The following is a 71,515-nucleotide window of genomic DNA, read 5'->3' as shown; positions in this document are numbered from 1 at the left end:
GTATCCCCTAAATTCCAATTCGGATGTTTGGCGTGCACACTGAAACAGCGGTCGGAAATCAAACGAATACAGGGACGAAATCGTTTGCACGCGCGGAGCCCTCCCACGTTTCTGAGCCCTCCGGCTCCGATTTGGCTGGAAATCTCCCCTCCCACAAAAGGTAACGCTTCGCTCCTTCTTTTCCCTCCCGCTCCGCCACTTGACCTGGAAAAGAGGAGGCGCCCACAGAAGCCAGCCGGCGGCGGCACCCCGGGACCTCTCCTCGTCGGCCCTCCTCCTCCTCCTACCGCTACTCCGACACATGCATCCCCGCCGCCGCAGCTCGTTCTAGTCATCCCTTGGCCGCCCCATCTCCTCTGTCGCCCCATCTCCTCCATGGACGCCACGACCTAGACCTAGTCTTCCGCCGCCGCTCCTCCTCCTCTACGCCTTCTCCGACGTCCCTCCCATGCCACCGGATCCTCTGCTCCTCAGCCTTCAGTTCCCATCTCCTTTGCTCGTTGCCATCTCCTCTGCCGCCAGATCCCTTCATATGCTCTCTCCTTCTTCCCCTTCCATTGCTCCACTTCTTCCTCTTCCTTTCCAGCCAATTCAAGTAGTTTGTCAGCACCCAAGCTTATCATATTTCCCCACTCCTTTTTGAAATCTGTTTTATACAAGTGTTCTTCTTTGGTGAAATCTGCAACTTTTGTTTTGTACTTTGTTCTACATAGTTCTGTACAAGTTACTTCATGTAATTGCTCACTCGAGAGGTCATGGTTAGTTCAGGTGGAGAGACGATAAAATGCTCGCGTACAGGTGGACAGTTCATTCAATAGTCACACATTGTACAAACATTGATTTGATGCAAAAAGAACAAAGCACTATGAAATTCCATAGTTTGCCATCCAAACAGGATTTGGTATTGAAACCTCACCATGATTCCATGAGCCAATTCAATGAGCATCCAAATGAGTGAATTCGTATTCATGTCCATTACAATTTCCTTGTTGAATTGGTACTAAAACCAATTCAATACGGAGGCTTCCAATACAGACATCCAAACGCAGCGTTATACTATTTAGAAACAGATGAAATAGTAAAGATGATAATGATACGTCCCCAACGTATCTATAATTTTTTATTGTTCCATACTATATTATATTCTGTTTTGGACATTATTGGGCTTTATTATACACTTTTATATTATTTTTGGGACTAACCTATTAACCGGAGGCCCAACCCAGAATTGATGTTTTTTTTTGCCTATTTTAGGGTTTGACAGAAAAAGAATATCAAACGGAGTCCAAATGGAATAAAACCTTCGGGAACGTGATTTTTGGAACAAACGTGATCCAGAGGACTTGGACCCTACGTCAAGACATCAACCAGGAGGCCACGAGGTAGGGGCGCGCCTACCCCCCTGGGCGCGCCCTCCACCCTCGTGGGCCCCCTGTTGCTCCACCGACGTACTCGTTCCTCCTATATATACTTACATACCACCAAACTACCAGATACGGAGCTTGAAAGTGCTAGTGATCGACTAGAGGGGGGTGAATAGGCGATTTTTATGGAAGTCTTCAAAAGATGGAAGTTTCGAAGACAAACGATAGAAATAAACCTATTACCATGCAGCGGAAGGTAGACTACACTAGGCAAACCATAGTCAAGTATTCAATAAAGTGAAAGCACAATGACTAATAGCAGCTAGGCAGTAAAGATCAGGTAGGAAGATATTGTGAAGCCAATCAGAATAAGCAGTCACTCAGTGAAGACAAAAGATAATGCAATCATACAATGACTTCACAAGGACCAACAGTAAGTAAAGGGAAGGGAAGGATGAAACCAGTGACTCGTGGAAGACAATGATTTGTTGGACCAGTTCCAGTTGTTGTGACAACTGTACGTCTGGTTAGGGAGGCTGAGATTCAACTCAGAAGACCTCGTCTTTACCTTATTCCCCTTGAGCTAAGGACACCCAGTCCTCGCCCAATCACTCTGGTAAGTCTTCAAGGTAGAGTTCCAAACCTTCACAGACTTCGTTCACCGGCGATCCACAATGACTCTTGGATGCCCAGAACGCGACGCCTAACCGGCTGGAGGATTCACAGTCCTCAAGTGTAATAAGTCTTCAGATCACACAGACAGGAAGACTTAAGTGATGCCTAACACTCTTTGGCTCTGGGTGTTTAGGGCTTTATCCTCGCAAGGAATTCTCTCTCAAAGGCTTCAAGGTGGGTTGCTCTCAAACAACAAAAGCCATACTCTAACTCTGAGCAGCCAACCGTTTATGGTTGTAGGGGGTGGGCTATTTATAGCCCCTTGGCAACCCGACCTGATTTGTCTGAAATGACCCTTGGTCACTAAGGAACTGACACGTGTTCCAACGGTCAGATTTCAAACACACACAGCAACTTTACTTGGACTACAAGCAAAGCTGACTTATCCAACTCTGGACAAGATTTGCTCTCATAGTCTTCACTCGAAGACATAGGATTTTGGTTAAGCATCACTTCAGTCATTCTGACTGGTTCTCTTGGACCCCACTTAACAGTACGGTGGTTCCTATGACTCAACAAAGAAAAACACAGAACGACGAAAATGCTAAGTCTTCGCGCTCCATAGTCTTCACGCGATGTCTTTTCTTATCATAGTCTTCAATGTGAATGTCTTCACATACCACCTCCGACTTCAATGTCTTCATACATTTTTAGGGGTCATCTCTGGTAGGAAAACGGAATCAATGAGGGACTTCTACCTGTGTTATCCTGCAATTCTCACAAACACATTAGTCCCTCAACTAGGTTTGTCGTCAATACTCCAAAACCAACTAGGGGTGGCACTAGATGCACTTACAATCTCCCCTTTTTTGGTGATTGATGACAAACTAGTTGAAGTTTTCAACGAAAAATATAATATGTGAAATTATAAAGGATAGGGGATTGTCTTCATAAGTTGCAAGGGCTCCCCCTGAAAATGTGCATATAAATAATTTGCTTTTGGAATGCAAATGCACATGGTAGGTTGTACTTGTGGAGATCCTCTTCAACTTATGATGACAATTCATCGTGCATGAAAAGTATGTGAAGATAATGACATGCATAATGAAAAATGGACGTCTGCAAAATGATCTAAGTGCGGAATTTATCGTCGCACATGCGGAATTTATCATCGCATCACAGAATAGCAAATAAGTAGCAGACGACCATCGAGTTTGAGTGTTACAACTCAAAGAACCAAATGTTTCAAGACGCGAGAGTTGTAAACACTAGGCAAAATATAAAACTACCGCACATATGAACCCGCTTGAAGACTATCAAACTCATATGCTTCTCCCCCTTTTGTCAGTAAGGACCAAAAAGGTTTGAAGACATAGAGCACCTACTCGTCCCCGTGAGGAGTTGGTGAAGCAGCAGGGTCTTCGGTGTTGGTTGGTGGTGCAGACGAACTCGGTGCAGTGTTGATTCGCACTGAAGGTGGTGAAGTAGCATCGTCTTCATCATCGATGACACGTGCATTCACTGTTGCAGCAGAGGAGGAGAACTCAGAGTCTTCAAGAGACGGAGTACGCCGCAGCACAGTCCTTCTTGGAGGTGTTGAGTCAAACTTGAAGCATTCAGAGAAGCCATCCTCTTGAAGATCATCTTCAGAACACATAAGCGTCAGCCCTTTCCATGTACGCCAACAGGTTTCATGGGCAACAAATGCATTCTTGGTGGAAGGTTGCGAATCCTGTTTACGTCCACCAAGAGGCTTTGCATTTGGCGCTTCAGCCAGTCATGATGCTTATCCTGTTTCTGATGAAGGGCAACCAGAAGCTCTCGGTCATTGAGAACACGGGATCGCTTCTTGGGCCATTGTGCAATGGTGCTTTCAGTGGCTTCAGTGAGGACACGATGAGGTGCATGGGTAGTACCAGCCAAAGGATAAACACGAGTGACTGCTGGGTCACCTTCAATGTGTTGAGAGAAACTTTGCTTATCAGCATTCTGAAGACTAAGGGGCTCCTTGGCAGGCTCTGGATAGATGGTTTCAACTGACATATCGATGTCAGGCAGAAAGATCCGATGATTGCGAGCAGAGGGCTGATAGGTGACAGCTGAGTGTAGTTTGATCAGCCGCATAATCCACAGAGTGTAAAACTTCAAGCCAAAGAGATCAGATCCTAATGCAGCAAGTTGGCGGATGAAAAATCTTGTGCATTGAAGCATTTGTCGTGAAGAATATGGAAGACCAAGGTCTTCATTGCACCTTCCAGCTTTGCATGTGGAGAATGGCCTTTGATGGGCCAGAGAGTTCGCCTTATAATGTGATAGATAGTGCGTGACAGATATTCAAGGTCTTCAACAAAGAACTCCTTAGGATATGCAGCATCTGGAGGCAAAGGCTTCATCATGCTAAGCATCTAACTCATGTTTGGTTCAGGCTTGTGAAAAATGCTCTCCATAGCTGCACTGTGAAGCTGACAACCAGGTTCATAAAGATCTCCTGGAGTGGACAGACCAGTGAGCTCAATGATATCAAAGGCTTTGGCTTCATGATGAACATTGCATTTCATCCATTCAAGGACCCAAGTCTTCGGATCTCTGTTGTAGCCACGAATATGAAGAGTGGCATAGAATTGGTGCAGCAATTCTTCATTCCAGTGCTTCTTGTCAGTGACGAACGGCAACAATCCAGACTCTTTGAAGCAATTCAGAGCTTCTTCCAAACAAGGCAGACCAGTTATGGCTTCAGTGTCAAGACGCATATGTGGGAAAATGCGACCTTGATTGTACAGAATGCATGAGTAATAACTGCGCTGCTGATAGCTTCAGAACCGATCAGAAGATATTCTTGCCTTGGTGTAGGGGTTCTTGGCGCTATTAAAGAAGGTGTTGTGTGCCTTGAAGCCATTGATGTTAAAAGATCCGGGTGCAGATGCAGTACCTGAAAACCTGGGCAACCTTGGCATTGGCTTCTGAACCTGAGGCATGTGCTCAACGTGATAGTCAAACTGAGGACCAGCAGCAGGCGGAGGAGTCAGAAAAGGCCATTTGACAGTGATAGGTTGGCCATAGTTGAATGCTTGCTCGATAGTGTGTGGTCTTGGTGGCGGAACAGGAGCAATGGCATCAATAGAGGCGTCAGGCTGCACATCTGTTGCAGGTGCATCATTGGCTTCATTGGCCTCTGGCACAGTGTTAGGTGCAGGCTCCACAATGTCTTCAGCCATGACCACGTCATTGGCTTCAGTGGTGTTAGTGGTGGTAGTCTCACGATTCTCAACCTCCACTTTAGAAGCTGGAGGGTCGGTCACGTTCTCCTCGAGAACAACATCTTGGTGAGACGGGGGTGTAGCAACTCTTGGGGCTTCTTCTTCATCGGCTGATGCAGCCAGAACATCTTCAGCCATTTTGGCTTCGGATTCAGACACGTGCATTGTGGGAGTGACTTGGGGCCTTGATCCTTTGCGAAGCCTGCGTAATACGGGCGACGCTTGTGGAGATGGAATATGCTGGGCCACATAGTCATCATCATCTTGCACTGTTGGGGTAGCTTGCGGTTGGGGAGAGCTTGGAGTGTCTTGTCTATGTGGGTGATCAGCCCACGATGCATCCTGAGCAGTTGGCGTCAGAGGACGACCAATGCTGATGAGTTCGCTGTGCGTGAGCACAGGCGATGATACCAGTTGGTGCTCGATCTGAGGAAGGACTTCATCATCTTCAACATTGTCATGGAGACCAATGTCTTCAGCAGCGGTGAGGTCAACTGCTGGAACGTCTTCAGCTTCAGGAGCCTCTGTGGAAGTAGGCTCATGAGCTACTATCCGTCGTTCTTGATGCAAGGAATTAGGGCGAGCAACAGAGATGGGTTCTACAACAAGGGGCTTTGTGAGAGCAGCTCGATCTTTCTTGGTTTTGCGCTTCTTCTTGGAGGGAGCGACATCAGAAGCGTCATGATTTTTCCTCTTTCTGGCTTCAGCCTCGGCAGCCCTTGTCTTCTTCAGGTCTGAAGCGGTGGAAGTGACCTTTGGCTTCGAGCCGGACATGCTGCTTGGGAAGACAATGGGTTCTTCCTACCTTGAAGGTGCAGATTGGTTTGTTGATGGCTTCTTCTTCTTTTCAGCCATTCTTGGGTCGATGCCAGGACGACCAAGAGCCTTGCGCTTCTCAGCCTCATTGTAGGCTTGCACACACTTGTCAGCCAGGCTCTTCATGCGCTCACGAGAACCTTTAGCTTCTTCACGCTTCTTGAGAAAGGCTTCCTTGAGCTCGTGCAGCATAATCTTGAAGTTTTTCACATCTTGCATGCTGAGCTTGACCATGTGCTTCTTGAACTGAGCTTTATCATAGTCGATCTTTTGCTTCAGTTCAACGATGCGCTGAGCTACAGCTAGCTCAGAAGCAATGGCGCCAGTGAAGGCGACACTGAGGCCAATTGGAAGTTGCAGATCTTCAAAGCTGATGTTGGGCGTGTCAAACCACTCATCAATGAAGTTGTGGATGATTGCCACGTCAAAGAGAGGCAAATCATTGAAGATTTCTGCTTCTTCCTTACTCTTAATCAGTTGTTCAAGAGCGTCATCTGCAAGATCTTCATTGCTGGAAAGATCAATGGCGTCATTGCGCAGAATAGGAGCAGCAGTCAGTGTCTGATCAATATTCTTTCTCATCTCAGTCTTCTTGGAGATACGTGATAGATCTTCAGACTGCACACTGTCTTCAGGAGGTGCAGTAGCCAGTGGCTTCGCCCGTAAGATTTTTGGTGCTGAGGCAGACTTTGAAGCTTTAGGCTTTTGCAGCTTCGTTGGCTTCGGTGGTGCAGGTGCTTCGCCAGATTCAGCATCATCTGCAGGTTGATCCATGACTGCCCCTTGAACCATAATATGAATGATGAGACCTTCTAGGTTGTAGAAGGGCCCAACCAGATTGGGTTCAGCTTCTCATGTGCCATCAGCACGTGGCGCAGAGGGGCCTGGGTTAAAGTCTAATCCCAATGACTTCTTATTTTCCTTGGCAGAGTTCTGTGCAAACTGATAGTTGCGCTTGAAGAGATTGTCTTCGCGACACAATAACAGAGAGGATGGGTCGGCATTAGCAGGCTGAGGTCCACGAAGCATGCAGGGGTAAAAGCCTTGAGCAATAGCTTCGGACTGTGATTTGGGCTGAAGACCTTTGTATATGATATCTTCCCATGGGCCCTTGATGGCACTCTTCTCAGCATATTCATCGGTGACGAATCTGTACTTGAACGATTCCTCTGCCCAGTGTCTTCGAATCCATTGGATTCGGTTCTTGCATTCTCCATAGGTTTCTTCTGGATCTGACTTGTATAGCTCATAGAGATCTGGTGGCAGGTCCTTAGCAGTGTTTCCACAGTGCTGTCTGCCTCCCTTCCTTGTAGATTTCTCTGTAGCCATGAACTTCAAACTGAATGGCTTCAACACGTTCAAAGATTTCAAAGGCTTCCGCCTGCGGGTCAAACAGGAACTGGCTTCGGGAGAATTTATATGATGCTGTAAGAATTCTGCAAATGAATGCAGACTATGAGAACCAAGGGATTCTTCCACGGACATGTACCTATGACAGCATTAAGGTGCGAGGGAAGGGGAAAAGGTCATATGCATTCTCAGAAGATTTTGAAGATAAATCAGTTTAGAAGACATTGATCTCATAGTGCGAAGACATTCACTCATAGATAGAGAGTTGGTCCCAGATTTGTACGAATCCACGGATCAGTACAAGTGAGGAATCTAACTACTTTGTGAAGCATAAGTGAACATACTAGGCATATTATGAGATGCAGTATAAAATAGATCCAACTTGTGTGAATAGAAACTTCTTGTGGTAGAAAGTGATGAATCTATAGGATCAAAGGGGCCATAAAAAGGAAATTTTATTTACCACACGAAGAACTACTAGACGGAGTGGGAGAGGAGGCCGAGCAGTTCGATCGTCCGTGCCCTAACTTGGCGACGGAGGACACCTACGGCGACGGCGGAGAAGACGATGTCCGCGACCGGCGTGAAGACGGCGTCGGTGAGGTCGCGGCAGCTAAGCGCTTCGTTGCCGGCGTCGTCGAGGGCTAGCGGTGGCGCTAGGGTTTGTGCGAGAGTGGAAGAAAGGATAATGATTGTGGTGAGGCGTGTATTTATAGGGACAGGGACAGCACAGTGTTATTACACAGGTGCCCCTGGCGATTCACATCTGAAGGACACGTGGCCATCATGCAACATATCGGAGGTTGTTCCACGTTCCCACACACGCTTGGATTGTCGGGTGGTCGTTCCCACTTCTCCGGGTTTCAGGTGAAGGAATTAGCATTGAAAACGGACTTAATGTTTGTCTCTGTATCTTCTGCTGACAAGGACGAAGAGAAGACATTCGACAGTTTCAATAGAATGCATATGATTTAGACAGATAGGGTTTGAGATAGAAAGCATAGAGAGATTAGGGTCCGATCACATTCACTTAGTTCAAAAGATTCAACAAGGAACACGTAGCTATAAGTGAATGTTGTAGAGGACAGAACACAGTATGTATATAACAGAAGACAATCAAGTCAACATAGTGAAAATAATCATGAAGAGAAGTTGAAAATGAAGACAAACAAAATGTGAAGACATAGCAAATGTAACGCCATGGGTAAAACACTTCGAACAGAAGAATTTGGTGGTGGTGTTACCCACCGTATAGGAAGTATTAGACCCAGACACGGCGCATAATTATTGTGGCGCTCTGAAGTCAAATTCCACATTAATGTATTCACACTTAGAATGTAAGTCTTCATTGATTGAAGATATACTTTACTTCGTGTGTTGCACATGTAAGTCATCAATATGCATAAGTGTTAGGATGTGTGCCTGATCATAGGACATTTGAGGATTCCAAGATATTTAGCTCACACCGTAACTTGCAAAACCTCTTCTCATCCAAGGGCTTGGTGAAGATATCTGCCAATTGCTCTTCAGTGTTGACGTGTATGATCTCAATATCTTCCTTCACAACATGATCTTTGAGAAAGTGATGACAAATTTCAATGTGCTTTGTCTTCGAGTGCTGAACTGGGTTGTTGGCAATCTTGATGGCGCTTTCATTGTCGCAGTAGAGTGGCACTTGCTTCAGATGAATGCTATAGTCTTTGAGTGTTTGCTTCATCCATAGAAGCTGAGCGCAGCAAGATCCAGCAGCAATGTATTCAGATTCAGCAGTGGAGAGAGATACACAGTTCTGCTTCTTTGAAGACCAACATACAAGTGATCGTCCCAGAAAATGACATGTGCCTGATGTAGACTTGCGATCCACCTCGTCACCAGCATAATCAACATCCGAGAATCCAACCAGATCAAATTCTGAGCCCTTTGGATACCATAATCCTAATGTTGGGGTGTAAGCCAAATATCGAAGAATTCACTTCACAGCTAAGTGATGCGATTCCTTTGGTGCCGCTTGGAATCGAGCACACATGCAAACACTAAGCATAATATCTGGCCTAGATGCATATAGATAAAAGTAAAGAACCAATCATGGAGCGGTATACCTTTTGATCGAACTCTTTACCATTGTCGTCGGGACCCAGATGATGTTTGGCTGGCATTGGCATCGTTAAGCCTTTGCAGTCTTGCATCCCAAATTTCTTCAGGCAATCTTTGAGGTACTTCTCTTGAGATATGAAGACGCCGTTGCGTTGCTGACGTATTTGAAGACCAAGGAAGAACTTCAACTCACCCATCATGAACATCTGATATTGCTCTTGCATCATATATCCAAACTCTTCACTGTATTTCTGATTGGTGCAGCCGAAGATAATGTCATCCACATATATTTGGTACACAAACAGTTCACCATCATATGTCTTCGTGAAGAGAGTGGGGTCGAGGGAACCAGGTTTAAAGCCTTTGCTCTTCAGGAAGTCTTTGAGTGTGTCATACCAATCCCGAGGGGCTTTTTTGAGGCCATACAGTGCCTTGTTGAGCTTGTACACCATGTTAGGATGTTTTGGATATTCAAAGCCAGGCGATTGTGCAACATACACATCTTCTTCAATCTTGCCATTGAGAAAAGTGCTCTTCACATCCATTTGATACAGAAGAATGTTATGATGATTTGCATAGGCTAGCAGTATGCGTATGGCTTCAAGTCTAGCCACAGGAGCAAATGTTTCATCAAAGTCAATCCCTTCAACTTGAGTGTACCCTTGAGCAACGAGACGAGCTTTGTTTCTGACAACGTGACCATGCTCATCTTGCTTGTTGCGATATATCCATTTGGTGCCTATTATATTGTTCTTGCGAGGATCAGGACGCTTAACCAGTTCCCATACATTATTCAGCTCAAACTGTTGAAGCTCTTCTTGCATAGCTTGAATCCATTCAGGTTCCATGAATGCTTCTTCAACTTTTTTGGATTCAGATATTGAGACGAATGCGAAGTGCCCACAGAAATTTTCTAGTTGTGTTGCCCTTGAACGAGTGAGTGGACCTGCTGCATTGATGCTATCAATTATTCTCTCAATTTGTACTTCATTTGCAACACGAGGATGTACAGGACGAAGATTTTGCTCTTGCTGATCATTGTCATCGTTAAAAGGATTGTCTTCAGGCTGAGCATTGTCTTCAGGTTGATCATTGTCTTCAGGTTGATCAGGTGCGGAGATGATAAGTTCCTCTTCAGGCTGAGCTTCAGAAGGTATGATTTCTCCAGTTCCCATAAGTTTGATTGATTCACTGGATGGAACTTCATCTAGCACGTTTGGCAGGTGCTCTCTTTGTGAACCGTTAGTCTCATCGAATCGCACATCCACAGTTTCAACCACTTTATAGTGAAAGAGGTTGAAGACTCTGTAGGAGTGCGAATCCTTTCCATATCCAAGCATAAAATCTTCATGTGCTTTTGGTGCAAATTTTGAAGTATGAAGAGGATCCTTGATCCAGCACCTGGCACCAAATATTCTGAAGTAACTGACATTTGGCTTCTTGCCAGTAAGGAGCTCATAGGATGTCTTGTTCAGAAGCTTGTGAAGATAAACATGGATGATGATATGGCATGCAGTATCAATGGCTTTAGGGCAGAATTTTTTTGGAGTCTTGTATTCATCAAGCATCGCCCGAGCCATCTCAATAAGTGTTCTTTTCTTGCGTTCGACGATGCCATTCTGCTGTGGCGTGTACGGAGCTGAGAATTCATGTGTGATGCCCAAAGTATCAAGATATGTATCTAGGCCAGTGTTCTTGAATTCAGTGCCATTGTCACTTCTGATGTGCTTTATCTTGACGCCATAGTTGTTCATTGCTCGATTGGCAAAGCGTCTGAAGACATCCTGCACTCCAGTCTTGTAGAGGATTATATGCACCCAAGTATATCTTGAATAATTATCAACAGTGACAAAGCCATAGAGACAAGCAGTAGTAGTAAGAGTTGAGTAATGAGTGGGACCAAAAAGGTCCATGTGGAGCAGTTCGAAGGGTTGAGTCGTTGTCATGATTGTCTTCGAGGGATGCTTGGCCCTCGTCATCTTTCCTGCTTCATAGGCACCGCATAAGTGATCTTTTTTGAACTTGATGCCCTCGATGCCTATGACATGCTTCTTCCTTACAAGGGTGTGGAGGTTCCTCATGCCAGCATGCCCTAGCCTCCGATGCCAGAGCCAGCATTCAGAAGCTTTTGCTAGAAGACATACGGCAAGTTGTGGTCCTGCTGAGAAATCTACCATGTACAAATCATCTTTCCGATACCCTTCAAACACTAGAGACTTGTCAGATTCCATTAGAACAAGGCAACGATATTTTCCAAATATCACAATTATGTTTAAATCGCAAAGCATTGAGACAGACATTAAGTTGAAACCAAGGGATTCAACAAGCATGACTTTATCCATGTGTTGATCCTTTGAGATTTCAAATCTACCTAGACCCAATACCTTGCTTTTACCAGTGTCAGCAAATGTGATGTGACTTTTGTCAGATGGACGTAAGGTTGAGTCCATGAGAAGGCTTCGCTTGCCAGTCATGTGATTAATACACCCACTATCAATAATCTATTTTGAAGCAGCTGGTGTCGTACCCTACAGTGCAGTTAGGGGGATAGGCTTCACGAAGAGAATTGTGAAGCATAAACATTTGACGAGCAAGTGGATTATGAAAGCTTAGATCGAGGTTAGGACTGATAGGGCAAGTGGCAAGCGACTTAGGAACAAAATACATAATAAGACCATTTGGACATTTGATCTTGCGCCCTACAAGATGTTTAAGGTCCCCAGCAATGGCTTCAGACGATTTTGGTTTTCGGCTGGAGACCTTTCCCTGCAAAAAAAGTTAAACTTTCTTAGCCACCCACATCTTCAAGGGTGGCTTCGAAGCAATGAGTCTAAGTGCAGCATCTGAGAACTTTGGCTTTGGGGCCCTAGCAAAAAGTCTTGCAGGTGGACAATAGTACTCATAAGGATAAGCAGAATAGTTTTTGGTCTTATGAACATGGCGGTTTGATGAAACACGCTCATATTCATAGGCCTGAGTAAGGTTTCCCTGCAAAACATTTGCGTTAGTGCGACTCAGGTGAGTCCTCTGTCTGTATGAAGCCTTTGGACCATATGAAGCATGTGGTCTGGGGTTTGTCTTCTTCACTTGTGGTGTCATGACGACATTCACAGGAAGATTATCCAAACACCTTTTCGGCACCTAGACTTTCTTCATAGGTGGCCCATTCCTGCAGTTACTACCAATATACCTGGCAAACACTTCACCATTCTGATTCTTAAACAGTTTATAGTTTGCATCAAAGGATTCATCAATAACAATGGGATTAGCACAAGTGAAGCCGGATAGGGTGGATGGATCCGCTGAAGGTTCCTTTGTAGCAACCCATGTGGTTTTGGGTTACTGCTCAGGTTTCCAGTAAGAGCCATCAGCATTCATTTTCCTTTCGAACCCAACACCCTCTTTCCTAGGGTTTCGGTTCAAGATCTGCTTTTTGAGGACATCACATAGTGTATGATGCCCTTTGAGACTTTTGTACATCCCTGTTTCAAGCAATGTCTTCAACCTAGCATTCTCATTAGCAATAGCAGTGGTATCCTCAGCAGAGGGGTTAGTTACCACATCAACAGTTGAAGATATCGCAATAGTAGCAGCAGTAGAACACCCAGCAACAGAAGTAGTGTTGTCACGCTCGATGCATTTAAGACATGGTGGTTCAAATCCTTCCTGAGCTGAACTGATTTGTTCGGCGTGAAGTGACTCGTTTTCCTTTTGAAGATCTTCATGAGGCGCTCTCAATTTCTCAAGATCTTGCTTCCTTTGAAGATAATCATAGGAAAGCTTTTCATGAGTTGTTGAGAGCGTTTCATGACGACTTTCAAGTTCCTCATACTTAACGTGAAGATTTTTTATGTCTTCAATTAAGGACTGAGATCGAGTCATTTCAGCGTCTAACAGATCATCGCTTTTGTCTAACAGTTTTTCAATATGTTCCATAGCTTTTTGTTGTTCAGTTGCAATTTTAGCAAGTGTTTTGTAGCTGGGTTTGGAACCACAATCAGAGTCATCTTCACTAGATGTTTGATAGTGAGTAGTGCGTGTGTTTACCTTGGCACCGCGTGCCATGAAGCAGTAGGTAGGAGCGGAGTAGTCCTTATCATTTTCATCGGTGTCGGTGATGAAATCATTGTCTTCAGTGTTGAAGATGGACTTGGCAACGTATGCTGTGGCCAGACTCGCAATGCCAGAATCGGACTCCTCCTCAGACTCCACCTCCGCCTCCTCAGAAGCGGACTCCTCCTCTGAATCCATTTCCTTGCCAACAAATGCACGTGCCTTACCAGATGAGCTCTTCTTGTGTGATGAAGACTTTGAGAAAGACTTGGAAGAAGACTTTGAGTATTTCCTCTTCTTCTTGTCGTCAGAGTCATACTCCTTGCTCTTCTTCTCCTTCTTCTTCTTGTTCTCATTGTCCCACTGCGGACACTCAGAGATGTAGTGGCCAGGTTTCTTGCACTTGTGGTATGTTCTCTTCTTGTAGTCATGAGCAGAATCTTCATCATTCCTTGAGCTTGATCGTGAAGACTTTCTGAAGCCTTTCTTCTTGGTGAATTTTTGGAACTTCTTCACAAGCATAGCAAGCTCCTTTCCAATGTCTTCAGGATCATCAGAACTGCTGTCAGATTCTTCTTCAGATGAGGAGACAGATTTTGCCTTCAAGGCACGAGTTCACCCATAGTTGGGACCGTAGATGTCTCTTTTCTCAGAAAGCTGAAATTCGTGTGTGTTGAGCCTCTCAAGTATGTCAGGCGGATCGAGTGTCTTGAAGTCAGGACGTTCTTGAATCATCATGGCTAGGGTGTCAAACGAGCTGTCAAGTGATCTCAGGAGTGTCTTGACGACTTCATGCTTGGTGATCTCAGTGGCGCCGAGAGCTTGAAGCTCATTTGTGATGTCAGTGAGTCGATCAAACGTGAGCTGGACATTCTCATTGTCATTTCTCTTGAAGCGGTTGAAGAGGTTGTGAAGGACACTGATTCTCTGATCTCTCTGGGTTGAGACGCCTTCATTGACCTTGGAGAGCTAGTCCCATACTAGCTTAGATGTTTCCAAAGCACTCACGCGGCCATACTGTCCTTTGGTCAGATGACCGCGGATGATGTTCTTGGCAGTGGAGTCCAGTTGAACGAACTTCTTGACATCAGCAGTGGTGACACCTACACCAGCCTTGGGAACGTCATTCTTGACGACATACCATAGGTCGACATCAATGGCTTCAAGATGCATGCGCATCTTATTCTTCCAGTAGGGATATTCAGTTCCATCGAAGACGGGGCATACAGCGGAGACTTTAATTATCCCTGCAGTCGACATAGGTAAAACTCCAGATGGTTAAACCGAATCACACAGAACAAGGGAGTACCTTGCTTTGATACCAATTGAAAGTGCTAGTGATCGACTAGAGGGGGGTTGAATAGGCGATTTTTATGAAAATCTTCAAAACATGGAAGTTTCGAAGACAAACGATAGAAATAAACCTATTACCATGCAGCGGAAGGTAGACTACACTAGGCAAACCATAGTCAAGTATTCAATGAAGTGAAAGCACAATGACTAATAGCAGCTAGGCAGTAAAGATCAGGTAGGAAGATATTCTGAAGCCAATCAGAACAAGCGGTCACTCAGTGAAGACAAAAGATAATGCAATCATACAATGACTTCACAAGGACCAACAGTAAGTAAAGGGAAGGGAAGGATGAAACCAGTTACTCATGGAAGACAATGATTTTTTGGACCAGTTTCAGTTGCTGTGACAACTGTATGTCTGGTTAGAGAGGCTGAGATTCAACTCAGAAGACTTCGTCTTCACCTTATTCCCCTTGAGCTAAGGACACCCAGTCCTCGCCCAATCACTCTGGTAAGTCTTCAAGTTAGACTTCCAAACCTTCACAGACTTCATTCACCGGCGATCCACAATGACTCTTGGATGCCCAGAACGCGACGCCTAACCGGCTGGAGGATTCACAGTCCTCAAGTGTAATAAGTCTTCAGATCACACAGATAGGAAGACTTAAGTGATGCCTAACACTCTTTGGCTCTGGGTGTTTAGGGCTTTATCCTCGTGAGGAATTCTCTCTCAAAGGCTTCGAGGTGGGTTGCTCTCAAACGACAAAAGTCGTACTCTAACTCTGAGCAGCCAACCGTTTATAGTTGTAGGGGGTGGGCTATTTATAGCCCCTTGGCAACCCGACCTGATTTGTCCGAAATGACCCTTGGTCACTAAGGAACTGACACGTGTTCCAACGGTCAGATTTCAAACACACACAACAATTTTACTTGGACTATAAGCAAAGCTGACTTATCCAACTCTGGACAAGATTTGCTCTCATAGTCTTCACTCGAAGACATAGGATTTTGGTTAAGCATCACTTCAGTCATTCTGACTGGTTCTCTTGGACCCCACTTAATAGTACGGTGGTTCCTATGACTCAACAAAAAAAACACAGAACGACGAAACTGCTAAGTCTTCGCGCTCCATAGTATTCACACGATGTCTTCTCTTATCATAGTCTTCAATGTGAATGTCTTCACATACCACCTCTGACTTCAATGTCTTTATACATTTTTAGGGGTCATTTCTGGTAGGAAAACCGAATCAATGAGGGACTTCTACCTGCGTTATCCTGCAATTCTCACAAACACATTAGTCCCTCAACTAGGTTTGTCGTCAATACTCTAAAACCAACTAGGGGTGGCACTAGATGCACTTACAGAGCCAAAACCCTAATTCCACCATCGTAACTTTCTGTATCCACGAGATCCCATCTTGGGGCCTTTTTCGAAGCTCCGCCGGAGGGGGCATCGATCACGGAGGGCTTCTACATCAACACCATAGCCTCTCCGATGAAGTGTGAGTAGTTTACTTCAGACCTATGGCTCCATAGTTATTAGCTAGATGGCTTCTTCTCTCTTTTTGGATCTCAATACAAAGTTCTCCCCCTCTCTTGTGGAGATCTATTCGATGTAATCTTCTTTTGCGGTGTGTTTGTTGAGACCGATGAATTGTGGATTTATGATCAAGTTTATCTATGAACAATATTTGAATCTTCTCTGAATTATTTTATGTATGATTGGTTATCTTTGCAAGTCTTTTCGAATTATCAGTTTGGTTTGACCTACTAGATTGATCTTTCTTACAATGGGAGAAGTGCTTAGCTTTGGGTTTAATCTTGCGGTGTCCTTTCCCAGTGACAGTAGGGGCAGCAAGGCACGTATTGTATTGTTGCCATCGAGGATAACAAGATGGGGTTTATATCATATTGCATGAGTTTATCCCTCTACATCATGTCATCTTGCTTAAAGCGTTACTCTGTTCTCTTGAACTTAATACTCTAAATGCATGCTGGATAGCAGTCGATGTGTGGAGTAATAGTAGTAGATGCAGGCAGGAGTCGGTCTACTTGTCTCGGACGTGATGCCTATATACATGATCATACCTAGATATTCTTATAACTATGCTTAATTCTGTCAATTGCTCAACAATAATTTGTTTACCCACCGTGAATGCTTATGCTCTTGAGAGAAACCACTAGTGAAACCTATGGCCCCCGGGTCAATCTTCCGTCATATTAATCTTCCAATACTTAGTTATTTCCTTTGCCATTTATTTTACTTTGCATCTTTTATTTCTCTTTATCATAAAAATACCAAAAATATTATCTTATTATATCTATCAGATCTCACTCTCGTAAGTGACCGTGTAAGGATTGACAATCCCTTATCGCGTTGGTTGCGATGATTTATTTGTTTGTGTAGGTGCGAGGGACTCGTGCGTGGCCTCCTACTGGATTGATACCTTGGTTCTCAAAAACTGAGGAAAATACTTACGCTACTTTGCTGCATTACCCTTTTCTCTTCAAGGGAAACCAATGCAAGTGCTCAAGAGGTAGCAGATAACAACAATAAGTAAAAACTTAAACAAAGCAATATGGTATATCAAATGGAGAATAAAGAGATAGTAACCACAAGTCATGAGCTAGGACCAGCACATCAGGCCGCATTCACGAATTCAGATGTCTTGCTGACCCCGGCCTCATGTTGGCATGGGCCGAGGACCCATTTGGGACCGCCGCGCAGACGTTCGCCCAATGTCATCGTCGGTCAACAACCAACTCTTCAAAATATATAGGGATGGTCGAGTCTGAGCGTGCCGTCCGTGCCCTCGCCATGGACGGGGGGCGGTAATGCCGGGGCAACGTTCGCGGGCGACCATTGCCGCCAGGATGACGCGTCCAAGCGCCTGCACCATACAGTAGAGGCAGTCGACTGTCTGCGCCTCGCGCCCAGTGGTGATTGATCAGGGCTGTATGTGGCCTTACGTCGCTGGAAGGATCACAACGGACACTGGCGGAGGGCTCCGGTGGGCAGGATATGGCAGCCGCCATACCTAGATTTTGGGCAAAATTTTTTTAATATGTATGCATCTAATCTACGGATCTACCGAGCGACAAACTCTGGACTCGTTCGACTGCAGTGCCGGTACAGAGCTGATGGGCCGACGCATCCAGGCTGTTGGGCCGACGCATCCAGGCTGTTGGGCCAGTAGCGGTGCCCCGTGGAGATCGACCACGGGCAGGATCGATTCGATCGAGCGCCCACGAACATGAGGCAAAAAAAACAGCACACACGCACCTCTCCAGACGCGACGCAACCCAAAGCTAGCGCGGCGGCGGCGGCTGGCCAGGTCGCGAGGACCAGGCGGGCGACCGACGACGGCGGCAGGCTGGGGGCTTAGAAGGCTGCGGCAGCAAGCTTCAGCGGTGGCTCCAGCAAAGGCAGCAAGCGACGTCTTCAGCGGCGGCAGCAACCGATGGCTCCAGTGGCGGTAGCAAGCTCCATTGGAATTTTCCTAGCAATTTCTTGATAATTCCTCAGGGTCCGAACCAGAGACTAGTTGCAGCCACTTTGTCAGAAATTGCCGATTTTTCTTCTGTCAATTTTCGAGGATCTGAAATTCCGAACCAACTGCAGTTTCTGAATATAACTGTGTATTGTACGAACAAGTTTTTGTATTTAGATGATTATACGTATAAGCTAATAAGATGCCCAGCCGGTGCCGTTCTGTCCAGATTACTAGAAGATGGATAGAAAGGGGAATGGACTAGTAAATCCAAAGAAAAGGGGAAGAGGTAATTTCTCTTTGTTCTGAAATTTTATAGCAATTTTGAACAGCAACTTCAAGCCTTAAATTCAAGTAGATTGTAGTGATATATTAATGTTGTGATTGCAGATTTGAAGAAGTATTTTGAAGTATTTGGTAGTGACAAATCCAAGCATCTGTGAAAGTGTCAATATTTGGGCACATGCCATTGAAAGCTTCATTATCGATATATTTTAGGTTGTTTTCCTATTGAAACATGACTACATATTCATTGTATTTGGCTTTTCGTTTGTAATTTGTCTTAACTCTTTCGATTTGCATCAAAAGAATTATTTTCTTAAGACTTCGCCACACCTTAAATTTTTTTCGTCCTCCGCCTCTGACAACGGAGGTGTCACCGGCCAAGGCTGCCATGCGTACTAGGACACCATCCAGTACATCGTGTAGTTTAGTCTAAATTTCGTCGGGTTTAGTTGAACTTCATTAAATTTCGTCCTTTCGGTTGTAAAATATTTAGAAATTCAATTAATATCACTCGTTTTGCGTGAATTTCGTTCTTGTCTGTCCTACTCTGTTTGAAATGAGGCCGACAATTATGCTTGCGGTTGGATGACCGGCTCTCCTATCGGTGTTCAAGAACGGACAGGAAGCGTCCGTAGACATTTGGAGTGTCCAATTCGGAGACACTCTTTGGCCTGCAGAGAACCATGTACTGCATATTTGCATATTGTATTCCACAACCTTATGCTGTACTCGCTCCATTCACAAATATAAGATGTTTTGATTATTTCAATATGAACATATACAGACTAAAATGAGTAAATAAACATACTAAAATGTGTCTATATGCTTTGGATTTAAAGAAAAATTAGAACATCTTATACTTTCTCGGTCCTGAACTTTTTCTTTTGGATTTGTCTACATACAAATATATCTAGACACGTTTAGTGTTTGTATTAAAAAAATTGAAGACAAATAATTTGGGACAGAGGTAATATTTGTGAACGGTGGAAGTTCTACTATACTCCAAATCGTTACCAGCCACGTTTTAACGGACCATCTGAGCTGTGTGAATATTTATCCAGAATTGCCGACGCTGAGAGTGATGGAACCAAAAGCTAGCGAGGAACAGCCAGCAGTAGAATCGCATCTTTCACTGTCCGAGTTCACCCGGCTTGTGAGCTTCCTTCCACAAGCGCGTCATCCCCATGCCATCTAATCTACACACGCCTATAAAGAAACCTTTTTTAGACGAAGCCCTAGTCTGAGTCTCACACGGTTCCACCCACCGCCTCCCCAATCAACCCCCCGATTTCCTCCTCGTGTGCCCAATCTGCAGCTGCTGCCGCTGCTCCTTCCACAGCTTCGGTGGGATTCGTCGGATTGGGCTCCTTTTTCCATTTCAGGTAGTAGTAGATCCCTCTTGCTCGAATCCACTGTTTGATCTGCCTGCACATCTCCCGCTCCGGCGCAGAATCGATGGGCTCTTCCCAGATTCGGGAAGCCTGCAAAAAATTGGATTTTCTAGGGGCAATCTCAGCCTACTCGCCCCAATTTCTGCTTGTCCGATTGGCTCCGGCATTAATTCCTAGGCCAAGATTTCAGTTTGCTGTCGTAGTCGAGTCTCAGATCCCCATATCCATTTATGTTCTCAGTGGTTAATTACTAGTATTACGATGTCGTCTAAATTTGAAGCAGATCTGAAGTCAGCCGCTCCAGTTTTCCTGGAGGCCATAATCCTTATTTTAATGGTCAACTTGTTCAGAGTAGAGTTGAATCCTTAGGTTCGCTGGGCTTCGACCTGTGGTATCCTCTGGTTGTTTGACTCTTGAGAATTACTTCCTCACACCTGATTCGTTCTTCAGTGATTCAGACTGGTTCCAACTTGACGATTTGATTTGCTTGGGTACCTACCGTGTCAAAGTTAAATTTTATTTGGCCAGTCTATGTTTAAATGGTTGCCTTCTTCTTTCAGAGGATTGATTGGGTTTCAGTTCATTATATCAATCGACACATGGATCAGTTCTGCTCTATCCTTTTATTATTTGTATGTAAGGCGAATTGGTTGGTCACAATAACTTGCTTCAGCTGCTTGCTAAAGATGGCTTTTCTAGCTTGTTATACACAGTAATTGGTTCCAGCAATAATCATTTCGACATGGTTTCTGCTACGGGACCTTATGAGTTATAACTGATCCGTAGTTCCTCTCATGCTAGGAACAGCTAATTGTTTACGGTACACGACGATGGCATACTCCATATTTGCTGTCTGTTGGTAGTGTCGAGCCTCAGGAATTTCTTGTGTCTCCTATAATTAGATGTCCATTTCACCTGCAGAGCATATGTGTTTTAAGCAATTGCTCATATGAAGATCATGACAGCATTGACATGTTCACATCAATTTTAAAATTGGAGACACTCCTCACACTGTGGATGTCATAGAAAAACTGCTTTTGTTGTTAAAAGGCGGAGTTTGACAGTTTGTGTTCCTTTCCATTCTCTAGTGACTAATATTAAACAAAGCTGCTGTAAAGAATATTCTGTTATGTTGTTTTACTGGTGTTACTTTGGAGTTGCCCAAACAGTATCACAGGATTGCTTCTACAGTTCCTACTTGGTGCTAAATCATTTTGTATGCTGACTGCAGGCAATTAGACTCGCAGAGATGGACACTACTGCCGGCTAATAGTAAAACGATTATATGGCCAAAGGTATATATATATCTTACGCCTGTTTGTTCCTAGCAACTTTGACTGCAAATTTAGCTGATATTTTAATATTTATGTTCTGTGGATATAGATATTAAGGCAATGCGCAAGGGAGGAAACGGTTTCTACTTTATCAATAAGGAGACAAGTGCTGATTCAATCAGGGAAAACAATTCCAAAAATTCTCATCGGATGGCTGATACAGCAAGAATAACTAAAACAGAGACATCAAAGTTGAAGAACATCATTTCAGCATCATTCAAACCCTTGTCTCTTACCATTCCCATAGGAGACGGATTCCATGAATCGTTCCATTCGAGCCATTGCTATTTATAGTATCTACTAAGGTTCATAAATAAGCCAAAGGTTTTCAGTACTATTGGCTAAGAAGGGGAGGCAAACATTGAGCTGCCTGCTGCCACATTTTGCAATGGTTACAATCGTTGGTACACGGGAACAGTTTGTTCAACCACAGACATTCCTGCGTGCTACAATGCAGCTCAAGTCCCCAACAAGGCCAAAACTTTCCTTCTGCTTTACGCCACAAGGGGATTGCGATCAATACTGTGCTTTAATCCCTGGCTTGCCAGAAGACCTGGCAAAGATATGTCTTGCCCTTGTTCCTCGAACTCATTTCCCTGTCATGGGTGGAGTTTCCAAGAGGTGGATGTCATTCCTAGAGAGCAAAGAATTAATTGCTGTAAGGAAAGAGGTTCAGAAGCTTGACGAGTGTGTGTATGTCTTGACCGCTGATGCTCAAGCAAAGGGTTCTCATTGGGAGGTTTTGGGATGTCAGGGGCAAAAGAACACCCCTCTTCCGCTTATGCCTGGACCAACCAAAGCTGGGTTTGGTGTGGTTGTCCTTGACGGGAAGCTCATCGTCATTGCTGGCTATGCTGCTGACCATGGCAAGGAATGTGTTTCTGATGAGGTTTACCAGTATGATTGTTTCCTCAACAGGTATGTTTCTTGTGGATTCTCATGCATCAGAAAAATAAAGTACATCTTATTAGTCTGACAAACTTTAAAGCTTGACCTTGTGTTTTCAAATAATGTGAATGAATTAACAATAGTAACTTGGTGATATGTACAGTGTTCAAATGCAGAACAATACTCAAGTCCTCAACATTTTATCGAATGTTGGACCAACTCATTTATCCTCTGATTCCGCAGGTGGACCGCCCTTTCTAAGATGAATGTCGCTCGTTGCGACTTCGCGTGTGCAGAGGTCAACGGTGTGATATATGTTGCTGGTGGATTTGGTCCCAGTGGTGATAGTTTATCAAGTGTCGAAGTTTATGACCCAGAACAAAATAAATGGACGTTGATCGGGGGCCTTCGCAGGCCGAGATGGGGTTGCTTTGGGTGTAGCTTTGAAGGCAAGATGTACGTCATGGGTGGCCGTTCGAGCTTCACAATTGGTAACTCCCGTTACATTGACGTGTATGATACAAATAGCCATGCCTGGGGTGAGTTTAGGAATGGCTGTGTAATGGTCACGGCTCATGCTGTTCTTGGTGAGAAGCTCTTCTGCATCGAGTGGAAGAACCAGAGGTCTCTGGCGATTTTCGACCCAGCAGACAATTCCTGGAAGAAGGTTCCAGTGCCGCTTACTGGTAGTTCCAGCACGCGGTTCTCTCTCGGGACACATGATGGGAAGCTGCTGCTCCTCTCACTGGAGGAAGAACCTGGGTATCAGACGCTGATGTATGATCCTGCCGCGCCAACAGGCTCTGAATGGTGCACGTCAAAGCTCAGGCCGTCGGGACGATGCTTATGCAGCGTGACCATCAAAGCCTGATGCTCTAGCTCGGGGGTTGCTGAAGGATGATACCTAAGTTTATTCCTGCCTCATCTTCCACATTTAAGACCAGGCTTTGTTTGGTTTATCGTTTGCTCCTACTTGCTGGGGTTTATATCCGCTTGTTGCTCCACCCAATAATAGAATGTTCATGCTTCAGTTCATTCGGTTGCTTGCTGACAGCGGGCCTTGCCACAATGTACTCTGTTCTCAGTTGTATTGAAATACTATCTGATTATAATTTTTTAGACTTTGAAATAGTAGGAGGGGCTCCTACTATGCTATATTAAATTTTAATAGAATGAGTGTGGGATATGTATCCTCACATTGGTTCAGAGATTTGCCAACAAAGCAGGAACTAGAGGTAGTTGAGAAAAGAAGTGATGAAATCACTGAGATCAGAGGATACTCTATATTTTAGCAAGTGAGATCAGCCTTTGTTATTTCTAACCATGCTCTACTGGAAGGATTTATGTGGTTGAAAATGTAATTGATTTTTCCCTCTCCTTCCAAATGTTCCAAGCAGTAACAGTGAAGATCTCAAAAAACTGTTTTCCAGAATGGTTTTGTTTAGCCCTTTACACTGCCTCATTCCTGGAGCATCAAGAGGTATCACTGGATTCCCATTCTGGCCCAACAGTTTTTACTGAAAGTGCAGTTGAATATCAAATGCTCAAAAAGTAGAGCATGGCTATTGCCAATCTGATAGGACATATCTGAACTCATTACTCATTGCCAATCTGATAGTGTCTTCTTTTGAGCATATTCCCAGTGTTCAGCCTGTCAAAAAGTAATAGACCTTGAGCTTCATTTGTAACTTGGATTTCCAAATCCATTTGAACGGCTCCTGGCAAGTGATTTCTCTGTGATAGTACATATAGATTTTTTTTTTATATATTTTTTGCCGAATAGCCCGATCCCCATGGAAATGACCAAGGTGTCCAAATCACTTAACTCCATGCTGGAAGGTTTGCTAATCATGAGGAGATGGTGAGCTTGAGGAGATGGTGGCAAATTGAAGAGAAGGCTTGGGTCATCTAAGGAATAAAAGCTCTGGACCCAAATATCTTCAGATTTGGTGTAGGAGTATAGGCATGCGTACTGTTCAGAAATTCAGAACGAACCACAAGGTTTTTCAGCATGTGGTATGAGCCCAACGTGTATGATTCCCAAAGCAAGTTAACCCACTGAATGTTTGCATGGTTGAAAAATTTATCAAGGAATTTTAGAACCAATGCTTGATTATGTACCATGATGTTGATTACCACAAGGCCTCCATTCCCTTAGGACAGCAAACTCTCTTCTGGGCAACAAGCAGTTGACAAGGAGTACTTTTTAGTAATGCAATTCACTTTTTTTTGTACACTGGTCTTGGTCCATTTTGGAGATTTGAAATTGACGGTTATAAAAGAAAAGGGCTTGGATTTTTGGAGTTTTGTTGTATACATTTTTCTTGTTTGGAGTTTTGTTGTAGATCGTGCCAACACTTCTTTCTTCATTGTCATCAATATGACAGAAACAACACTTCTAAAAAGAAAAGCTATTTAATTGTCTCATCAATGACAGAAACAACACTTCTTGCTTCCTTGCCAACTTCATCGAGTAAGGTTGTCTTTTGCCAGGACCACACATCGGCAAAGATACCACATGAAATTTTAACTTAGTTGCATCGTCTACTTCAATTTTTGTTGTTATATCCACTGAAATCATAGAGCGTGAGCACTCAATGCCTGTAGTCTACATAAAAAACCCACTCAGCCACTCTATATTAGATTCCAGTGGTATTCATCTTGTCTTGCATCCAGTGATCAAATCCAAGCGGTCCCAAAGGTCCCACTTGGGTTGCGTGAGAAATTTAAGGTGCGTTTGATTTGAGCCCAAGGTTGCACCACCAAAATTTTGGGTAGCCAAAATTTGGATCAATGTTTTATGTACTCCAAGAGTTGGCCAATTTTCCCTACACAAATAAACTATAATTGGTAGGAGCCACCGACATGCTAAAAGGTTGGCAACAATCCAAGTGAGGACGAAAAGTTTGGTCACAACTAAAAAATTGATAAACACATGTGGTTGTTTACGGCCACTAAGGTGTCATAAGTTGGCGTCGACAATCACTGCTATGGTTAGATGATGCATTATGTTGACGTTATATACAATTTGACCCCTTGACTAGCTTTTCGGGTGACAAATCAGTTTCTTCTGCAACATCACAATCTTGCCCCTCAAATCTAGCATGAATAGTGTAAAAAAGACAAAAGCAAAGTGACACTAATCAACTATGGATTTGTCATTTTTCTTTTTATATGAGTATTTAATTTTGATATGAACTTTTAGGGATTATAGACACGTTTACTGTGAACATTTGTAAAAAAAATGAAACCTTTTTGAAACATTTAGGGCTAATTTGATTAGTAGAATCGGGATTCCCATATGATTTCTTCCTACGGGATTATCTTCTGGGTATGTCATTTGTTCCATAGAAACGTAATAGGACAATAGAATTTTCAGGATTGTGTTCACATTGACCTAATTTATAAGGGCTCTTAGCATTAGACCTGATCTCACGAGAAGTTTTTAAAGATTGAAGTGAAGAAGGCATTTCAGTTCTACAACATCTAGGTCATGGACGCTAATATACATCTGATGCCCGCTCAAAGGGGTAATCTGAGTTAACGATCGTTCCTCTAGACAGAGAACGGATTCATTCGCTGATTTTTTTTAACCCCCAACGATCACTTTAGAATTGCCATATGGAACGGATAACTTATAGGGAATTGCCATGTTCTAAAATAAGAATTGCCTTTCAGAAATTGCCATGCTGGCTAAAAGGAACCGCCATGCTACATTAATCCAAAAAGGTGAAAATTGTCATGCTCTAAAAACTAAAATTTTCACCCTGAAAATGTTCACTCATATTGTTATCCGGAGCGAACCATTTTTGTCATGAACTTCGTAGTTCATTCAGAAGGGTACGTGGAAGCGAACACTTTATTAGAATTCGTCCGCAGGATCCGACATGACTAAGGCCGTTGGCTCGAATTGCTTAAAAATCTGGTGTCAGTTCTATAGCATCAATGTTATTTTGCCTACAAAACTGTTGGACGGACGACACTAGCTGGCCGAACCCCACACGATGCAGGAATGGACGGTGTTGTCTGCTTTTGCTCTAACTCATCAACGCTTGATGTGTAGTGTCGTCCGCTGATCGTCCAAATCTGTCGTCTGTGTAGCAGCGCTCTTTTGCCTACTATTATTTCGATTTAAAAATTCTGTAAACCGAATAGGCCTTTAAACGTGAGAGCAGACGGAGTCGGTAATTCGGTATCGGCTATCAGTATCACCCGACGGAAAAGAAAACCCAACCCCGCTCCCCTCGCTAGAATCCTAGGGGATTGGACATCGCGCGATGGCCGCCTCCGCCTCCGCCTCGCCCGCCGCCTCGCCGCCCCGCCGCCGCCGGCACCGCGACGACTCCCCGCGCCGCCGGCACCGCGACGACTCCCCGCGCCGCGGCGACCACCGCAAGCCCCGCCCGTCGCCGTCCCCGTCGCGTTCCCCCTCCCCCGACCGCGACGCCGACCGCCGCCGCCGCAGATCTAGGGCTTCCCCGCCCGACCGTGATGCCGACCGCCGCCGCCGCCACGACCCCAACCCGTCGGAGGGCAACGGGGTCGCCAAGCCCAGCAAGGCCGACGACCCCCCGCGGTCGCGCGCTAGGGTTTCCGACGGGGAGGAGGAGGACGGCCGCCGGGCGAGGCGGCCTGGGGCTTCCGACGACGAGAAGGAGGGCGACCGCCGGCGGAGGCGCCCCAGGGATTCCGACGACGGGAGGGACGACCGTCACGGCAGCAAGCGCGACCGGGACCGGCGGCGGCGCCGCCGGAGCCCCAGCTCCGAGTCGGGGTCCTCCCCCGACGACCGCCGGAGGCGGCACCGCCGTGATGAGGGCTCTAGGAGGCGGGTGGAGGACCGTGGCCGTGAGGAGCGCCGGGCAAGCCCCGAGAGGAAGGAGCCGACGCCACCGCTGCCACCCCCGCCGCCGCTGCCCGAGATGATCCCTGGCCGCACGGGAGGGATCTACATCCCGCCTTTCCGCATGGCGCAGATGCTGCGGGATGTGGAGGACAAGGCGAGCCCCGAGTACCAGAGGCTCACGTGGGATGCTCTCAAGAAGAGCATCAATGGGCTGGTCAACAAGGTGAATGCCACCAATATCAAGAATCTTGTGCCGGAGCTGTTGGCCGAGAACCTGGTTCGCGGGCGGGGCCTCTTCTGCCAGTCTTGCATAAAGTCGCAGATGGCTTCACCTGGGTTTACAGATGTGTTTGCCGCGCTGGCTGCGGTTGTCAATACCAAGTTCCCTGAGATTGGTCGGCTGCTGCTTGTCCGTGTCATGCTTCAGCTCAAGAGGGCCTATAAGAGAAATGACAAGGTGAGTTACTCGGTCGTTCTTTTAGCTTGTCATGTAAGAATTGATACTTACTGGCTACTTGGTACTCATTTTCAAATTATGTTGATATACTATGTTAGTAATTTATGCTTGTTTACCTACACCCAAACCCCAATCAAGGTTTCTGCCATTTTTGTAGCCTAACCATTTATCAGATGAGCTATCCTGATGACTCTTAGTAGTCTTTTTTTTGCGGGATATGATTCTTAGTAGTCTGTAAAAAGAACAATGTTGGTTACAGCAGGTTACGTAAAAAGAACAATGTAGTTGTATGTATGAACCTAAGATATAATCTGTATCCATAATTACAGATGGTGAACTTGTGCTCTGCATTCAGGATCATTATATGTTTGATGATGAGATTTATGAATCCGAATGTATGCCTTTGATGCATGAAGGCAATCTTTTACTTGATATTTAGGATCGAACTCTCAAAGTATAAGATCAAACATTGTTTGTTGTTTAGAGTTGGGGCTTATGATTCTGCTGATATTATCTGGTGAAGAATATAAGATCAAACATTGTTTGTTGTATAGTGTTGAGCTATGTTTTTAAAGCGTCCCTAAGGCGACGCCTAGGCGACGCCTAGGCGTCGAAGCGCTCCCCCTCCGCTTTGGAAAATCGACCGCTTTGGGCGCCTAGGCGTCCAAAGCGCCCGCCTAGGCGTCGCCTAGGCGCCCCCCCTCCCTAAGGCGGTAAGGCGTCGCCTTAAAAACATAGGTGTTGAGGCTTATGACTCTGCTGATATTATCTGGTGAAGAATTACCCATGCACTTAATTGCTTTTATTTTTTCTGCATAAAATGCTTACTGCAGCTCTTGTTGATTGCAGCCCCAATTGCTTGCGGCAACCAAGTTCATAGCACACTTGGTTAATCAGGTGGTTGTGCACGAGCTTGTGGCTCTGGAGCTTCTTACTGTACTTCTTGATAATCCAAGTGATGATAGTGTTGAGGTGCGTAGCTCAGTTCCATGAGTATTCGGTATTCCTTTTTATGTACTCTCTTATTGTAAGGAAATATCTGAAGTATGTATGTCATATCTCTCATCTGGCAGGTGGCAGTGGGGTTTGTGAAAGAATGCGGAGCAATATTGCAGGACTTGACTCCTCAGGGGCTTCATGGTGAGCTGTTGAAATTAACGTTTAGTGTAAATGCAGCTTTAGGAACGCTGTTCTGGATTTGGTTGTTCTGGAAATATATTTGTTGACTATATTTGCCTGTCACCTAAATATATATTTGTGTTCTTGACTTTGTGCATGCTGGAAAACATAAGTTAGAAACATAATCCGCTGACTATAATGTTTGACACAAAAATTTGGCACTTAGAATTCGTTACAATGACACATGGGCTCTGCAGATATATCACTTTCATGGTAAATTAAAATTGGGCACTTAATTGTTTCTGACGCACTTGCACTGGAGGTGCACACCTACATTTTGGCCAAACATGTTAAAATCTAGCTGAAAATTATTATTTCTGAATGGGTGGACTATCGAGTCTTAAGTTGCATGGCTAGAAGTTTATGATGAGTGTTAAAGGGGTCTGACTCGTGAATTGTATGAATCTACCACTAAATTTACAGCTATTGTTAGTTGTAGAGGCATGCCTCACTTTCCCCTTCTGCATTCGTTGTTTTCCTTAGATGGCTGACTCTTGAATGATTTCTTAAGATCCGGCAAGCATCATTTTTTTTTTCAGGTCAACTAATTCTACGTCCTTAAGCTTGTGAAATTTCAAAATCTAAACTTTCAAACTAACTAAGCTGCATCTTGAGGGCATACTTCGAAAAATGACCTTAATGCTTTTAACATTAACAGAACCAAGAGTTTACATCTTCTGAACTAAATCGTCTGTCCATATTTGTTGTTAATTGTAACTGTTTTGGTTTAAAAACAATTTTTGGTCATATAATATTTTTTTGTTCTCCTTGTTGATTTTCATCAAGTCTTTCCACAGTCTTGTTGTGTTTAATTCTCAATGCATTTACATATTACTTGATCTATGCAGCTATGTTTGAACGATTCCGAGGCATTCTTCATGAAGGTGAAATAGACAAGAGAGTACAGTTTCTCATTGAAGGCCTTTTTGCTATTAGAAAGGCCAAATTTCAGGTAAATGCATAGTTGTCCTAATTGGTGCCTTTTTTGCTGCACTTGCACAATAAATTCTGATTATATTATTTCTTTGCCTATGTAAAGGGATTCCCAGCCATCCGGCCAGAACTGGATCTTGTGGAGCAGGAGGACCAATTTACTCATGATATGTCCCTTGAAACTGAACTAGACCCTGAGACTAATCTAAGTAAGGTTTTGTTTCAATAATAGGCATTGTTTTCTGTTATTTACATCACATGAGTGGATAAATTTGTACTTTTGTGTGGTATAGCCCTGACCTTTTCAACCTACAGATGTTTTCAGAGTAAACCCGAACTTTGCTGAAGATGAGAAGGCCTACGAGAACCTAAAGAAAAGCATCCTGGGAGAAGATGATGAAGAGGAAGAAGGGTCTGATGATGCTTCTGATGGCGAGGATGAAGAAGAATCAGATGATGAAGAAGACGAAGAGCAGATGGAGATAAGAGATAAAACTGAGACCAATCTTATCAACCTTCGAAGAACCATATATTTGACAATCATGTCCAGTGTTGATTTTGAAGAAGCTGGTCACAAGCTTCTAAAAATTAAACTTGAACCCGGGCAAGAGGTAAGCACTGTATATTCCTGATTTGGTATTTGATGTTGATTGCAGTTTTGTTTGTTGAAGTTGCTTCCTATTTGCGTTTTGTGTGTATTGTCTTACATTTTTTCTGTACAAAGTTTTTTTTGGAGTTGATTTCATGCATCTGTACTTGAATCTCTGCTGATACGAGCTTTTGCAGCTGTGTCAAATAATGCATTTTTTTTCCGTTGCACTAATTTATTTTAACTGATTACCCATTATATGGCCAGACTTTGTTTTTCCGTCTTGTGTGTTCTATTGATAGTTTGATGCTAAATCCACAGAAGATGCCATTGGCCTTAAAGCTAAACTCATTTGTTTCATCATTTGACAGATGGAGCTGAACATCATGCTTCTCGAGTGTTGCAGTCAAGAGAGGACATACCTTCGGTACTATGGTTTATTAGGGCAGCGGTTTTGCATGATTAATAAAGTTTTTCAAGAAAACTTTGAAAAATGTTTCGTGCAACAGTATTCGATGATTCATCGTCTCGAAACAAACAAGTTGAGGAATGTCGCCAAGTTCTTCGCGCATTTGTTGGGTACTGATGCTCTCCCTTGGCATGTCTTGGCCTATATCCGGTTGACAGAGGAAGACACCACATCTTCCTCCCGGATTTTTATAAAGATTCTCTTCCAGGTATGTTGTAAATAAACGTGCTACTTCCCTGTTATATGTCACTTTGCCCTTTCACCATAGCAGACAACTGAATAAGTTTCTCCACATGCAGGAATTGTCAGAGCATCTTGGTATACGATTGCTCAACGAGAGGCTAAATGATCCAAACATGCAAGAATCCTTTGAGTCGGTCTTCCCAAGAGACCATCCAAAGAACACCAGATTCTCCATAAATTTCTTCACCTCCATCGGTCTGGGAGGCATCACGGAGAGCCTGCGGGAGTACCTGAAGAACATGCCCCGCATGATAATGCAGCAACAAAAGCCTCCCTCCCCGTCTGAGTCGGAATCAAGCGGAGAAAGCTCTGATTCAGGGTCCAGTTCTGAGTCTGAATCAAGTTCTGATGAGAGCGAGAAAAAGCGAAGGAAGAGAAGGAAGAAGTAGAGAGGGAGAGGAATCAGGTGGAGAAAGCTTTACTCGATGCAACACATCATCATCAGTTGTGTTTGGATCAGCTGCCTAGTTGGACTCTGTTGCTTGTGCATGTGTCAATCAGAATTTAGCTGTTGGTGCTTGTTGAATCCAGGACTTATCAATCAGAATATAGCTGTTGGTGCTTGTTGAATCAGGACTTCACTATCGAAGCAACGAGGCCACACCAACCGGAAGAAGTTCCGTTTTTCTTGGTAAATTTTAGACAGCACAGGTTTTGTATCTCCTTCCGAGTTTTGTATCTGCTCAAGAATTTGTTACCTTACCGGTCTGTATGTTGGTTTGCTACAGCATTGGTATTTTTTTTTTCCAGCAACGCCACTTAACTCCACAATACTTCTTTGTGCCTAAGGATAATAATATGAACGATGATTGTACGCTCAGTCTTATCAAAGGCCTTCTCAATCTTATCATACTTCTGTATATGCTTCGCTTAGTTGTGCGGTGGCTTCAAAGTGGATGAACCACCGCCACCAGTCAAGATCTTTTAGGGCTTGTTCGGTTGAGATGGATTTGAAGGGGATTGAGGGGGAATTAATCCCCTGCAAGCCAAAATCGCTGCAAATCCCCTCAAATCCGCCTGGGGTTGGGATTAACCGAACAAAGCCTTACCAGGTTAGGGATATGTATGGAGGATCATCAAATACTAGAACAACCTCCACCACTTGTTCTATCACAAGCCTTCAAAAATTTAACGCGTCCAATAACTTGCTCACTAAAATGCTCGTATCAACGAAAGACCAGGACCGAACACTAACTTCAAAGAGCTCAAGTATCTAAGCACACAAGCCCAGTGTCCAAATTATGAACCAAAATGATAAGTGCCACACGTGGCACGAAGCACTCCGGCCCTGCTGTTTTTTATAACTATAAAGTTGCCATCTAAAAGAAAAAAAAAAGTTACGATTATTGACAATTGAAGTTGTCATCCTCAAGTCACTAAGCTTGCCGTAAAAAATGTTCGGAGTTGCAATGTGTTTGTGGCCAAGTATGATTTTTTTAATGATTTGTACGATTACAAAATATGGTATCGTTTCTTTTACAATTTGGGGATAGGAAACACTCTCCAAATCAACTAAAATTCAGAAGCCATGTTCGGGTATGATGTGTTTGGTAGGCTGGGCTGCACGCATTTCTCGGCCCACATGTTTTTCGCCTGCATGTGTCGGGAAGTGCGGGAGACGATGCGACGTCTCATAAATCCTCCCTTCTCTTCAATCACCGCCCATTCGCATCCACACCACACACTCACTCTCCCTCCCCCCCCTCTCTCTCTCACCGCCCCTTCGTGCTCTCTGGTCGCCGACCCCTAGCCGCGTGTCGCCCTCCATCCTCGTTGGCAACAACGCCATCCAAGACCGGTGGATGGTCGACCTCAACCGGCCCGGCATTGACATGATGTCGGCAATCCGGGCATCGTCCCCCATCTGCACCAAGCCGCAGTCAGCGGCCATTGACCCACCGTGCGTTGTCGTGCCAGTCAATTTGGCTTCGACTTCGGAGGTAATCATTTGGGGTGTGTCGGCGCAAGGAAGCAAGTTGGCTGCGACGGCGACTGGAGTATCCTAACTCCAGGCCAGACCGAGGGGAGTGCGACTGGAGCATCGACTACGACGTCCTCTTTCTCCACCGCGCACATCATGATGAGCACCGCTGAAGTGGCGAGGGCCCTCGAATCAGCGTTGGTCAGACCCCTGTTCTCGCCGGCGTCCGCTTCTTCGGAACAACTCATGTAAAGAATTTGTTTCACATGCTCGTTAGTAGTTAGTTTTTGCCTAGTTTCGAATCAGTTGGATTCACTTGCACTTGACTCGATTTGATTGGATTCAAATCCAATTGATTGTCAGTGAATCACAACAATGCTAAATTGGTAGTTCGGGTGTTCTTGCTACCGCTTAAGGTGTTCATGCTACTGCCCCACACTGACTAGGTTGTTCTTCCTATCACGAGAATACTAGATTGGTAGTTAGGGTGTTCCTGGTAGAATCACAATGCTGGTTAGGGTGTTCTTGCTATGATTGCCATGCCGGTTAGGGTGTTCTTGCTATGATCACGATGCTGTTTAGGGTGTTGTTGTAATCAAAAATGGTTTCTAGGTTGTTGGTAGAGTCACAATGCTAGTTAGGGTGTGTGCATGAACATATAGTCTGTATGCATGATCATATAGTAGGTGCTACGTTTTTGCATGATCATGGTAGGACAATGCATCTGCATGCTATTGATAGTAGTAGGACAAATGTGAATGCATTTTAGGTAGTTTTGACCATGTCAATGTCCAAGTGCAACTGCCACGATCAGTGGCAATTGCAATTGGACAATGCTATGATAAGATCATATCACTATCCAATTGCAGTTGCATAGCATTGCCCATTTGCAACTGCCAATGATCAGTGCAATTGAGCACTGATCATAACAATGCCCAACATGTGCACGCATGTTGGGAAGTTGCTATGATCATGTTCCACCGAACTGCATGATCATAGTATGATGTGATGTGTACTTACTCACGTCCACTGAGCTGACAAGGTCGTGAAGACGGAGTGGGACACCGCTGGTAGAGAGGGGTGCAGGTGTTGCATCGAGGATGCCGAGGACATCATCCCGGCCAACCGATGGCTCAAGAGGGTGGACATGCCGCGAAGGCTCGCCGCGATGAGCCAACCGCTGGGCATTAGTCGCAGGCCTAGGATTGGCCATGAGGAGGGGGCATGAGAGCCATTGAGGTTCTATGTGCCCATCAAGGACGTGGACGACATTGCCATGCTTGTCATCCCGAAGCCTCCTCGCATCGTCAGGCTGTCTGCTAACAAGTGGTGCGAGTTCTAGGCCAGGTCTAGATTTTCCACGGGCATATGGTGCTGAGGAGGGGTTAGGACTACTTTTGCCAGAGGCACAAGATTGTCCCCGACGACCTGCTTGTCCTAAGGCTATCCGGTCTGGGCTTCAAGGTGCAAATCTACAGCGCGTCCACCTCCACCATGTGCAAAGTCAGGTGCCAGAAGCACTACTGTCAGGGCGACATTCACCGTGCTTTCTAGTTAGCTCTCTTAAACTTGTTGTCAGTTTGGGCATGTTTGTTCTGAACTTGTCATGAATTTGTTGCCAAACATGTATGTTTTGCCTAGGGATCAGCACCCTAGGGTTGTGCAGGGACATGGGTTTTTCCTGTTGTCTTACACTTATGTCTTAGATCTTATGGTGCACTGTTTAATAACGTCTAGTGACTATGAGTAGTGTTAATTGTGTTGTGTTGTTCATATGTGATGTCTGCTATGAAGTATACTGCATTTTGGTGGTAAAGGCTGCCACATTCGAAAGGGATGAGCAGAACAACTACGCGCACAACCAAACAATTGTTGTTTGCATGTGCTCACCCCTGAAGCACAAATGCACGACATCAAACAGGATGCGTAATCTGGCCACTGATGCAATGCAGACTACCAAACAACATGGTTTTTAGTCTGCATTTGTTACACCCACGATGCGGCTATATCTCCCACGTGTCGGAGCATGACTTAGAGGCATAACAACATGGTAGGCATGTCGCAAGAGGGGTAATCTTTACACATCCCATGTACTGAATAAGAAAGGGATAAAGAGTTGACTTACAATCGCCACTTCACAAAAATACATAAATATATCATACATCATCCAGAATACAATCAAGGTTCGACTACGGAACCAACATAAATAAAGACGACCCCAAATGCTAGATCCCCTATCGCCCCAACTGGGCTCCTCTACTGATCATCCGGAAAGGAAACATAGTAACGGCCCGAATCCTCATCGAACTCCCACTTGAGTTCGGTAGCGTCCCCTGCACTGGCATCATCGGCACCTGCATCTGTTTTTGGAAGTATCTGTGAGTCACGGGGACTCAGCAATCTCACACCCTCGCGATCAAGACTATTTAAGCTTAAAGGTAGGAAAGGGGTAGTGAGGTGGAGCTGCAGCAAGCACTGGCATGTATGGTGGCTAACTTACGCAAAAGAGAGCGAGAAGAGAAGCAAAGCACGGTCGAGAAGCTAATAGTGATCAATAAGTGATCCTGAAGCTACTTACGTTCAAGCATAACACGAGACTGTGTTCTCTTCCCGGACTCCACTGAAAAGAGACCATCACGGTTACACACGCGGTTGATTCATTTTAATTTAAGTTATGTGACAGATTTTCTACAACCGGATATTAACAAATTCCCATCTGCCCATAACCGCGGGCACGGCTTTCGAAAATTCAAACCCTGCAGGGGTGTCCCAACTTAGCCCATCACAAGCTCTCACGGTCAACGAAGAATATTCCTTCTCCCAGGAAGACCCGATCAGACTCGGAATCCCGGTTACAAGACATTTCGACAATGGTAAAACAAGACCAGCAAAGCCACCCGATGCGCCGACAAATCCCGATAGGAGTCGCACGTATCTCGTTCTGAGGGCACATCGGATGGGCAAGACGTCGGGTTGGCATAAACCCTGGTTGCCCAGGGGGCGCCGGACATCGCACAGTTTGGACCAACACTCAGAGGAGCACTGGCCCGGGGGTTTAAAATAAAGATGACCCTTGAGTCCGCGGAACCCAAGGGAAAAAGGCTTAGGTGGCAAATGGTAAAACCAAGGTTGGGCCTTGCTGGAGGAGTTTTATTCAAGGCGAACTGTCAAGGGGTTCCCATAACACCCAACCGCGTAAGGAACGCAAAATCAAGGAACATAACACCGGTATGACGGAAACTAGGGCGGCAAGAGTGGAACAAAACACCAGGCATAAGGCCGAGCCTTCCACCTTTTACCAAGTATATATATGCATTAAAGTAAACAAGATATTAATAATGATATCCCAACAATATCCATGTTCCAACATGGAACAAACTCCAACTTCACCTCGACTAGCAACGCTATAAGAGGGGCTGAGCAAAAGCGGTAACATAGCCAAACAACGGTTTGCTAGGAAAGGTGGGTTAGAGGCTTGACATGGCAATATGGGAGGCATGATAAAGCAGGTGGTAGGTATCACGGCATAGCAATAGAGCGAACAACTAGCAAGCAAAGATAGAAATGATTTCGAGGGTATGGTCATCTTGCCTGCAAAGTTCTCCGAGTTGACGAAAGCTTGATCCTCGTAAGCGTACTCAACAGGTTCCTCGATCACGTATTCGTCTCCCGGCTCTACCCAAAGCAAGAACACAAGCAAAAGACCAACAATCAATCATGATGCAATGCGCAAGCAACATGATGCAAAACATGGCATGATATACGAGATGTGATATGTAATGCATATGCGTGCTTCGGAAGAAAAAGATTGATAAAGGCATCAACTTGGCAAACCAAGTGCGCCGCTGGAAAGATGAGTTGATTTCATTCGAAATCGATATAAAGATCACCGGAATCGGATGCACGGTTTGCAAATGGCAAGCAAAACAAGAATGACACAATTCTGCGATTAACAGCACGATGCCATCTAGAATGCAACAAGAAACTAAGCTACTGCACTCCATCATAGCAACAAAGCACATGGCAGTGATCTACTTAAGATGCTTGACAAAAGATGAACACTGAGCTACGGCTAAATCACACAAGAGCAGGTTCAAACAAATATGGCAAAAGTGCAAAAGATATCAGCATCACAGACTTAGTGAAAATATTAACATGTCAGGAATTAACATCAGGAAGCAATGTTTAGAGCAAGCAAACAATATTCTACAGGAACATATAATAGCAAACCAAGGCATGGCATGAATCTAATCAAAGCATAGAACAAAAGTCCCTTACTGATCAAGAGAGCCAAAAAGGCACATAAGATATTATGGCACCCATGTAAACATAGCAAATTTCGTTAACAGATTCAGACTTAGCAGAAAACTGAGCATGGCATAAACAGAATTATGAAGGCATCTTTGCGAGCTCGATTCACTCACCACAAGGCATTGCATGACAATATAAGCATAGTAGCAGCAATAATACATGTTCATGAAGCTAACCATGGCAAGAACAAGTCTATAGAATGCATGGATCAACTACATCAACCATGGCAAAATTGATTAACATGTAAACAATCTGCCAGGAACATTTTATAGCAAAAGTAGAGCAAGATTAAGTCATGCTAGGGCACTCCATAAATGCAAACAGGGGCATGGATGAATATAGCATAACCATATGTCAAAATCATCCTCACTGAAGCAACTCAAAACAATCATGAATCTCACTGTAGCATCATGGATACATGCCATAAAAATAACAGCAGAGCAAGGACTTAGCAAAATCCTAAGTCCCTAAAATCAGCAATATCACGAAGGCTACTTTGCATGCTTGTGCTAGTCACCACAAAGATCACAAAAATATATGGCAAGCACCCCTCTAAAGATGGCATGACATAGACCAAAACACATGTAGAACTCATGCCCATAAGATGCACACAACAAATGTGACAAAAATGACAAATGCTCATAATCTGATAATAATCAGCACCTAACAATTTATAGCACTCTTGCATCAACGATTTGGGTATCAAGATGGACTCAAACAAGCATGCCACAATGGAACAAAATGAAGAGCACATCATGATGAACATTTTGATATATCATGCGCACTAAACGGAGTAACGGTCGTGAAGCTATGGCATGATGAATAGAGCAATAAAATTAACAGGGAAAAGACTTAGGCCTCTTTTGGTTCATAGGATAGGATTATCATAGGAATAGGAATCTTGTAGGAAATGAGATGACATGTATCTCAAATCCTATAAGTAGGAATAGGAAACAAGATGTCATTTGGTTGACACCAAAGGAATTTTTCCATTGAGTCTAGGCTCTTTTTTATTTTCCTATGAAATGTGGAGGATAGGAACCAATCCTATGTAGGAATAGGAATCCATTCCTATGAATCAAAGGGCTCTAAAGGAAAAAATCCTATAAGAATCATATCCTCTAGAATCCCTATGAAATTCCTTTAAACCAAAGGAGGCCTTAGTGGACTTTTAGACCTCCAGATCTAGGGTTGACCCGGCACGGCCGTCGAGGCAGGGCCTGGATCTCGCCGGAGATGCGGTGGGACGGCGGCCGGAGTTGATGAGGAGCTCGCCGAAGTGAGGAGAAGGACAGGGGCCGACCGGAGTTCGCGGAGTCCGGGGGAGGCGCGGGCTGCGGGGTCCCGCCGGATCTGAGCGGCGGACGGCGAGGCGGGCGTCGGCCGGAGTGGAGCGATGCGCGCCAGCGGCGAAGGCGACGGGAGGAGCTATCGGGCGACGGGGACGCGTGGTGGAAGGCGCGGGGCGACGCGGGCTTCAGGGGCCCGCTGTGGGCCGAGCGGGCCGGCGGCGCGCGCCGGTGGAACTGCCCATGTGGCAGCCCCTGGTTGGCCGCGGACGGCGGCGGGTTTCGTCCGGCTCGGGCCAGACGTGTCCGGCGAAGGCGGGAGAGGATTTTAGGGTTTTGGACCCGAATTTTGGACGGGGAGGACATATTTATAGGTAGGAGGAGTTTGGAGTGTCCAAAAGAGGTGTAGTTTTCGACCACGCAATCGTGATACGACGGCGGAGGACATGGGGATGGTTTGGAAGGGTTATTGGACCGTTTTGGAGGGGTGTTGGGTTGTAACACACAAGAGGCCTTTCCGGTTACCCGGTTAATCGTTGGAGTATCAAACGGGCTCCAAATGGCACGAAATTTGACAGGCGGTCTACCGATGGTGTACCAAGGCCACTTGCAAATCTCGGTCCATTTCGAGAATGTTTAACACCCCCTCACAAAAAGAGACAAAAGGGGACACCGGTGCACGTAGGAGTGTCGGATTGCAAAACATGAGCAATATGCAAAACGAAGACACAAGCCCAACCACGAATCTCATAACTTAAAGCCGGAAATGGCAGAGTCGGAGTTATAATTATGAAAAATTACATCCGGGGTGTTACAACATTAGCTCAGCCAGGCCAATTGAGTCACACCTGCAAAGGGCCGAAAAATGGTGCAGGCTACAAAACGCATCAGCAGTGAACAAAGCATGAAAACAATGTCAAAGCTGCATAGACCAAACATTTGCAAGAAAGAATACAAACACGCAGTGTTCCAATTGCTATTTTAGAAATTTTGAGTATGGGACTATCTATATGGCGTGTAGGTCATCTCTTTCCTGAAATTATGTGTTTCTAATTTTGGCTTGAAAGTGGACAAACCACCACCACCACTTATCTATTATAAACCTTTATTTTTTTAGCACGGCCAATAACTTACTAATTAGAATGCTCATTAGTCACATGGCCTAACTTACCTATTCAGCGGAAGACTAAGACTAGGCTCACGTATCTTAGCACATAATCCCAATTTCCATATTACTATGAAATGCCCCAAGTATGAATTTAGATATATTGTCCTTTCTGTATGCACTTTTTTTGGCATTGTTTCTTTTACAGTCGAGGATATGATATACTCTCCATATCAACTGAAATTCAGAAGTCATGATCACACAGTGGACAAATCATGAGAGCAATAATATCAAAGCTGCATCGACCAAATAACATTTCATGAATGAATACAACACGCAGTGTTCCAATTGCTATTTTTGAAATTTGAGTATGTAACTATCTATATGGCATGTAGCTCATCTCTTTCTTCAAATCAACATTTGTTCATTCTTGACTGTATGCAGAAGTATATTCCCCCATTATTTGCAGCTGGGCCCAAGCCTCACAACTTTGAACCATTGAGCCAACGGCTGTAGAAAGCCAATGCTTCCTGTGGTTTGTATTCAGGAACGGTGTGTCCAGCGCCCTGTGAAAACACAAACGAGAAGGTACGGAAATTTATTTTTTGAAGCTAATGATGTGCTCATACATTTTTTTTTACTAACTGTGATGACCATGAATGAAAAAAATGTATGCTTACCTTAATAGTAGCAAAAGTGAGACCATGCTCATAGCCTTCGGTGTACCTAAGGAGTTCAACAAACAGGCATTGTGAGTTACATTTTGCTTCTTCATTTCCATGGTGTTTTCGCAACGTATATTCTTAGCTTGAACCGTGCCAAATGCAAAGTAACATAGCAAGCGTTTTAAATTTTGTTTTTAGTGTTAACCCTCGTGAAAGTAATTGTGAGTTCATCTCAAGGATACTTCAACTTGGACGTTAATAAAATTCAGCAATAATAGTTCAGTACCCGGAAACTTGGTCGTTTGTGAACCATGGTCGCCATGAGTCAACAACTCCATACCCCATAGATTTTGTCCATGCTTCACTCCCGGTGTATGGCACACACATATCATGGTCACCACTGAAACAAATGCAAAATAGTCATTAATAAAAGCAGAGAATGTGACAATCCATAAATAATATGGCATCCGATTTGCTTCTATCTGTCTAGGATAATGCAAATGAATCTTTAAGGAAATATATTCACTATAAGATAGTGAACAACTCAAATATCTTCAGAAGAGTTAGGATGCCAAATTTTGCTCAATACAGAGATTAGACAACAGCCACACGAATAAGATAAGAATATCATTCTACAGGTTCATGGTGTACCTGAATATGATGGCACGATAACCCTGGCTTGTGAGGTTCTTGTGATAACTGATCATACTGCCAGCATCATGGTTGAAATCAATTTTATCTGTGCATAAGAGCCATGGCCCAATTGAACTTACCTAGTATGAGCATGAAAAAGCGAGAGTTAGAAAAATGGGAGTGTCTTCAGTTCCATCTAATGCTGACTTATGATCATACTGATTGCGCATGGATTGCAGATCTGACGCCATCGTTGTCCAGCCATGCTGTTGCCACTTCGTCGCTCTGTAGATTAAGCAAACTAAATGTTATCAGATACTGGGAAATGAGCATGTAATGTATCTCTTGCAGACAGCAAATTTCCTCTGAACCATGTTTAATTCGCAAGCGCAATAATTTTAAATGTGTAGTATCTTTTTCTGAATTATGCTTTAAGCTTACCATGCATGGAACACCACTTGCAACTTCCTGCCATAATGGAACACGTCCGGCTTTTACAGGAGCTCTCAGAGGCCAAGCACGCCCAAGCATTCTTGTTCTTACAGGAAAGGGCTTGTTAGTCGTACCAAGATCTTTGAAACTTTTAGGCAATTTGCTATTCTGCGGGTTTGCTTCTTTGATGCTTCTGCCGTGGTAGCATGGCTCAAGAATGTCGTAAATGTTCAGTTCGCTGATTAACTGTGAATAAAAAAAATAGTCAGTGCATCATGATGAGAGAAGAGCTTGCAGTTTTCACTCTGAAAAGGTGACATGTCGTTTTTACCGAGTCGATTTTCACTAACGCGCTTTCACATTTACCCTCGCTGGCATTCCAGTAATTTCCGTCGCACGTCGTAAAAGCTTGCTGCATTGTGAGGAGATGGCGATTTAAAAGAAATGTTTTGAAGCAAATACCAGCAGGATACTGAAAACTAATCTGATTCGAATTAACACTGTCTGTCTGAATTACCTACCTGGTATATTTCTTCTGATATTAGACCCATTCCATGTGCAAATGGCACAAGAGCATTACCATCAAAAACAGTGTCGCAGACGCCATTCCCCACCATGTAGCCCTATCATAATAGTACAGGTCAAAACGTTAAACCTGATTTACTTGGCATTTCATAAATTTTGCGATCGGCAAACCGAGAAAATTCATCTGTACTACACTAACCTTGAAGTTTATAGTTGGCTTAGCTCCTCCTTGTATCCCTGCGGATAATTAATTAGTCAGTAAATAAGAAACCTAAATGATTAGTAACTATATACTGATGAAGGTGAGTAGAAAACCGGGGCCAGACCTTTGACAACTTCATGCGAAAGAGTAGGGACATAAACCCCGGCATACGACTCCCCAGCTATGTAGAACGGGTTGCTCAGGAACTCAGGGTACAATTGAAACCACTGCATACATAGAAGCCACATAACTTAGCTATATTGCACAAAGATTATCTCTTTATATACCATACTAAGATGAGTACACATGCATACCTTCAGAAGGAAAGTGTGCGAATCAGCGGCGGTTTTGAGGTCTCCCGTTTCATAATCTGAAACATTGTTTGAGTATGACAGCCCCACACCAGCAGGGGAGTCCAGGTATATCATGGTAGACACCTAGGCCACAAGAAATTTTTTAACTCTAAGTTAGATATAACAACAAATAGTTTGTTGGTAATTATATACACCACTAGGCCAATGGAAGATAGTATCCAACCTTGGACCAGCTGTAAGGGTTGAGATGAAGCTTTGGCAGGCTTTTAACTGACCTGCCTGATTCGAAGTTGAATGGCCCTGAAAGTAGACAAAAATGAATTGTACCATGAATTTGAAAGTTACATGTAATTTCAAGTTAATCAATTAGTTCATTTATTCATGATTTAACAAGAAACTGCGTGGAGATATATGTGCAACGTAGTGAAGAAAAGTAGTAATACTTAAACGTTACTACTTAAAGGTAAACCCAGTGGCAGAGCTAGGCAGGAATGTCAGGGCTTCATGAACAACTAAGAGGACAAAGATTGATGTCAGAAAAGGATCTTGCTATCAGACATTTCGTCCAGCACTGGGCGTGCTTCACTCTATTCAGGACTTGTCGTTCGCTTACACCCTACGAGTCAGACTTTTATTCTAGAAGAAGAAAAAATGTTGACCTATCCAGGACCCAAGCTTCCTCTGTTTCTCTGAAGGTATCTATCTGACCAAGTGTGTGTCTGTCACTTTCCTCCGAGTTCAAGCCACGACTGTTGATTCTCTACCAGAGGAGTTTTGAAATAACCTTTCCAAGGGGTACCCTTTAACTAGTGACTAGCAAACATGCCTGTGCGTTGCACCGGAACAAAAATAATTCATCCCTCATACACCCACTCGACGTCATCAACAAATCCTTTAAAATCTTTCACAACGCTGGGCGACAAACAACATGATAAGTGGTGTTGCACAAAAACATAAATATGGAGTGATTTTTGAAATGTGCTCAAGATGTTTTCAATTTATTAGACAACAAAAATGTCTACCTAGTTACCGCTATCTCTTTACGCCTTTGTTGTCGTTCCTCCTTAGTGCTACCCAATAAATACTGCTTTAGGATGAAAATAGAGAAGTACATTTTAGTACTCGGCGATAACTTGTGCATAAGGGCATTATTTTTGACTTGTTGATATACGTGTTTGCAACTGTAATCCAAGTGAAAATTTACCTTAGTTGCAAGCATATTAGACATTTGACATCTACATATTTTTCTGAGGAATTTTCGTGTGTAACATGTTCGATTTCAAGTTAGGGTCTGAAAGATATCAATATTTTAAAAGTATTTGAATCTACCTGATAAAAAATAAAAAAAAGGAAAATGGGATTTTAGAAAATGTTTGACATGCATGAAAACAACATATTTGAAATCTGCACATTTTCTGAGGAATTTTCATATATAATATGTTAGATTTTGAGTTAGTATTTGAAAGATATGAATATTTTAAAAAGTATTTAAATCTGCATGATAAAACAATATAAAAAGATAGAAAAGTTGGAGTGTTAGGAGGACTCTAGCCAATGGGCTACTACACATCAACTATTCATTAGGGGATCGCTTGTTTATAAGGCAGAGTTTGGCACAACGACCTAGGGAAAACGAATAGTTTTATCCTCATTTATAGGTGACGTTGTGTTTAATATGTGACAACTTTAAGGGCGATTTACATGACATACCGCCAGAAGCGATAGCCTATTTATTAATAGAAATCTAAATCTATATCTCTATCTGTATTATTAATAGAAATCTAAATCTATATCTCTATCTGTATCTATATCTGTATCTGTGTAAGGAAAATCTGTATATGTACCTGTATCTATTTATTATGAAGGTATAAGGAAAATCTGTATATGTACCTGTATCTATTTATTATGAAGGTATAAGGAAAATCTGTATATGTATCTATTTATTATTAGGGTATAAGGGAAATTTGTATCTATATATGTATCTGTATCTATTTATTATTAGGGTATAGAGGTATAGATATAGATATAGATTTCGTTCAACCCGGTTGTCGCCGCAAAACCACCGTTACGAAAACCGGACTAAAACGACCGAGTCGGCGGTCTTTCGCAATTGGAACACACGGTGTGTTCCAGCTCAAAAAAAGAAAGGAAGAAGAAAACCGGACCAAAACGGGTGGTGCGTACGTGAGGCAGATTCCGTTTGTACGCCCTGGCCGCTTTACGCCAAGGCCTTTACTCCATCAGCCGTGGAAAAAACCCAGCGAATCAGACACGGCCGGTCACCACCACCTCCATCGGCCTCTCAGCGACTTCCCACCAGCTAGCCACCGGGCCCCGCTTCCCTACTGCCACCGCTAGCGCCAACGGACGGTCGAGCACGAGGAGGAGGAGGAGGAGGAGGGATCGTAGGGGAACGCACCGTGCTCGTAGACGAAGCCGTCGAAGCTGGAGCAGCCGGGGCCGCCGTTGAGCCAGAGCACGACGGGGTCCTTGGCCGGGTCGCGCTCCGACTCCACCGCGTAGTAGAACAGGTTCCGCCCGTGCTGCTCGTCCACCGTCACGTACCCGGCGTAGTGCTTCGACGGCAGCGCGCCGTCGTAGCCCGGCAGCCCCGTCACCTCCGCACCCTCCGGCGCCGCGCCGCAGCCGGCGGACAGGAAGACGAGTGCGAGGAGGGGAAGCAGGGCCGCGGCGGCGAAGCCGGAGCGGCGCCCGCCGGCCATCGCACGTACGAGGCTTCGACGGACGGTGGGTAGTGTGGCTGTGGTTGCTAGGGACGAGTCGCCGGCTGGGCCGTGGTGATTAATATGTTTGGGCGCGGCGTGCGCGCGGATATATAGGGCGGAATTGACGTCCACGCCACGGGATGGCGGTGACGCACCGGGGACGCGGGAGCGCCGTGACGAGCCCCGCCGATTGGATTTGGAGGGAGCAGGGGGTGCCTGCATTTGACGGAATTCCTTTTCTGACGATTGGTAAGATAATGGCTCCCTTATTTGACACCGGAGACTAATATCTTTCCCTATTTTAACACCGGGTCTTGATTCCATTCCAATCCAACGCCACCGTCCATTTTTTTTGACACAAACGGTGTTAAAAGACACATGTAAAGACACTTCTGCCCTTAGACTTGTAGCCAATCCCTCTCTTCCTTTTCTTCACTCGCATACAAGTGAGACCCACTCGTCATCCCTTTCTTCGACGACCTACCCGTGCCTCTCACCCGTAGGTAGGTTGAAGAGAACCCTCAAATTTTCATGCTTCTGATGTTAGTTTTGATGAGCATGACCATGGCATCCGAGCTCTGCCACATGGTGTGAAGAAAGGCGTGACTGCACATAACGTGATCGAGGGGCAGCATGAGAGGTTGAATACGACAACGGGCCTCCGAGAGCGTGGCACCGACGGCCCACTCTGCGGCCGTAACTGTGACCCCACCGAATGACTATGGGCAAGGGAGGCACATCAGTGACGGGGAAGCGAAGCGCCAATTAGGTGTTGGAGGAGTGCAGTGAGGCAGAACCACGCCAGTGAGCAACAACTCTTGAAACAGACCTTCACACCGCTTTACAGATAATAAAACACCAACTAGTGTGCCAGCAAGCGGCAACTCAGGGATGTGCTGGAGCTGGGAGGAACTAGTGGCCTCGACACGTGTTTAGTACAGAGATAGAGGGGGAGGAGGTAGGGGGTGTTGTGAGAAAGATGGTTGTGTGCAAATTCCACCTCGAATTTCCTTCCGTTCGTTCTTGCCCCCTCTCTTTCCTTATTTGGGCACGGGAGGATATCACATAAAAACCAATATTCAAACAAAACTGCGTGGAAACCGTGTCTGAAAGTTTCGAAAAAATCTGGGATGTTAAGAAGATGATGTTCTATCGTGATGCAAGATTCCAAGTTGAAACACATTACCGGATTCGAGCAATGAAAAAAAAGAAATTCAGCAATGAATAGTGATGTTGCTATCTGGTACTATTCAATGTTGATTTTGCTGTTTTTTTTTCATAGCTCACATCCTGTAATGTGTCTGGACTTGGAGTTTCACTTGGAAATAGAACACACAGTCTTAACATTTAGTATATTTTTTCATATTTTTTCTAAACTTGAAAACATTGTTTCCACGTGGCTTTTACCGGCTTTCACCGAGCGTTGGTTTTCATCTGATATTCTCCCATTTGGGCACATGATAAAGTCAAGGGCAAATGTGTCCTTTCACGTGACGTTTAACACCGCCAGCTCGAAAAACCAGACGGTAGTGTTAGACACGATATGCAATTTAGACCCAACGCCAAATAAGGAAGTTTTTTTTTTCGTTCATCGTCAAATAGAGACGCCACTATCTTAATAGTGTCGAATAAGAAGGAACTTTTTTTAGGAAAGATCATCATGGCTAGCTTTATATTAAGATCAAATAATCAATACATCGTCCACTAGTTTAGCTACGAGGCAACCCAGGGGCTCCTCAGACCAGCTACTCGAAATCTTATTACAAAAGCAATACTGAGCTAGCTCATGAGCCGGTTGATTAGCGGACCGAAAACAATGTCAAATAAGGAACTTCTAATTTGCTGGTTACCTGTTGTGGCCTGCCCTGCCCTGCCGTATAGTGCTGAGCCTAAGTGGCGCCGTATTTTACTGGCGTCAAACAAGGGATTCTGTCTTTGATGCTTACCCGTTGTGGCCTGCACTGCCGTGTAGTGCTGGACGCAAGTGGCGCCGTAGGCGTTATTGGATTGCGTGGTGGAACGGACGCCGGCCGCATGCACCAGTCCGGCCCGGCCGGCTGGTGGTGGGCGACGGATAACTTTGGTTTGTGCGCGTTAGTGGACCAAGACTTGTGGACTGTGGTGCGCACTCTCATGCGTAGTTGTGGCAATGCTTGCATTGCATGAGATTGTTTATTCCCAGAACAAACGGTTCAATCAATCAGCAACCGTCGCGGGGTGATAATGGTACACGCATCGATGGAATCGATGGGAAGGGCGTTTCTGTTGGAGTTGGACAAGAAATGGGAGAGAGTGCCGTGTTAGCAACAGAGAGCAAACTAGTCAATCAAGGTGTACACTCATGTGGTGCAATCAATCCCATAGTTTCCACTAGGATCGCCCATGCGCCCAATTTACAAATGAGTAAAAAAAAAGCACTAAAACATCTTATATTTGTGGATGGACGGAGTACGAAGAAAATATAGACAGTGCCATCTAAGTTCAAATTCGAAGGAGATTCCTATTGTGTATATTGTTAGAGTATTTTGTGCACTTGCAGTATCTCTACTTCTAATGAAGCAGTTGATAGTCTCGGTTTTAGATTTTTTTCGTCCCATCTTTCATGATTTTTTTGGTACCCCCTCCCACTTTTGCTGGGTTTTTTTTTCGTAGATTTTTTCGTCCCCTCCCCCCACTTCATCGGTTATTTTCGCGTCACCCTCTCATACAACGAAAAAAATCTGAACAGATCAAAACTTTTCATACTGGCGCAAGTTATTTAGTAATGTAGAATCAATCACGAACAATCTCTAAAGATCAAATCTAAATTCATTAACCTTATCTTAAATCACTCAATCACATTAATTAGAAAACAAATAATTGATTTTTAGAAAAATCACTCAATCACATTAACCTTACCTTAACTCACAGATGGTAATTAATATCCAAACAAAGGAAACAATACATCGAGGGAGCAGTAAATAAACTCCCTTTCTTATGACATGTATATGATTTTCCCTTCCTTCTCCGTTGTCGAGCGTTCTTGATTCTCGAGGCCGATGCTTGGGCTGCGTCACTGGGTTGCGACAGTGCCGGAGGACGAGGACGGCGAGGCCGGGTGCTGCGGCACCGCGTTGGCCGCGGCCGATGAAGGGGGCGAAGAAGCGCGACTTCCCTGGCCCTGGTCGTGGCCGTGGCCCTAGGAGTTGGTGCGGTGGAAGCGGCACTTGAAGGACCCTGCGTGGGTGGCCGGCGCGCAGACACACTTGGAAGCAGGCCCGTGACCCGCGCCGGACGGCGCCGACGCCGACCCGGCCCACCTCCTCTGCGTATTCTTGGAGCTGTGGCTAGCCGATTTACATGAAATTAATTCCCTCAGTTGTGGTGGCAAATATAATACACATAATCCATATTGTTATACACTAGCATGTGTGTGTGAAATAGATGGATTATGGTCCCGTATCCAATAAAATGGATATGTGTGTATGTGTTAGAAAGAGAGAGAGGGAGAGGGGGAGAGAGAGTGAGGAAGAGGGAGGGAGTGTAAGTGCATCTAGTGCCACCCCTAGTTGGTTTTGGAGTATTGACGACAAACCTGGTTGAGGGACTAATGTGTTTGTGAGAATTGCAGGATAACACAGGTAGAAGTCCCTCATTGATTAGGTTTTCCTACCAGAGATGACCCCTAAAAATGTATGAAGACATTGAAGTCAAAGGTGGTATGTGAAGACAGTCACATTGAAAACTATGACAAGAGAAGACATCGAGTGAAGACTATGGAGCGCGAAGACTTAGTTGTTTCGTCGTTCTTTTTCTTCTTCGTTGAGTCATAGGAACCACCGTACTGTTAAGTGGGGTCCAAGAGAACCAGTCAGAATGACTGAAGTGATGCTTAACAAAAAATCCTATGTCTTCGAGCGAAGACAATGCGAGCAAATCTTATCCAGAGCTGGATAAGTCAGCTTTGCTTGTAGCCCAAGTAAAGTTGCCGTGTGTGTTTGAAATCTGACCGTTGGAACACGTGTCAGTTCCTTAGTGACCCAGGGTCATTTCGGACAAATCAGGTCAGATTGCCTAGTGGCTATAAATAGCCCACCCCCTACAACCATAAACGGTTGGCTGCTCAGAGTTAGTGCACGGCTTTTATCGTTTGAGAGCAACCCACCTCGAAGCCTTTGAGAGAGAATTCCTGCAAGGATAAAGCCCTAAACACCCAGAGCCAAAGAGTGTTAGGCATCACTTAAGTCTTCCTGTCTGTGTGATCTGAAGACTTATTACACTTAAGGACTGTGAATCCTCCAGCCGGTTAGGCGTCGCGTTCTGAGCATCCAAGAGTCATTGTGGATCGCCGGTGAACGAAGTCTGTGAAGGTTTGGAAGTCTACCTTGAAGACTTACCAGAGTGATTGGGCGAGGACTGGGTGTCCTTAGCTAAAGGGGAATAAAGTGAAGACGCGGCCTTCTGAGTTGAATCTCAGCCTCCCTAACCAGACGTACATTTGTCACAGCAATTGGAACTGGTCCAACAAATCATTGTCTTCAACGAGTCACTGGTTTCATCCTTCCCATTCCTTTACTTACTGTTGGCTCTGATGAAGTCATTGTATGATTGCATTATCTTTTGTCTTCGCTGAGTGACCGCTTGTTCTGATTGGCTTCACACTATCTTCCTACCTGATCTATACTGCCTAGCTGCTATTAGTCGTTGTGCTTTCACTTCATTGAATACTTGACTATGGCTTGCTTAGTGTAGCCTACCTTCCGCTGCATGTTAATAGGTTTATTTCTACCATTTATCTTCAAAACTTCCATGTTTTGAAGACTTTCATAGAAATCGCCTATTCACCCCCCTCTAGTCGATCACTAGCACTTTCAATTGGTATCAGAGCAAGGTACTCCCTTGTTCTGTGTGATTCGGTTTAACCACCTGGAGTTTTAGCTATGCCGACTGCAGGGATAATCAAAGTCTCCGCTGCATGCCCAGTCTTCGATGGAACTGAATATCCCTACTGGAAGAATAAGATGCGCATGCATCTTGAAGCCATTGATGTCGACCTATGGTATGTCGTCAAGAATGGCGTTCCCAAGGCTGGTGAAGGTGTCACCGCTGCTGATGTAAAGAAGTTCGTTCAACTGGACCCCACTGCCAAGAACATGATCTGTGGTCATCTGACCAAAGGGGAGTATGGCCGTGTGAGTGCTTTGGAAACATCCAAACTAGTCTAGGACTGGCTCTCCAAGGTCAACGAAGGCGTCTCAACCCAGAGAGATCAGAGAATCAGTGTCCTTCGCAATCTCTTCAACCGCTTCAAGAGAAATGACAATGAGAATGTGCAGCTCACGTTTGATCGACTCACTGATATCACAAATGAGCTTCAAGCCCTCGGCGCTACTGAGATCACCAAGCATGAAGTCGTCAAGACACTCCTGAGATCACTTGACAGCTCGTTTGACACCCTAGCCCTGATGATTCAAGAACGTCCTGACTTCAAGACACTCGATCTGTCTGACATACTAGAGAGGCTCAACACACATGAGTTTCAGCTTTATAAGAAAAGAGACATCTACGGTCCCAACTATGAGCGAACTCGTGCCTTGAAGGCAAAAGCTGTCTCCTCATCTGAAGAAGAATCTGACAGCAGTTCTGATGATCCTGAAGACATTGAAAAGGAGTTTGCTATGCTGGTGAAGAAGTTCCAAAAATTCACCAAGAAGAAAGGCTTCAGAAAGTCTTCACGATCAAGCTCAAGGAATGATGAAGTTTCTGCTCATGACTACAAGAAGAGAACATGCCACAAGTGCAAGAAACCTGGCCACTACATCTCTGAGTGTCCACAGTGGGACAATGAGAACAAAAAGAAGAAGAAGAAGAGCAAGGAGTATGATTCTGACGACAAGAAGAAGAAAAAATACTCAAAGTCTTCTTCCAAGTCTTCCTCAAAGTCTTGATCACACAAGAAGAGCTCATCTGACAAGGCTCGTGCGTTTGTTGGCAAGGAAATAGATTCAGAGGAGGAGTCCGCTTCTGAGGAGGCGGAGGTGGAGTCTGAGGAGGAGTCCGATTTTGGCGTTGCAAGTCTGGCTACAGCATACGTTGCCAAGTCCATCTTCAACACTGAAGACAATGACTTCATCACCGACACCGATGCAAATGACAAGGACTACTCCGCTCCCACCTACTGCTTCATGGCACGTGGTGCCAAGGTAAACACACGCACTACTCATTATCAAACATCCAGTGAAGATGACTCTGATTGTGGTTCCAAACCCAACTACAAAACACTTGCTAAAATTGCAACCGAACAACTAAAAGCTATGGAACATATTCAAAAACTATTAGACAAAAGCGATGACCTGTTAGACGCTGAAATGACTCGATCTCAGTCCTTAATTGAAGACATAAAAATTCTTCATGTTAAGTATGAGGAACTTGAAAGTCGTCATGAAACGCTCTCAACAACTCATGAAAAGCTTTCCTATGATTATCTTCAAAGGAAGCAAGACCTTGAGAAATTGAGAGTGGCTCATGAAGATCTTCAAAAGGAAAACGAGTCACTTCGCGCCAAACAGGCCAGTTCCGCTCAGGAAGGATTTGAACCACCATGTCTTAAATGCATTGAGTGTGACAACGCTACTTCTGTTGCTGCGTGTTCTACTGCTGCTACTATTGCAATATCTTCAACTGTTGATGTGGCAACTAACCCCTCTGCTGAGGATACAATTGCTATTGCTGATGAAAATGCAAGGTTGAAGACATTGCTTGAAACAGGGATGTACAAAAGTCTCAAAGGGCATCATACACTATGTGATGTTCTCAAAAGGCAGATCCTGAACCGAAACCCTAGGAAAGAGGGTCTTGGGTTCGACAGGAAAATGAATGCTGATGGCTCTTACTGGAAACCTAAGCAGTACCCCAAAACCACATGGGTTGCTGCAAAGGAACCCTCAGTGGATCCATCCACCCTGTTAGGCTTCAATTGTGCTAATCCCATTGTTATTGATGAATCCTTTGATGCAAACTATAAACTGTTTAAGAATCAGAATGGTGAAGTGTTTGCCAGGTATATTGGTACTAATTGAAGGAATGGGCCACCTATGAAGAAAGTCTGGGTACCGAAAAGGTTGCTGGAGAATCTTCCTGTGAATGTCGTCGTGACATCACAAGTGAAGAAGACAAACCCCAGACCACAGACTTCATATGGTCCAAAGGCTTCATACAGACAAAGGACCCACCTGAGTCGCACTAATGCAAATGTTTTGCAGGGAAGCCATACTCAGGCCTATGAATATGAGCGCGTTTCATCAAACCGCCATGTTCATAAGACCAAGAACTACTCTGCTTATTCTTATGAGTACTATTGTCCACCAGCAAGACTTTTTGCTAGGGCTCCAAAGCCAAAGTTCTCAGATGTTGCACTTAGACTCATTGTTTTGAAGCCACCCTTGAAGATGTGGGTGGCTAAGAAAGCTTAACTCTCTTTTGTAGGGAAAGGTCTCCAGCCGAGAATCAAATTCGTCTGAAGCTATTGCTGGGGACCTTAAACATCTTGTAGGGCGCAAGATCAAATGCCCAAATGGTCTTATTATGTATTTTGTTCCCGAGTCGCTTGCTGCTTGCCCTATCAGTCCTAAGCTCGATCTAAGCTTTCATAATCCACTTGCTCGTCAAATGTTTATGCTTCACAATTCTCTTCGTGAAGCCTATCCCCCTAACTGCACTGTAGGGTACGACACCAGCTGCTTCAGAATGGATTATTGATAGTGGGTGTACTAATCACATGACTGGCAAGCGAAGTCTTATCATGGACTCAACTTTACGTCCATTTGACAAAAGTCACATCACATTTGCTGACACTAGTAAAAGCAAGGTATTGGGTCTAGGTAGAGTTGCAATCTCAAGGGATCAACACATGGATAAAGTAATGCTTGTTGAATCCCTTGGTTTCAACTTAATGTCGGTGTCAATGCTTTGCGATTTAAACATGATTATGATATTTGGAAAATATCGTTGCCTTGTTCTAATGGAATCTGACAAGTCTCTAGTCTTTGAAGGGTATCAGAAAGATGATTTGTACGTGGTAGATTTCTCAGCAGGACCATAACTTGCCGTATGTCTTCTAGCAAAAGCTTCTGAATGCTGGCTCTGGCATCAAAGGCTAGGGCATGCTGGTATGAGGAACTTTCACACTCTTGCAAGGAAGAAGCATGTCATAGGCATCAAGGGCGTCAAGTTCAAGAAGGATCACTTATGCGGTGCCTGTGAAGCAGGAAAGATGACGAGGGCCAAGCATCCCTCGAAGACAATCATGACAACGACTCAACCCTTCGAACTGCTCCACATGGACCTTTTCGGTCCCACTCATTACTCAACTCTTACTACTACTGCTTGTCTCTATGGCTTTGTCATTGTTGATGATTATTCAAGATATACTTGGGTGCATATAATCCTCTACAAGACTGAAGTGCAGGATGTCTTCAGACGCTTTGCCAATCGAGCCATGAACAATTATGGTGTCAAGATCAAGCACATCAGAAGTGACAATGGCACTGAATTGAAGAACACTGGCCTAGACACTTATCTCGATACTTTGGGCATCACACATGAATTCTCAGCTCCATACACGCCGCAACAGAATGTCATCGTGGAACGCAAGAACAGAACACTTATTGAGATGGCCCGGACGATGCTCGATGAATACAAGACTCCAAGAAAATTCTGACCTGAAGCCATTGATACCGCATGCCATATCATCAACCGTGTTTATCTTCACAAGCTTCTGAACAAGACATCCTATGAGCTCCTTACTGGCAAGAAGTCAAAGGCTACACGACGCCAATGCTAGCTAAACACCATCTGGGTCCCGACGACAATGGTAAAGAGTTCGATCAAAAGGTATACCGCTCCATGATTGGTTCTCTGCTTTATTTATGTGCATCTAGCCCAAATATCATGCTTAGTGTTTTGCATGTGTGCCCGATTCCAAGCGTCACTAAAGGAATCGCATCACTTAGCTGTGATGCGAATTCTTCGATATTTGGCTCACACCCCAACACTAGGATTATGGTATCCAAAGGGCTCAGAGTTTGATCTAGTTGGATTCTCGGATGCTGATTATGCTGGTGACAAAGTGGATCGCAAGTCTACATCAGGCACATGTCACTTTCTGGGACGATCACTTGTATGTTGGTCTTCAAAGAAGCAGAACTGTGTATCTCTCTCCACTGCTGAATCTGAATACATTGCTGCTGGATCTTGCTGCACTCAGCTTCTATGGATGAAGCAAACACTCAAAGACTATGGCATTCATCTGAAGTAAGTGCCACTCTATTGCGACAACGAAAGTGCCATCAAGATTGCCAACAACTCAGTTCAGCACTCAAAGACAAAGCACATTGAAATTCGTCATCACTTTCTGAGAGATGATGTTATGAAGGAATATATTGATATCATACACGTTAACACTGAAGAACAATTGGCAGATATCTTCACCAAGCCCTTGGATGAGAAGAGGTTTTGCAAGTTACAGTGTGAGCTAAATATCTTGGAATCCTCAAATGTCCTGTGATCAGGCACACATCCTAACACTTAAGCATGTTGATGACTTAGATGTGCAACACACGAAGTAAACTATATCTTCAATCAATGAAGACTTACATTCTGAGTGTGAATATATTAATGTGGAATTTGACTTCGGAGCGCCACGATAATTGTGCGTCGTGTCTGGGTCTAATATTTCCTATACGGTGGGTAACGCCACCACCAATTTTTTCCCTTTGAAGTGTTTTTCTCATGGCATTACATTTGCAAAGTCTTCGCATTTTGTTTGTCTTCAATGTTAAAATGTCCTCATGTTTATCTTCAATTTGGTTTCTGTCCTCTACAGCATTCACTTATAGCTATGTCTTCACGTTGAATTTTTTGACCTAAGTGAATGTGATCGGACCCTAGCCCCTCTATGCTTCTATCTCAAGTCTATCTATCCAAATCATATGCATTCAATTGACACTCTCAAACTGTCTTCTCTGCGTCCTTGTCAGCAGAAGACACAGAGACAAACATTAATCTGTTTTTCAATGCTAAATCCTTCAACCTGAAACCCGGATAAGTGGGAACGACCACCCGACAATCCAGGCGTGCATGGGAACGTGGAACAACCTCCGATGTGTTGCATGGTAGCCATGTGTCTTTCAGATGTGAACCGCCAGGGGCACCTGTGTAATAACACTATGCCATCCCTATCCCTATAAATACATGCCTCACCACAGTCATTATCCCTTCTTCCACTCTCACACAAACCCTAGCGCCACCGCTAGCCCTCGACGACGCCGGCGATGAAGCGCTTAGCTGTCGCGACCTCACCGACGCCGTCTTCACGCCGGCCGCGGACATTGTCTTTTCCGCCGTCGCCGTAGGTGTCCTCCGTCGCCAAGTTAGGGCACGAAAGATCGAACTGCTCGGCCTCCTCTCCCACTCCGTCTAGCAGTTCTTCGTGTGGTAAATAAAATCTCTTTTTACGGCCCCTTTGATCCTATAGATTCATCATTTTCTACCACAAGCAGTTTCTATTCACACAAGTTGACTCTATTTCATACTGCATCTCATAATATGCCTAGTATGTTCACTTATGCTTCACAAAGTAGTTAGATTCCTCACTTATACTTATTCGTGAATTCGTACAAATCTGGAACCAACTCTCTATCTATGAGTGAATGTCTTCGCACTATGAGGTAAATGTCTTCTAAACTGATTTATCTTCAAAATCTTCTGAGAATGCATATGACCTCTTCCCGTTCCCTCGCACCTTAATGCTGTCATAGGTACATGTCCGTGGGAGAATCCCTTGGTTCTCATAGTCTGCATTCATTTGCAGAATTCTTACAACAACATATAGATTCTCCTAAAGCCAGTTCTTGTCTGACCAGTAGACGAAAGACTTTGACAGAGTTGAAGCCTTTCAGTTTAAACTTCATGGCACCAGAAAAATCTGCAAGGAAGGGTTGCAGACAGCATCGTGGCAACACCTCAAGAGATTTGCCTCCTGACCTCTATGAGCTGTACAAGACAGATCCGGAGGAGGACTACAATCAACGAAAAACTTGAATCCAATGGATTCGAAGATATTGGGCAGAACAGTGGTTCAAGTACAGGTTCGTGACCCAAGAGTATGCTGAGAAGAATGCCATCAAGCGACCGTGGGGAGACATCCTATACAAAAATCTTCAACCCAGTTCCAGAGCTGAAGCCATTGAACAAGGCTTCTATCCTTGTATGGTCCGTGGACCACAGCCTGCAGATGCGGACCCATCGTCACTAGTATGGTGTCATGACGACAATCTGTTCAAGCGTAACCTTTAGTTTGCCAGGAACTCGGCCAAAGAAAACAAGAACTCGCGAGGCTTAGACTTCAACCCAGGCCCCTCTGCTCCTTGTGCCGATGGCTCACGTGAAGCTGAACCCAATCTTGTTGGGCCCTTCTACAACCTGGAAAGTCTCATCACTCATATTATGGTTCAAGGGGCAGTCGTGGATCAACCTGCAGATGATGCTGAATCTGATGAAGCGCCTGCACCACCGAAGCCAAAGAAGCTGAAAAAGCCTAAAGCTTCAAAGCCTGCCCCTGCACCAAAGGTCTCACGGGCGAAGCCTTTGGCCACTGCACCTCCTGAACTCAGTGTGCAGTCTGAAGATTTGTCACGCATCTTCAAGCCCTCCAAAGTGAAGATGCCCTTGCAACCCACTAGCCAAGCACTGACCGCTGCTGCTATTCTGCGCAATGACACCATTGATCTGTCAAGCGACGACGATCTTGGCGATGATGCTCTTGAGTAGTTGATCAAGAGCAAGCAAGAGGCAGAAATCTTCAATGACCTTCCTCTCTTTGGTGTTGAAATCATCAACACATTCATTGATGAGTGGTTTGACAGCCCAAATGTCAGCTTTGATGATCTTTAGCTTCCCATTGGCCTCAGCATCGCCTTCCACGGAGCCATTGCTGCTGATCTGGCTCTAGCTCATAAGATTGTTGAACTGAAGCATAAGATAGATTATGAAAAGGCTCAGTTCAAGAAGCACATAGCCAAGCTCAATGTTGAAGACATTCAGAACTTCCAGACCATGATGCATGAGCTTAAGAAAGCATTCCGAACCAAACGCGAAGAAGCCAAAGGTTCTCGTGAGCGCATGAAGGATCTTGTTGCTAAATGTGTCCAAGGATACAATGAGGCTGAAAAGCGCAAGGCCTTGGGGCGACCAGGAATCGACCCCAGAATGGCGGCCAAGAAGAAGAAGAAGCCAGCTGTGGCAGAACCCGAAGCACCAAGGCAGGAAGTACATCCAATTGTCTTTCCAGCCAGTATGACATGCTCGAAGCCTAAGGTCCCCACAGTGGCTTCAGAACTGAAGAAAACAAGGGCTGCTGAAGCTGAAGCCAGAAAGCGCAAAACCAATGGCACCACTGATGATGCTCCTCCAACTAAGAAACGCAAAACCAAGAAGAGAGATCGGGATGCTCCCACAGAGCCCCTTGAGGTGAAGCCAATCTCAATGGCTCGTCCTGTGTCTGAAAATCAAGAACGCCGAGTGTTAATTCATGAGCCTGCTTCTCCAGAGGCTCCTGAAGCTGAAGACAATCCAGCTGTTGACCCCACCACAGCTGAAGACATTGGTCCTCACGACAATGTTGAAGATGATGAAGTCCTTCCTCAGATCGAGCACCAATTGGTATCATCGCCTGTGCTCACGCACATCGAACTCATTAGCATTGGTCGTCCTCTGATGCCAACTGCTCAGGATGCATCGTGGGCTGATCACCCACAACGACAAGACACTCCAAGCTCTCCCCAACCGCAAGCTACCCCACCAGTGCAAGATGACAATGACTCTGAGGCCCAGCGCACTCCATCTCCACAAGCGTTGCCAGCATTACGTAGGCTTCGTAAAGGACCAAGGCCCCAAGTCACTCCCACTATGTACGTATCTGAGTCCGAAGCCAAAATGGCTGAAGATATTCTGGCTGCATCAGCCGATGAAGAAGAAGCACCAAGAGTTGAAAGAGTTGCTATATCCCCGTCCCACCAAGATGTTGTTCTCGAGGAGAACGTGTCCGACCCTCCAGCTCCTGAAGTGGAGGTTAACAACCCTGAGGCGGCCACCAACATCACCGCTGAAGCCAATGACACCGTCATGGCTGAAGCTAATACGGTGCCTGAAGCTACTGCGGTGCCAGAAGTCCAAGCATCTGAAGCAACTGCAGCACCCGAAGTCAATGCTGAAGCACCTGAGGTACAAGCACCTGAAACCAATGTGGCCCCTGAAGCCTATGAATACAATGCCAATGCTCCTGTTCCCCCTCCAAGACCTCATACAATTGAGCTGGCATTTGATCGTGGTCAGCCTGTTATGGTCCGCTGGCCCGTTCTGGTTCCTCCACCTACTGCGGGTCCACAATTTGAGTATCATGTCGAGCACAGACCTCAAGTCCAAAAGCCCAAGCCAAGACTTCCACGATTCCCAGGCACTGTCACTTCACCTGGGGTCTTCAATGTGAATGGCTTCGTGGCACATAACACCTTCTTCAACACCTCCAATAACCCTTATACCAGACCTCGCATTTCATCAGATCGGTTCTGGAGCTATCAGCAGCGCAGCTACTATTCCTGCATCCTATACAATCAAGAGCGCATATTTCCACATATGCACCTCGACTCTGAAGCTATAGCTGGCCTGCCCTGCCTTGAAGAAGCGTTGGATTGCTTCAGAGATGCTGGACTGTTGAAGTTTGTCACAGATAAGGAACACTGGAATGAAGAGTTTCTGCTACAGTTCTATGCAACTCTTCACATTCGAGGCTACAACAGGGATCCAAAGACTTGGGTACTTGAGTGGATGACAGACAATGTCCATCATGAAGCCAAAGCTCTTGATATCATTGAGCTCACAGGCCTGCCCACTCCTGGTGAATATTATGAACCAGGTTGTCAACAACACCAGAATGCCTTGGAAAGCATCTTTCAGAAGGCAGAACCCAACATGAGTCAAATGCTGAGCATGATGAAGCCTCTGCCTCACGATGCTGAATACCCATCTGAATTCCTTGTTGAAGACCTAGAGTACCTGCCTCGCACTATTTACCATATCATCAGGAAGACTCTATGGCCTGTCAAAGGACATTCATCTGCAGCGAAGCTTGAAGGAGCAATGAAGACCTTGGTTTTATATATCTTCAATGGCATCGGCTTCAATGCTCAAGACTTCTTCATCAGGCAGTTGGCTGCATCTGGCTCCGACATTTTTGGGTTGAAATTCTATGCTCCATGGGTCATGCGTCTTATCAAGCGTCACTCCGCCTTCAACTATCAGCCGTCTACGCGCAATCATCTCATATTCTTGTCAGAGGTTGATCTGTCAGTTGAAGCTATTTACCCAGAGCCGGCTAAGGATCCCATTTATCTTCACAATGTTGATCACCAAAGCTTCACCCAACCTATTGAAGGAGTTCCAGCAGTTTCTCGTGTTTATCCCCTTGCTGGCAACACACGTGCCCCTCGCGCTCAAACTGACGCCACTGGTAGCACCATTGCGCAAAGGACTCAAAGGCGATCTCGTGTCCTAAATGACCGAGAGCTTCTCGTCGCGCTGCATCAGAAACAGGACAAACATCACGACTGGCTTAAGCGTCAGATGCAAAGCCTCTTGGTGGATGTCAACCGCATTCGCAATCTTGCCACCAAGAATGCCTTTGTCACTCATGAAACCTGTCGGAGGTTGTGGAAGAGTTTGACCTTACTTAGTGCTGAAGCTGATCTGCAAGACGATGGCTTCACCGAACGGTTCAAGTTTGACTCAACTCCTCCCAGAAATGCTCACTTGCGTCGGACTCCCTCACTTGAAGACTCTGACTACTCGTCCTCAGCTACGACAGTAAATGCCAGAGTCATCGATGACCAAGATGATGCAACTTCACCTCCTCCAAGTTCAGCGCGTGTCGACACTGCACCAAGTTCTTCTGCACCACCGGACCTCAACGACGACCCTGCTGCCTCACCTGCACCTCATGGGAACGAGTAGGCGCTCTATGTCTTCAAACCTTTTTGGTCCTTACCGACAAAAGGGGGAGAAGCATATGAGTTGATAGTCTTCAAGCGGGTCCATATGGGTGGTTGCTTTACTTGTTGCTACTTTTGCCAAGTGCTTACAACTCTCGTTTTTTGATACATTTGGTTCTTTGAGTTGTAACACTTAAACTCGATGGTCGTCTGCTACTTATTTTCTATTCTGTGATGCGGTGATAAATTCCGCATGTGCGATGATAAATTCCGCACTTAGATCATTTTGCAGACGTCCATTCTCCATTATGCATGTCATTATCTTCGTTACATCATATCATGCATGATGAATTGTCATCATAGGCTGAAGAGGATCTCCACAAGTACAACCTGCCATGTGCATTTGCATTCCAAGAGCAAATTACTTATATGCACATTTTCAGGGGGAGCCTTTGCAACTTATGAAGACAATACCCTATCCTTTAAAATTTCACATATTTTATTCCCCGTTGAAAACTTCAACCAGTTTGTCATCAATCACCAAAAAGGGGGAGATTGTAAGTGCATCTAGTGCCACCCCTAGTTGGTTTTGGAGTATTGACGACAAACCTGGTTGAGGAACTAATGTGTTTGTGAGAATTGGATGATAACACAAGTATAAGTCCCTCATTGATTCGGTTTTCCTACCAGAGATGACCCCTAAAAATGTATGAAGACATTGAAGTCAAAGGTGGTATTTGAAGACAGTCACATTGAAGACTATGACAAGAGAAGACATCGAGTGAAGACTATGGAGCGCGAAGACTTAGTTGTTTCGTCGTTCTTTTTCTTCTTTGTTGAGTCATAGGAACCACCGTACTGTTAAGTGGGGTCCAAGAGAACCAGTCAGAATGATTGAAGTGATGCTTAACCAAAAATCCTATGTCTTCGAGCGAAGACAATGAGAGCAAATCTTATCCAGAGCTGGATAAGTCAGCTTTGCTTGTAGCCCAAGTAAAGTTGCCGTGTGTGTTTGAAATCTGACCGTTGGAACACGTGTCAGTTCCTTAGTGACCCAGGGTCATTTCGGACAAATCAGGTCGGGTTGCCTAGTGGCTATAAATAGCCCACCCCCTACAACCATAAACGGTTGGCTGCTCAGAGTTAGTGCACGGCTTTTATCGTTTGAGAGCAACCCACCTCGAAGCCTTTGAGAGAGAATTCCTGCGAGGATAAAGCCCTAAACACCCAGAGCCAAAGAGTGTTAGGCATCACTTAAGTCTTCCTGTCTGTGTGATCTGAAGACTTATTACACTTGAGGACTGTGAATCCTCCAGCCGGTTAGGCGCCGCGTTCTGAGCATCCAAGAGTCATTGTGAATCGCCGGTGAACGAAGTCTGTGAAGGTTTGGAAGTCTACCTTGAAGACTTACCAGAGTGATTGGGCGAGGACTGGGTGTCCTTAGCTAAAGGGGAATAAGGTGAAGATGCGGTCTTCTGAGTTGAATCTCAGCCTCCCTAACCAGACGTACAGTTGTCACAGCAACTGGAACTGGTCCAACAAATCATTGTCTTCAACGAGTCACTGGTTTCATCCTTCCCATTCCTTTACTTACTGTTGGCTCTGGTGAAGTCATTGTATAATTGCATTAGCTTTTGTCTTCACTGAGTGACCGCTTGTTCGGATTGGCTTCACACTATCTTCCTATCTGATCTATACTGCCTAGCTGCTATTAGTCGTTGTGCTTTCACTTCATTGAATACTTGACTATGGCTTGCTTAGTGTAGTTTACCTTCCGCTGCATGATAATAGGTTTATTTCTATCATTTGTCTTCGAAACTTCCATGTTTTGAAGACTTCCATAAAAATCGCCTATTCACCCCCCCTCTAGTCGATCACTAGCACTTTCAGGGAGATAGTGTATGTGTGAGGATTTGATGGTAAAAAAGTCGCCAATGTCACTTGATATGTATGAGAATATTAATATTAAACTCTTAAAGTTAATGTGGCCCCGTTGCAACACAGGGACGTTCTTCTAGTTTCTTATAGAAAGAGAGAAAACCTCGGACGCGTCGTTTCTGCACCCAGATCTAAATGCTCCCCATCTATGAGCAGCGGAATCGTCTAAACTAGTAAAAAACACAAACAATTTCAATTTTTTTCGTGGCGCAAGATGGAAGAACGTGTGATGGCCATGCAAAATTTGGTGGAGTTTAGACATTTGAGGAGCTCGTGTCAAAAATGACAAATTTTGGATGTGAGGAAGTTTGAAAAACACACTGTTCATAACCGATTTTGTCTTTTTTTTTACACGAGTTCCTTGAATGTCATTTGCCCATAAACTTTTGCACGCACCTGGTGCACTCAAGCATCTTGCTTGCTAAAAAGTTTATGAAAATTTTAAATTTTATTATTTATTTTGATTTTACTGTTCACCGGATGTAGATGAGCCTGATCACCGTTTTGAATCTGAGAAAACCTCCTCCTTTACTAACATAGTATGTAGTTGTTGAAATAATCTGGCAACTTGATCTTGGTCTTTCAGTGAGAAAATTACCCAAACAATTACATTTTGGGGCGGATTTCTAGACAATCCGCCATTTACTTTTTCTAAGAATTATCAGAAGTACATCACTATCAATGGTCTGTGGTCTTTCTCGCGTCTAGTAATATTACTAGAAGCTGATGCACGCTTCACTATGTTGATTTTCGCTATCGTGCCTAATGTTTACTTTTTTTAACCGTTTAATTGCCATGTTTGTTGGACGACATGTGTTGCGTTTTTTGTTTTTGTGGATTGTTTGTGTAGTTGGCTTCATCCTCCTATTTTGATTGGACATTGGACTTAAATGTGAGAGCAGGAGTAGTGGCACTAGTATAGAATCATGCATTGTATGCGGTTTTGATGCATGGAGCCGCCTGCGCCAATAATCTATCGCAGACAGTTTACGTAAATAACCGCCTCCAAGAGCTGCATGCCTCCAAGCGGTTATAAATTTGGAACCGTCTACAATTCTCTAAAATTACATACGGCTTCTAAAACAGAACCGCCTGTGATGCTTTTATACTATTATTTTAAACTTTTTTTCGGTGTGCAAATTTCAAAACACATGTTTCATTTCACATTTGCATTGCGTCTCATATATAGATACATACCCAATAGTGTAAGGGCAATATTACAACAAAGTGCTACAATCTACATAGTTTCTGGGGTAACATATGCACTATTCTAAAATAATGAAACAAGTGATGTTGCATATTTATTTCACACTCTGAAGAGCCGCTCAACCCAACGGAAAGAGCACCATCTTCTAATGTTATTAGATGAAAAGGGGTGACCCGATCGGACCTACAACTAATATGCATAGATTTGTATAAAAATAAAGTATGTAATTCACATGAATTTAACAAATTGCAAACTTACAAATGATGCGCTTATACCGTCCTCGTCGTACGACCATGGTGTACTTTTGTGTGTGTAGTGCAACTAAAATAGAGGGACGCCACCAGTATGATAATTTTAATTGCACTGCTCAAGACACTCTTACCAAAAAAGTGTTTTGTGCAGTACACTAAAATATCACAACAACATCGATCTATATACAAAGTCGTGAAAGATTGTGTGTAAAAATCCCTGGTTGCAAAGAAGAAGTAGAATGAGCTTATCGTAGGAAAAACAATATGAATTTTAACATAGCAGTTGAAAAGTTAGTAGCCAATTTCATATTGGAGTAAACGTGCATACAATTTCATACATTTTGACTACTTACTTTTAAGTAAAATGTGCCTGGATCATTGTTTCATGGAAGAAATTAGATCAACATACCAATTAGGTTCTTGTATCATATTAAACATGGATTGTACATATATGATTAACAAGAAACAACGGTTAGCTTGCACACATTGGAGTAAATATGCATACGTTTCCATACAGTTTGACTTGCTAAAAGAAGCATGCATGTGCTTGAATCATTGTTGCATGTAAGGAATTAGACCGACTGGCCAAATCATGTTCTTGTATCATGATTAACAAGATGAACTCGGGTTTACTTGCACAACAACAAACCGAAACCCGCAAAGCCAGATCTGAGATAGATCGATCCATAGCCTAGCACCCCTTTCGGGATCAAGCATATACATAGAGAAAAGGAATGGATAAGGAGGAGGCGCATACCGAGTGGAAAGGGGAAGATCCATGATGATGCTGACGTCGACAGTGAGGGAGAGCGTAGGGGGCGGCGTGGGATTATCGGCGACACCACAATGTACTTGTATGGCCTGGTGAAAGGATCGATACGGCCGACTAGAGGGGGGACGGGTTAATAAGAGAGTACAAATTTTAAGCTTAATTATCAATTTTAGAAAAATGCAGATAAATAATGTTCAATACAAATGCAACTAGATGAATAATCATATTATGGTAAGCAAGCTCAAAGCAATGTAGGCCAGGAAACAATATAATTAGCAAGCCCACAAGCATACAAGGACAAGTAAAGTGCAGGAAAAGATTAACCACGAGTGAGTTGATGATGCAGATTTTATCCTCAAGTTCACTGCCTTGGAGAAGTGCTAATCTCGATTGGTGCGGCGCCCGAGCCAAGGCTTCTAGAATGCCACGGAAGGCTCGCCGTATTCTCCTCTAGTCACCCCCAATGGATGAGCCTTGAATCATTCGGGTTGGTCTTGAAGGCGACTACCACGACTTTATGTCTCTGGAGCAGACCACAAACAAGGATGTTTCCTGAGGAAACCTAACCGCCTATGAGTCCAAGATCCATGAGTAACAAGTCAATGGTGAAGAAATCTTGCGGAGAACACAAATTGGTTTGATTAAAGTGTAGATCGGGGCTTGATTCCCAAAGTATCAACAAGTTTGGATGGAGGGATTGAGAGTAATGCACAACAAGCTTTTGAAAATGTATGCAGCTTAATATCTCTGACTTATCTATAATTTTTGATTGTTTCATGTCATTATCTTACTACTTTCACATATTTTTGGCAACAAATTATATTATTTTTGAACTAACTTATTAATCTAGTGCGTAGTGCCAATTCTTATTTGTTGCATGTTTTTTGGTTCGTAGAAAATTCATACCTAGGAAGGTCCAAACACAATGTAAATTACAAAGATTTTTTGTGAAATATATGTGATTTTTTGGCAAAAATAAAATAGAAAACTAAAGAAAACCAAAAAATAAAATACAAAAAATAAATAAAACCAATGCAAAAAGAATGAAATACAGTGAAAATCAAGGAAAAATGAATAAAATGACGAAAACACGGAAGATACGTATGGGCACTTGGACGGAAATCAAGTCTCTGATGGTAGACCGGGAGTTTATTCCCCAAAAGCTTAATAGGTCTCAGAATAGGATAGCAAATTGTCTGGCTAATTACAGTCGTACCGAGTCATGTATCGTTGTTTGGCTTCAAAGAGGTCCTTCCTGTAAAGAGGAGCTCTTGCCAGTTGATTATAATCCTATTACCTAATAAGGAATAAAACCCCCAATTTCTCCGCAAAAAAACACACATACGGAAGATACAAAAATAAAACCGAAGAAAAAGAAGAAGAAAAGAAAGAATAGAAAAACAAATGAAAACAAAGAAAGAAACCAAAACGAAAACGAAGAAAAGAAAGAAAGAAAGCCAACAAAAGACAATGCATAAATAAACGAAGAAAACAGGTGAAAAGGAAAGAGAAAACAGAAGACAAACCGAGAAGAGACAAATAAAACATAAAGAAAAAGAGAAAAACGAAAAAATAAACCTAGAGGAAACTGGACCAACCGGTACAGCGATCGACCCCTTGAAGCGAGCGAACGTGACAGTGAAAAGAATAAATGGGCCGGACGCGTTACAACGCAGAGGGGGCCTGCCCCGTGCGGCGCATCGCTACCACGGGCACGACTCCTCGCTGCCGCGCGCATCTTGGCCGGCGGCATCGACAACGCCATCCTCCCCGCCGATTAGTCTCCCCAACCATCCGAATCACACATTGAGAGGAGCTGCAAGCCCTACCATGAGCACGAGAGGGGAGATGTCTCCCCGCCGCTGCCGCCGCCGCACCGCTCCGCCGGCCTCTCTGCCAGACGCCGACGACCTGCTCCGGGAGATTCTCCTCCGCCTCCCGCCACGGCCTTCCTCCCTCCCCCGGGCCTCCCTCGTCTGCAAGCGTTGGCGCAGCATCGTCTCCGACCCCCAGTTCCAACGCCGCTTCCGCGCCCACCACGGCAAGCCACCTCTCCTCGGCCTCTTCCTCAACAATCCTTTCTCCTGCCCGTCTGTTCCGATGCTGGATCGACCAGATCGCATCCCCGGCGCTCGCTTCTCCATGCCTGTACACGAGAGCAACCACATCATCGACTGCCGCCACGGACTTGTCCTCTTCCTCAGCCCATGGCCGCCGCGCCGCCTACTTGTGTGGGACCCCGTCGCCCGCGAGCAGCGCCGCCTCGTCTCCCCACCTGAGGTGGACAGCGAGCAGATGCTCATCTTCAACGGGGCTGTGCTTCGCCCTGCACGCGGCCAAGGCTGCAGTTCAAGCCATTTCCGGGTGGCCCTGGTAGCCCGTGACAGAGCATGTACGAGAGTCTCCGTATGCCTTTACTCATCGGAGACTGGGATATGGAGCAACATCAAATCACTGCAGCTGAAATTTTTACCTCTGGAACGAGCCAGTACTTTGATTGGGAATTCTATTTGCTGGTTACTTCCGGTGCATCCTCAAAATGTCATACTTGAGTTTGATCTGGATAAGCACACCCTAGCTATGACAGAGCTGCCAGCACCTGTAGAACCCTATAAAAAGTTATGGATTGTGCCGGCCGAAGATGGTGGGCTTGGCTTCATCCATCTCTCACAATTTCACGCCAAATTATGGAAGAGAAAGCCTGATTCTAATGGTTTGGATGTTTGGGTGCTCAATAGAGCTATTGAGTTTGAGGAGCTCAGACCAACTTGCATTGGACACCCTCTCGCTTTAGTGGGGTTTGCCGAGGCGAGTAATGCAGTCCTTGTACAGACAGATTCTGGTGTCTTCATGGTTTATCTCCAGTCAACGGGGTTTAAGAAACTTTCCAATCTGAGTGTCTTCTGTCTCCATTATCCATTTGAATATTTCTATCCTGCAGGTAAGAGCAAGCCTTTATATAATTACTTTGCAGTATTGTAAGATAAATTTATGTTTAGTCATTATTTGCTGAAATGCCTATCATATCCTTGAGTGTTATGCTGATGATTGCAGTTCAAATCACACATATTTTTCCTTATGCTGCTTGATGAATTCTTTAAATGGAAATTCTCTTGATGAACATTGAATCCGAGTAGTATTTAAAGTCATTGTTCTTCTCTATTGGTCATATACTCATATGCATAAATTGTGTTTCAAATGTAGCCTTGTGTGCCTATCTGAAGTATATATTTTTTCATTTCTGCACCGAATGTATAACAGCTGGAAATCGTCGCAGTAGTTTTGTCATTTGTGGAAGAGCCCTGCTGTGCTTAGCTAGTTCAGTTGTAAACTGGAAAAAATAGCCGGGACCTATTATGTTTCTTTCAGGTTTTAAGTTTTGTCAATACTTAGTTCGTTCTGCTTGGTCTGACAAGGAATTGATTTTACTAAAGATGATTTCTAGAAAGTATATCTTCTTCCGCGTGAACTGTGTTATGGTAATATTCAGTACTGGACCGCGGTTCTCTTGACAATGTGCCACATGACATTTGAAAATGGGAGAGAACTAAATGGAACTGAGACCAAAACAGCTTAATGTGTAACTCCGTTGGCACTTCTCGAAACTTAAAGCTAGTTACACTCTTTCATTTGGAAGCTGAAACCGGTGGAATAAATTAAAGTTCTATTTTATGTATTGTTAAATATCTTCCTGAAGTGAGGAGTCCATTTGCAGTTTTTTACTAGAGGATAAATAAATACCAAACCAGCTTAATGTGTAACTCCATTGGCACTTTTCTGCATGTCTCATGTTGTCCAGATTACATAAGTACGCACGTCTCGGTTCACCTAGATATCTCTTATAAATCTCTCTTCTATCGATGGCTTTCCATTAAAATTGTCATTGGTTTCTGACTTACTATGCTCGCAGGTACTGGCACTGGTGATGGACATGGTGGAGATGAGGTGTTGAACAATATATGAGATGGTTGTCTGATGAGACATGCTAGTATGATGCGATGACTGATAAGGTGGACGTAACATTATCGGTTGGAGGTGTCCATGGGGATATCTATAGTATTTTAGTATTTGTTGGTGCATGGGCTTTGACTGATGATTATTTGTTATGAAAGTATGAACTCCCTTTGTAAGTCGTAAGGAATCCACTACTGTGCGTAAGTAATTGAGAAGAGTAATTCAGAATCTTAGTCAGTACAGTTTCCGTTGGCACACTAGTACGTTATAACCGATATTCAGTCCGAGTCGGATGTTGCTGTTCTTTTATATCCAGTCAATTTCTCAACTTGATCACGAGTAGATTTTGTGTTTGCTGGTGGTGTGGCCAGTGAGGATCCATTCCCATCTGAAAATTGATCCGTTGTGGTATGTACTCCAAGTGTGAAGTGCACTTGCAAGAATGAACTGTTTGAATTGTTAGCTCCCATTATTACTCCCTCCGTCCGAAAATACTTGTCATCAAAATGGATAAAAAGGGATGTATCTAGAACTAATATACATCTAGATACATCACCTTTTATTCATTTTGATGACAAATATTTCCGGACGGAGGGAGTACTTCGGTAACCTCCGTAGAGACAGTAAGAAAATGGGCAGTTTGGCACCATGAGTCTGTCCCTTGTACTGCTTTCAGTGGTTCGTTTGGTTATGTACAGTCGACGAATTGGTGGGTTGCTCATGCTAGTTTCAGAGGCTAGCTTCTCTCTCTGCCTACTTACTAGTAGCAGGTAGCAGTGATGGTCATGTTCAAATCCTTGTGTAGGGTGGTCTGGCTTCTACTGTAGAGTGTAGACTGAACCTATATAGATGGTCTCGTGCGAGTGATCTGATCTGGTTCATCTTGCGCTTCTTTCTGCCCAAAAGATGACGATATATACTGCTGCTGCAGATGTTTGGACTGTAGAATACACGCTGCTGCTACGAGCGGCAATGACCACCAATGGCGGCGGTCCGTATATACTGCTGCTGCAGATGTCCTGGCCGGTCTCGTTTTTTTTAGGAGACTGGGACAAGGTGATGGAGGGAGGTCCCTGGACTTTTGGTGGCCGTCCTGTTTTGATGGTGCCGTATGATGGTTTCTCAAAGCCATCGACGATAGATCTGAATCACTTCAAAATCTGGATACAGATCCATGATGAACTGGATGGTTTTGCCCCTCTTCTGAAATCATTGGCAAGCAAGGTGGGTGAGTTCTATTGTTTGTAAAACCGTGGACTTCAAAAAAAAATAAAAATCAACCGGGTGAAGATCGTACTAGACATTGGAAATCAGCTCAAAAACCATGCCTTGGTTGTGAAGGAGAAGAAACGGAAGATTCTTAAAGTCAAGTTTGAACGTCTCCCACACCGGTGCGCTATTTATGGTATGACTGGGCACCTTTACACAGAACATGGCGATGGAGTACATCCCTCCTCGGCTCTAATCTTTAAAGATTAGCATGCAACTTGGAGTCTGGGTAGGGGTGGCCATGGTGCAACCGAAGCGCGGCGGGAGATGAAGAATGTTGTGGTGCATCAATGATTCTTTTTTTTTAGAAAAGAAGGATTACCCCGGCCTTGCATCAGAGTGATGCATGCAACTCTTTTATTAAACAAAGTATTCGAAAAGTCTATGATTCAAAACAAGCTCGCTCAGAGCTGAAAAAGTACAAAGCAAAGTAAGGCAAAGCTTTATCACGAAGAGGGCAGATGAATGAATTGGTTCCAGGGTATGCCTTCCAAGGTATGACGGGCAATAAGGGCAAGGAAGACTACGAGAAGAGTTTCAGGACTAGGCCAGAGGACTCCTGTCCATAAGGCTAGGATGGCAGGAGCAAAAAGATTGAACTAGCCCACGAATCTGCTCCCCTCTCAATCCACCAATAATTCCCATCTCCCAGCAAGTAAAATATGCCACAGTCGGTGAAAACAGGACTAGATGACTAAACACCTATCCTATTACTGGACCGCCATCCAAACCGACTGTAGATATCCCGACTCTCGAGCTACCATCTCCCATCAGGTAGACCCAGTAATCAAAGGCTCCCTGGCTTTCACAGGAGTGAGTAACGACCACGTACAGACTCAGGCAGTGGCCCTGTAGATAACCCGCAAAAAATGTATACGAGTTTGTCTGTTAAAAACTATATCATTTCTACAGTTATATAGCCCAAAGTAATGCACATACTTCTATCCGAATATGTCTCCCAATATTTGTCTCTACTCTATTTAACAACGTCCCAAATAACATGTGAATACTATTTGGAGGGGTGATATTAAAGGATATATCAACTGAACGCCATAATAGTTTTGCCAGCGGACAGTCGAGAAAAAGTTGTTTGATGGTTTCATCTTGATCTCACAAAAGCTACACCTTTGACTATCCCCCCAATTAAGTTTTACCAAGTTATCGTTAGTCAGAACCACCCCCTTGTGAACAAATCACATGAAGACTTTGATTCTTAAGATCTTTCAAATATGTATTGATTTGGGAATCGGACCGGAATAAATTAGGTCCAAGTACATAGATTTTACTGAGAATATGCCATTCATAGTTAAGCTCCGGTGAATACTATCAGCCTCATCAAAGAGGTGAACATCCATCAACCTCCTGACCAGATGTAGCCACGCGTCCCATCGGTCTCCTATAAAAGATCTCCGGAATTGGATATTTAGAGGGTTGGACTGTAATACTGTAGCAATATAAGCCTTCTTACGATGTACGATGTTATAGAGAGACGTATATTGTGTGGCTAAGGGCGTCTTCTCTAACCATGTGTCCTCCCAGAATCTCGTCGAATTACCGTTTCCAATAATGAATTTAGTTCTATGAAAAAGGCTACTTTCATTCTGATCAACCCCCTCCAAAAAGGTGAATCATTGGGTCTAATGGTAACCTGAGCCAAGGTCTTAGATTGTAGATACTTATTACATAAATTTATACCACGTGTCTTTAGTCTCAACAAAAAGTCTGTACAATCATTTACTGAGCAGACATATATTCTTTGCATCATCAATGGACAAGGGTAATGAACAGAAGAATGTGAATATTGAACCAGGCAAGGCCAGCCATCAACAGACACACGCTGCTGCTACGAGCGACAATGACCACTAATGCGAGCGGCAATGTCGGTAGAGGTAATAGCACCAGGAGTCCCAGAACTTGTCCTGAATGTGACGATTTGGTCCCGAACTTGCAAAAGCCAACTATTGAGTCCCACAACTTGCAGCCAATGTGCAAATCTAGTCCTAGCCAATCAGAGCACGACAAGTGGAGC

The 71,515-nt window shown here is 44.4% G+C and overlaps 4 protein-coding genes across 4 annotated transcripts; 3 read left to right on the top strand and 1 right to left on the bottom strand.

The window, feature by feature from the left end:
• The first annotated feature begins 21,594 nt into the window (after positions 1-21,594).
• Positions 21,595-23,439, top strand: LOC119270220 (F-box/kelch-repeat protein At1g67480-like). The gene is made up of 2 exons (XM_037552199.1): positions 21,595-22,263; positions 22,477-23,439. The coding sequence occupies exons 1-2, from the start codon at positions 21,734-21,736 to the stop codon at positions 23,102-23,104; spliced, it is 1,158 nt and encodes a 385-aa protein (XP_037408096.1). The 5' UTR covers positions 21,595-21,733; the 3' UTR covers positions 23,105-23,439.
• Positions 23,440-26,510: 3,071 nt separating this feature from the next.
• On the top strand, positions 26,511-31,780 carry LOC119272876 (pre-mRNA-splicing factor CWC22 homolog). The gene is made up of 8 exons (XM_037554233.1): positions 26,511-27,536; positions 28,386-28,508; positions 28,610-28,676; positions 29,564-29,667; positions 29,755-29,857; positions 29,964-30,259; positions 30,609-30,914; positions 31,006-31,780. Exons 1-8 carry the CDS (start codon positions 26,511-26,513, stop codon positions 31,336-31,338), a joined length of 2,358 nt encoding a protein of 785 aa, XP_037410130.1. The 3' UTR covers positions 31,339-31,780.
• Positions 31,781-39,722: 7,942 nt separating this feature from the next.
• On the bottom strand, positions 39,723-45,274 carry LOC119270219 (serine carboxypeptidase 1-like). Its single transcript, XM_037552198.1, has 13 exons — positions 44,766-45,274; positions 42,570-42,646; positions 42,347-42,469; positions 42,157-42,259; positions 42,030-42,067; positions 41,827-41,928; positions 41,637-41,717; positions 41,315-41,551; positions 41,093-41,158; positions 40,892-41,013; positions 40,527-40,640; positions 40,256-40,301; positions 39,723-40,141 (listed from the first exon to the last, which is right to left on the bottom strand). The coding sequence occupies exons 1-13, from the start codon at positions 45,067-45,069 to the stop codon at positions 40,058-40,060; spliced, it is 1,497 nt and encodes a 498-aa protein (XP_037408095.1). The 5' UTR covers positions 45,070-45,274; the 3' UTR covers positions 39,723-40,057.
• Positions 45,275-66,603: 21,329 nt separating this feature from the next.
• On the top strand, positions 66,604-68,339 carry LOC119272916. The gene is made up of 2 exons (XM_037554263.1): positions 66,604-67,204; positions 68,174-68,339. Exons 1-2 carry the CDS (start codon positions 66,844-66,846, stop codon positions 68,224-68,226), a joined length of 414 nt encoding a protein of 137 aa, XP_037410160.1. The 5' UTR covers positions 66,604-66,843; the 3' UTR covers positions 68,227-68,339.
• The last annotated feature ends 3,176 nt before the right edge of the window (positions 68,340-71,515 follow it).

The sequence above is a fragment of the Triticum dicoccoides genome, chromosome 3A (genome assembly GCF_002162155.2).
Source record: "Triticum dicoccoides isolate Atlit2015 ecotype Zavitan chromosome 3A, WEW_v2.0, whole genome shotgun sequence".
NCBI classification, from domain to species: domain Eukaryota; kingdom Viridiplantae; phylum Streptophyta; class Magnoliopsida; order Poales; family Poaceae; genus Triticum; species Triticum dicoccoides.
This window is presented reverse-complemented; position numbering and strand designations above follow the sequence as displayed.

Excerpts from the sequence above, each read along its gene's own strand:
- LOC119272876 (XM_037554233.1), top strand. The coding sequence starts at position 26,511 with ATGGCCGCCTCCGCCTCCGCCTCGCCCGCCGCCTCGCCGCCCCGCCGC. Across the intron at positions 29,668-29,754 it reads TTAGAAAGGCCAAATTTCAG|GGATTCCCAGCCATCCGGCC; the intron begins GTAAATGCATAG and ends GCCTATGTAAAG. Across the intron at positions 29,858-29,963 it reads AGACCCTGAGACTAATCTAA|ATGTTTTCAGAGTAAACCCG; the intron begins GTAAGGTTTTGT and ends TTCAACCTACAG.
- LOC119270220 (XM_037552199.1), top strand. The coding sequence starts at position 21,734 with ATGGTTACAATCGTTGGTACACGGGAACAGTTTGTTCAACCACAGACA. Across the intron at positions 22,264-22,476 it reads TATGATTGTTTCCTCAACAG|GTGGACCGCCCTTTCTAAGA; the intron begins GTATGTTTCTTG and ends CTGATTCCGCAG.
- LOC119272916 (XM_037554263.1), top strand. The coding sequence starts at position 66,844 with ATGACAGAGCTGCCAGCACCTGTAGAACCCTATAAAAAGTTATGGATT. Across the intron at positions 67,205-68,173 it reads TGAATATTTCTATCCTGCAG|GTACTGGCACTGGTGATGGA; the intron begins GTAAGAGCAAGC and ends CTATGCTCGCAG.
- LOC119270219 (XM_037552198.1), bottom strand. The coding sequence starts at position 45,069 with ATGGCCGGCGGGCGCCGCTCCGGCTTCGCCGCCGCGGCCCTGCTTCCC. Across the intron at positions 42,647-44,765 it reads CGGCTTCGTCTACGAGCACG|GGCCATTCAACTTCGAATCA; the intron begins GTGCGTTCCCCT and ends GTCTACTTTCAG. Across the intron at positions 41,929-42,029 it reads AGCCAACTATAAACTTCAAG|GGCTACATGGTGGGGAATGG; the intron begins GTTAGTGTAGTA and ends CTATTATGATAG.